At 33.8% G+C, this 60,948-nt stretch overlaps 6 protein-coding genes across 6 annotated transcripts in view; all 6 read right to left on the bottom strand.

Moving 5' to 3' along the window:
- Positions 1-4,175: 4,175 nt before the first annotated feature.
- LOC108903454 lies at positions 4,176-32,117 on the bottom strand. Its single transcript, XM_023454857.1, has 17 exons — positions 32,016-32,117; positions 30,379-30,512; positions 29,956-30,274; positions 29,681-29,901; positions 29,482-29,631; positions 29,292-29,424; positions 28,980-29,236; positions 25,129-25,284; positions 19,713-19,833; positions 19,363-19,428; positions 13,588-13,727; positions 13,160-13,472; positions 12,698-12,918; positions 11,982-12,131; positions 11,083-11,215; positions 7,996-8,240; positions 4,176-4,426 (listed from the first exon to the last, which is right to left on the bottom strand). Exons 1-17 carry the CDS (start codon positions 32,056-32,058, stop codon positions 4,247-4,249), a joined length of 2,982 nt encoding a protein of 993 aa, XP_023310625.1. The 5' UTR covers positions 32,059-32,117; the 3' UTR covers positions 4,176-4,246.
- Positions 32,118-34,087: 1,970 nt separating this feature from the next.
- LOC108903436 (putative inorganic phosphate cotransporter) lies at positions 34,088-38,071 on the bottom strand. Its single transcript, XM_018705610.2, has 7 exons — positions 37,970-38,071; positions 37,759-37,895; positions 37,155-37,703; positions 36,956-37,105; positions 34,915-35,047; positions 34,336-34,592; positions 34,088-34,284 (listed from the first exon to the last, which is right to left on the bottom strand). The coding sequence occupies exons 1-7, from the start codon at positions 38,004-38,006 to the stop codon at positions 34,123-34,125; spliced, it is 1,425 nt and encodes a 474-aa protein (XP_018561126.1). The 5' UTR covers positions 38,007-38,071; the 3' UTR covers positions 34,088-34,122.
- A 1,242-nt stretch (positions 38,072-39,313) lies between these two features.
- Positions 39,314-41,844, bottom strand: LOC108903408 (putative inorganic phosphate cotransporter). The gene is made up of 8 exons (XM_023454856.1): positions 41,796-41,844; positions 41,192-41,328; positions 40,807-41,125; positions 40,487-40,704; positions 40,229-40,378; positions 40,039-40,171; positions 39,731-39,987; positions 39,314-39,496 (listed from the first exon to the last, which is right to left on the bottom strand). The coding sequence occupies exons 1-8, from the start codon at positions 41,842-41,844 to the stop codon at positions 39,314-39,316; spliced, it is 1,446 nt and encodes a 481-aa protein (XP_023310624.1).
- Positions 41,845-44,239: 2,395 nt separating this feature from the next.
- LOC108903407 (putative inorganic phosphate cotransporter) lies at positions 44,240-46,884 on the bottom strand. Its single transcript, XM_018705573.1, has 8 exons — positions 46,728-46,884; positions 46,124-46,260; positions 45,739-46,057; positions 45,420-45,637; positions 45,153-45,302; positions 44,963-45,095; positions 44,657-44,913; positions 44,240-44,422 (listed from the first exon to the last, which is right to left on the bottom strand). The coding sequence occupies exons 1-8, from the start codon at positions 46,777-46,779 to the stop codon at positions 44,240-44,242; spliced, it is 1,449 nt and encodes a 482-aa protein (XP_018561089.1). The 5' UTR covers positions 46,780-46,884.
- A 5,703-nt stretch (positions 46,885-52,587) lies between these two features.
- On the bottom strand, positions 52,588-55,639 carry LOC108903419 (putative inorganic phosphate cotransporter). Its single transcript, XM_018705589.1, has 8 exons — positions 55,464-55,639; positions 54,878-55,014; positions 54,493-54,811; positions 54,176-54,393; positions 53,921-54,070; positions 53,731-53,863; positions 53,408-53,664; positions 52,588-53,170 (listed from the first exon to the last, which is right to left on the bottom strand). The coding sequence occupies exons 1-8, from the start codon at positions 55,513-55,515 to the stop codon at positions 52,988-52,990; spliced, it is 1,449 nt and encodes a 482-aa protein (XP_018561105.1). The 5' UTR covers positions 55,516-55,639; the 3' UTR covers positions 52,588-52,987.
- Positions 55,640-58,955: 3,316 nt separating this feature from the next.
- The window catches only part of LOC108903433 (putative inorganic phosphate cotransporter), a 10,664-nt gene continuing 8,671 nt past the window's right edge, over positions 58,956-60,948 (bottom strand). The window contains exons 7-8 of the mRNA XM_018705607.2: positions 59,836-60,092; positions 58,956-59,212 (exon numbers count right to left, since the gene is read on the bottom strand). Coding sequence (XP_018561123.1) covers positions 59,045-59,212; positions 59,836-60,092 — 425 coding nt within the window. The 3' untranslated portion in view covers positions 58,956-59,044. The remainder of the gene's footprint in view (positions 59,213-59,835; positions 60,093-60,948) is intronic.

The raw sequence follows: 60,948 nt of genomic DNA, 5'->3' as shown, positions 1-60,948 counted from the left end.
GATTTGCGTTTGTTCTCCTATCGTTTAACTTGTCAGCAAGAACTTCATAATATCACCTTTTTTTCTGCTGAAGCCTGGTTTCATTTAAGTGGTTACGTAAACTCACAGAATATGAGAATGTGGTCTTCTGAAAAACCAGATAACTTTTTTGTAGAGGGCCCTCAACACGCTCAAAAATTTGGAGTTTGGTGTGCTCTCAATCGAAGGAGGATTTATGGACCTATTTTTTTTAATGGTACTCTTACTGCGCAAAGGTACAGAGAAGAAATTATCGCTCCTTTTGTTAACCAGCTGGAAGAAAACGAAATTACAAACTTTTACTTTCAACAAGATGGCGCAAGGGCACATACGGCAGGCGAGACAATGAATATGTTGAGGGAAGTTTTCAAAAATCGACTAATAAGTCTCAATGCTGAACAAGAATTTCCACCGAGGTCATGTGATATTACGCCGTGTGATTTCTTTTTGTGGCCTTACCTTAACAACACTATTTTTGAACTGCCTATTCCTGATTTAAACCATTTGCAGGCTCGACTTATAGACAAGATTCGTGAAATTAATAATACCCTGAGCATCTTAGAAAATGTCTTTAATTCTTTGAGGAACAGGTGTGAAAAGTGTTTGGAACAAGGAGGGGGACACTTTCAACAGCTGCTTTAATTTATTGTTATAACAAGGAGGGGGACACTTTCCGCAGCTCCTTTAATTGTTTGTTATTGTTATCACGATTATTCTTTAAAATAAAGTTATATAGTCATTAACGTTATTGAAACTGACAGCTGCTATACAGCTCGTTATGAGGTTAAGTTGGTCGCTATAAGCTACTCCCTACGTCCAATGTGTCAGAGCCAACTTCGACCACGTTTTTATTTGAACGCTCGTTATAATCCACATTAATAATGGCTCTTTCTATTTTCCTCGCCTTGCGCATTTTTGAAAATAAAAGGATAAGTTCCGAAGAAATCCAAACTATTGGAAAAGAAACAGATTTTGGCTTTATTATTAATAAAACTCCAGATCAGACTTATCTCGTACAAAAAGTAGTTGGTTGGTTGGTGATGGGTGTTTTTGGAAAATTAAGACAATGCTACAAGTTTATTTGTTACAGTACCAGTTACTAAAACTAGTGCTTCAAAAAAATTTCACTATTGTGGAGAAAGTTACAATTAACACTTTGAAACTGGTCAAGAAACATATTTAATTGAGGCCAAAAGGAATAAAGTTAACTAAACTGTCTCTATGACACTTAGAAAACAGAATTAAATGTCAACATTTTATGACGCTTTTCGAAAAAACTAAATTTTTAACTAAGAACAACTGAAGAAACAATAGTTATCTATGGTACAAGAGTTAAAAGTAACGTGGCAAATAAAATCACTTAAACTGGCTAAAAAAAATGAATTTTAAATTTAGCAATACGGCTTTCTATTATCTTGAGAAGAATGCGTATTACTATTAGTGGAGTCAAGATAGCTTAAAATTACGCATTATTTCGAAATAATTATGGGAAGTATGGATTTTCCTAAAACCTCATGAAATTACTTGGAGGTAAATATTAGGAAAAAGTTATAAACTTATTTTTGTACGCTAATTGTTTTTTAATAGTTTAAACAATAAAAAATAGTTTTTTTTAAGAACATTTAAAATAATTCAATGAATTTTAAATCGAATTCTTTCAAATTGACAATATAGGGTTTTCGATGTCGCTGAACAAGAATATGATGTCGGAAAATGAAAATTCAAAATGGCTGATCCAATATGGCCGACTATTTTAAACAATTTATTTAACAATTGTCGATTTTAAATCAAACTCGCTTATATTTGTAATATAGGGGTTTTTGACGTCGCTAAACAAGAATATGATGTCGGAAAATGAAAATTCAAAATGGCTGATCCAATATGGCCGACTATTTTAAACAATTTATTTAACAATTACTGATTTTAAATCAAACTCGCTTATATTTGTAATATAGGGGTTTTTGACGTTGCTAAACAAGAATATGATGTCAAAAAATGAAAATTCTAAATGGCTGATCCAACATGGCCGACTATTTTAAACAATTTATTTAAGAATTATCGATTTTAAATCAAACTCGCTTATATTTGTAAAATAGGGGTTTTTGAGGCCGCTGAACAAGAATATGATGTCGGAAAATGAAAATTCAAAATGGCTGATCCAATATGGCCGACTATTTTAAACAATTTATTCAACAATTATTAGGTTCGAAAAATGAAAATTGTAAATGGCTAAAGAGGTTTTATTGAAAATATGTTTTATTTTTTTAAAAACAAATTTATTACAAAATAATTAATTTTTAAATCTCATCGAGTTTTTGCTCTTCTTCGAAAATAATTGAGCAATTAAGGCTTTAAGTCAATAAAATTGAAAAAAAAAATAGATTTTAAATACAAAATTACAAAATCAACAACCCCTATTATTTATTTGTTCATTAATTATTTTAAAAATGGATCAATATTCATATATAAATAATAAACTCATACATTTACAGGTTTAGCATAAAACAAAACGAATATAAATATCTTAAATGCAAACTGAAGATTATTTGTAATATTAAGTAATAATATTACCTACATTAAAGAATTACAAGTGTACAAGAGTATAACCTCAAAATGGACAAAATATGTGAATAATACACTTTTTAACACACTGATCACTGCAACTTACTCGAAAACATAAAAATCAAATTCTTATACCATTTATAATAATAATTATTTAATTCTTATAAACGAAAAACGCTTTTAAAATAAATAAAACTGTATGTAACAAAAAAATATTTGGTGTGCTCACTGCTTGGCTTCGTCGCCCAAACTGACAAGAAAAACAACTTTCAAAACTCCCCTTCGCAAGCAAGGCTACAGAATATACGTTTTAAAAATGAATATTAAATCAATTTATCAAAAAAAGTAATTTTTTTGTTGTTATAACAATTTTCCACTTATTACTATAAAAAAAAAAAAATATTTTTCGCTGTATTTACTGTTTTTAAGGTCTTAACTTAATTCTTTGATGGTTTATTAAACAAAAAAATTGTTTAAACTTTATTTAACAACAAATTTCACGGAATTTTCATGAAATATTTTTATTTTTTGTTATTTTTTGTTTTTCAACTATTTCAATTTTTTAAGAAAAATAAAATACATCATCTTAAAGTAAAGATTTTAAGCTTTAAAAAGTGCTTTCATAAAGTTTCAATATCACATTTACAACTATCTATAAAGTATGGTCTAAAAAGTCAAATTTGTAATATTTTAAAATTATTGAATATGTTGGGCTCAATATTTTTCAAATTAAATTTTTTAAATTTTTTCCATATCGCTCAATAGTCATTTGAAGAGTAATATGTCAAAGTTACAGATATTTGTTTTAAAAATTAAAAGAATGACAGCTATTTTATTATTATTGTACAAAATTATATAGAATGACGTAACTTTGTATACGTACTATATATTTTTTTTTCTCAAGTTTAAAGACATAAAATTTTGATAGCCGTATGACTCGTCTTTCATTTAAATTTTTGTGAGGTCGATTTGATCAATTAGATCAAAAGTTATAACAAATTTAGTGTAGCGCGCTCAGGGCCGCGCGCTCTTCGAGAGCTATATTTGGGGGCCGACCGTTTCTTTTTTCGTACGTTAGAAAAAAAATTCCACAGCCTTCAATTCGCATTTTAGAAAAAAACTTTATTAACATTTTCTATGTAAAACTTCCTGTTCTTTCGAATGGTGCAGTTATTTTTTTTTTAATTATATATTTTTTATATATATTTTGCTAAACTGTAATTTTGCAACTAATCTGTTAAATAGATAATTTAGCGTACACTCTACAGTTGGTAACTTTTTATATGTTGTTTCCGACAACTTTACAAAGCGAAAAATAAAAAGTTCTCTCTTCCAGTAATTTTTGCGAAGTCAAAATCTATCTTGACTCCACTATATATAGCATTTTATTTTTAACACTAGTGTTAAAAGTGTTTTGATTATAAAAGTCAATATTTAGATCACCTATAAATGAATTAAAAAATTCATTTTTAATGACAGTTTTACAAAAAAAATATTTACTTAATCCCTAATAACTATGATTCTTCCCGATGAGCTTTCATTTGTACCTCGGAAAATAAACGAGTTGTGGACAAAACAACTAAAGCAACTACCAGTAAGTTTAATAAATAGATTGGTTTTATTTACAAAAAACGTAAACATCAATTCAACACATACAACTTAGGTACTATAACTTAGTCGATATATCTTCTGTTTCCTTGGACGTGGTACCGTTGGCTTGTGTTTCTTCTTCGATGGAATCCCACCACTGGATCTCTCCCTTGGCGAATACGACGAAAAATATGTCGGAGGCTATGTACACGCAAGACGCTATGATGAATATCGTTCTCCACAGGCTCTTGTCAGTCTGAAAATTATTGTTAATTGTTTGTTTTATAATAGTAGGTACTATCCACCTGGATCTAATTTAAAAAAAATGCCAGTCTTAGCTAGTTTCAAGTGGTCGGTAAATAATACCGGCATGATTATTTTTTATTGAAGTATTAATTTCGTTTTATTTAATTAAGTTTTTTCATTTCACTTTTCCTACAAATATATCGGAGCTATTAAAAATCAAGCACTACTAGTAATAAATTATCTTATCAATAGAAACATGGATTACGGACGTAATTAGAGTTGTTATTGTTGACACAAGTGAACTTTTAACATGTGAATAAGACATGGCTGCGTGCGGTATTGAGATTTTTTTTCTGGAGAGTTTTTTAAGGTCCAACAAACATAGGAAAGTTTTTAGAGAATCTTAAGTATCTGTTGTGAAATATTTTCTGTATACAGGCTAGTACGACTCGATTGTTGCTGTGTTTTATTATACGTGGGAAGAATTAGTAACAAAGAGTTAATTTCTTACTCTATTTTAAATAAACAAATACCAATTATCCAAATGAGTCTAATGTAATTAATACAGAAACACACCTGATATATTGAGATTGTTAAATAGTACAATCATCCAAAGAAATATCCTGTATTCTCGTTGTTCTATGATTACTCTTAATAAAGACTGATAGTTCAATCAAATTGGATTTTAATGTGCCAAAATTTCATTCAGTAAAAACAAATTTCGTGGAATTGAACGAACTACTTTATCCCAGTTGAATGGTAGGCTAAAATGGCGTCGAAAGTTCGCAAAATACAGTTTTTTTCATCTAAAAAAAAGCTGAATATTTTAGAAAAAAAATGATTCGTGCAAAAGTTGTAGAACTCTTTATAGCATCTTGGGCTTAAAATTCCCTCGAAGAGTTTTCCAATTCCGTGCAAATTGTGCCCGTATTGCAAAATAATTGAAAATATGCGAAAAATCTACCGAAACTTTGACTTCTTTTTTGGGTCGAAAAATATAGATCTTTTTCTTATTGTTGAAATTTAATGGGAATGCTATTACTTATTGCCATTTGAATGCTGTCAATTTTTCACGAATTAAAAAAAAATGTCCTACATCATTGCGAACTATTTTTTAGGTATATTGAAGTAAAAATATTCACCTACAACATGTGTAAATTTCAGACAATAATATTAATATAATTATGATGTAGCGATTTTTTGAACAAAAAACAAAAAAATTTTCGGCTCCTGTTGGTCGTAGGACATTTTTTTTTAAATTCATGAAAAATTGTCGGCTTTCAAATGGCAATAAAGCCATTCCGAATAAATTTCAACGATAAGAAAAAAACCCACATTTTTCGAAAACTCGAAAAACTAAATTTTTGCAAAAATTACCTAATATTTTGCAATTTTACAAAAATGCACTTGCATATTCTACTTGCCAAGGACTACATATTCTGAAAGTTTCGGAAAAAATCTATTTTCGTTTTAAAGATGTAGAAGTTTTGAAGAAATGCAATTTTTCGCCGTTTTTTGCAATAACTAATACATTTGTTTATCAGTTGATGTCGGGCTGGGCTCAATTTTTTTGTTATAAAAAGTTCTACAGCCTTTGTCTAAAACATTTTCTTCTAAAATGTGTAATTTTTTTTATGAAAAAACTGTTTTTTACGATCTTTGGACGCCGTTTTGAAAATTAAGCCCTAACATTCAGCTAGAGTAAGGTGGTTCATTCAATTCCACGGAAGTTTTCCTAATATTTACGTGTCTTTGTTTACTGAACTAAATTTTGGCAAAAAAGCGAGGTATTTTGGACAATTTGATTATGATCACGTAAAAAACAGCTACTACAAATAATAAATCAAAAGATTTATTTGTAGTAACTAGACCTAGTTTTCTGGTATCGGAAAACATTGTTTGATTTCAACCGATAAGATTTTTTAGAAAAAATTGTTTGAATTATCTTAATATCTACAAAATAAAGTAAAATATGAGTTAATTCTTTTACCTACGACCACTACTGTAAATACTTAAAAACACACCGTCTGCGATCAATGTAAGATTCCTATTACGTACGGTAGAAAAATCGCACAGTTTTCCTAGCAACCGCCTAGCAACGGTCAATACAATACTGTTTGTATTGACCGGTGCTAGGCGGTTGCTAGAAAAACTGTACAATTTTTTTACCAAGCTGTGCGATTTTTTTACCGTACGACGTAATAGGAATCTTGCATTGATCGCAGACGGTGTGTTTTTAAGTATTTAAAGTAGTGGTCGTAGGTAAAGTATAGTACGTAATACGTGGTGTAATGCAATTACGCACTCATAGAATTACGCACTCGCCGCTACGCGGCGTCGTGCGTAACTTTTCCATTCGTGCGTAAAATGCTTTTTACAACACTTATTACGTAATATACTATTAAAGCCATACAAAGAAAATCCAAAAGAAAACGGTTTCCTATCTATTTAACAGAAATGCCAGGTGAAAACAACGGTATTCAAACGTAAGAATTAAATACGATTGGTAAAGTTGCGAATATCATCACTCTTCAGAAAAAGTGCGCTATAGAGCCCAAAAAAATCCTAAACCCGTCACAAAATGTCGATTTTTTACATTTATATTATTCCATTTACGTATTATCTATCTAATACTGGATTTGAGAACTCTAATCAAGTATTTGAGTCAACTAGTTAGGCAACCAACTCGTCAAACATATATAAATCATCAACGAAGATTATTTATTATACAGTATACAGTGTGTTTACGAACTTGGAAATTTATTTTTAATGAGAGACGTATCGATAAAAAAAACTATTGCTGCAAATTTACCTGCAGTTTTCCTGCAAATTTAGTAAAAATTGCCTAGGTATAGTAGGAAAAAACGATTTAATAATAGATCTGTTCCAACAAGAATCAGGGATTGGTTTCGAACCGTTCGAAATATTTGGCCAGCCAAGTTCTAAATGTGTCTTCAGTGAATATATCGCAAGAATTAGTTGGATGCACATTTCTGACGGTTCGGAACCAATCCCTGACTCTTGTTGGAACAGACCTAATATAATACAAATAATTGTGTGAGTACCACTGAATTATTTTTTTACTCTTGCACTTTTTTCTGTAAAATGCATCCTTATAGGCATTTTAATAATGTTCAAAACTGGTTGTAACTCCACAAGAAGGCATTTTAGAGAAAAAAATGCGGGAATAATGTTTTTATTTGGACTCTATTATTAACTATTTTAACAAAAAAAAATAGAGATTTCCACTGATTTCGGGCTATTGTTTGGGGTTAGGAAAAAGTCCTGGCATGATGGAGCATTTCTAACGGCTCCATCGTCTTCAGCGGGTTAAAATAGAGGGGGTATCATTCTCTGTTAAAAAATACGTAATTAATTAAATGAAAAACACAAACGCGTATCATGTTTTCGTTTCCAATGAACCATAAAACTTTAATAGTATTGTAGTGGCGCCATCTAACCATTGCTAGAGGTAATTCTTTGTAAATCAGTGGTAATATTGATGTACAGAAGAATTTTCGAATAGCACAACTAAAATGTATTCATTTCAAGTTTCACATGACAAATGTATGTACCCACCTCATCTGTTACGATTAGTTGTACAACGAGGGGTGCTATTATGGAAAATGAGTTCGAAGACCCGTTCCCTATGCCCATGAGAACCCCCGAGAACTTGGGCGTCAAGTCGATATGATTAACTTGGAAGCCGCAGAACACGGCGGCGTTGATGCCCACTGCTATCACCAACATGACGACAGAGAGCGAGGTGGCGTCTTCCGGAAGGAAACCCAGGATGAACAGTGCCGCCGCAGGCACGAAGGTTCCTAGAACCAAAAGGGTCGGTATTGATACCATTCATTTCATCAAAAATACAGGGTAATTCGCAACTTATCCAAAAAAATCTGGGAATAGATGTGTCATGAGAAATGGAGTTAACATTGTAATAAAAATGTCTGTAAAATCCCTATAGTTTCCGAGAAAAAAATTATTGAAGTTGTAGTATTTTCAACCCGTATATCTCTGGACTACTGTAGTCTTTAGCGTCATTCGAATACTGAAATCCAATTTTAGTATTAAAGTTTCGCGATAGTGTTTACATTAGTTTTTCAAGTGTCAAAAATGGTTTACGTGTATAGCAACTCGAGTTGATGGATTTCGTTTTAATTTATGATGAAGCAAATCAGCATATGTGTTATGGGCAAAAATGTGTTTACACGTCGGTGGACAAAATGTTGAACTAAAGGCTACTATAATACAAGTTGAATAATAAATTTGTGACCGAGAGAAAATATTTATGTTATTATTAACAAAGTATTTGCAAGAACTCGTTTGTTATCATAACAATAAAATGTATTGTAGTGCAGCCACTGAAGCTGAAAATCAGCTGTAACCTCCGAATTCTTTGAAACTGCATGGATTTGCATGAAAATTTAGAATAAGGCTCATCTTAGACTCAAGTTCAAAAGTGGCATAAGCCCGATTGACGCTTTTTGTTTTTTTTTTGGGGTAAAAACTACCCCTAAGTGAAAAAATTAAGTTTTAAGCATTTTATTGATAAAAATCTTGTTCAAGTACAAAAATTAAATAATGTTCCATGTTCTCGAACATGTTTTATGATATATTTGATCTTTTCAACCTTTTATTTAACCCTTAAAAACTACCCCTATGCAAAAAAATAATGATAAAAAATTACTTTTTAAAGATTTGGAATGATTAAATTGTGCAATTATTTAAAATAAAAGTTACCTTATAAATAATAAAATAATTTTTCCCTTTCAACCCATAAAAACCACCCCTGTATTGACAAAAATGATAAAAAATTACTTTTAAAAAGCTTGGAATGCTTTAACGGTGCAATTATTTAAAATAAAAATTCCTTCATTGCTTATGAACGAATTTGTAACTCATAATACTTTTCAACCCTTATTAATCACCCCTATGCTAAAAAAAAATGATAAAAAATTACGTTTTAAATCTTGGAATGCTATAATTGTGCAATAATTTAAAATAAAAATTCCCTTATATTGTTTATAAAATAATATTTTACTTTTGCCATTTTCAACTCTTATAAACTACCCTTTTACCAATATTAATGTAAAATATTTTTATTATAATCGATTTTTAAATATAATCAATCATAAAAAAAATTGCTAAGCTGCATATAAACTTTTATGACGCGCACTTGAATCCTAACATTTTGCTCCAAAAATGAGAAAGCCTATTTTGCTCCGAAAAAATGTCATTGTTTTTTTTACCATAATTCGGTTAATTTTGAAGCTATAGTATCCTACAAAAAAGCATTTTAAAGATAATTTCAAGAGCTGTAAGATCGTTTGCATATAAAACCTTTTAAGTCCTTCGTTTTTTTAAGGGAAAGGATCGAAGGGCTCGAGACAGGTCGTATTTTCACTAAAATGAATACTTCAAGCGGCGATATCTCCTTTATTTTTTATGCTATAGGAATAAAACAAAAAGCAAAATATTTGTTGAAAAAAAAGCTACATTTTTGTTGTCTATCATTTTTTACGTATCTTTCATAGTTTCAGAGTTATTATATAGGTAAGGCAATTTTTTTTGAATAATGAAAAATACGTTTTCAACTTTTACCGTACATTATTTAAAAAATACGCATTCTAAACCGGTCTAACTTCAGGATCGTATGAAAAACACTAAAACAAAACTAATTGTAAAAGGTCTGTGAATAATTTTAATTCTGATGGAAATGGTACAGCGTTTACTGCCATTTTTCCTTAAAAATATGAGCAACCCATCTGTTTTTGACGATAACACCTTCAATTTTGTTCTAATTAACTTTTATAAGGGCTCATTTTGAAGGTCTTTTTGAGTACTACAAAAAAACTCATGGAGCGTTATACACGTAAAATTAATCCCTCTTCCGTTATTTGACGTTGAATACATTGATTCGAGTATTCCCCCCAAAACAAGTCCCTGTCCACTAACCATATTTCGCTTTGTATAGGACGTACAACACTTTTTAAAAAATGATTTTCTTTATTTATTTATAAGCTACATTTTTGTTCACTACACTTTCTTTATAAAATGAGTAGTTATTCGCGAAAAATACTTTGAAAAGGTGTTTTTTTTTCTCAAAATTACAAGTTTTCAATCGTGAATAACTAAAAACTATTGATTTCTCGAAAAAATTCTTCGAATATTTTTTGCTCAAAATTTGATTCTCTATCGATTTCCGGCGAAATTTTTGAAAAAAATTTCCACCCCCAAGAAGGGGTGTCAACCCCCAACAGGGTTTCAAAGAAGGTGAAAAGCTTCAATGACTGTATTATTGCCCCTAGTTAACAGCTCATTTGAAATTATATTTTATTCAAGGATCTATCTGCCCTGAGTTGCTTTAATCGGATAAGCGAATTTACCTTCTTGGAACTTATTCAGTTGGTAGTGAGCTCTCATTTGTAGCAAATTAGGACACACTTTGTGTTAACTGAGACCTAACTTAAAATTTTCCCGAATAAACTGTCTCCGAATATTCTTCCCGAGATGGGCAGATCAAAAACGATAAGAGTTCACAGTATCATTGACAAAGACAATAGGGCTTGTAGGAGAGTACTTGAGTAGGTTTCTTCTATTCAAAAATTTTACTTATGTAGGTCTGGTAGTTTGGTCAAGTTAGTTGAAATAGGTACTTACCTATTGAATTAAACAACTTTCTGGCACCTCCTCTGGAGATACATTCATTATTTATTAGATAATCAGACAAGTGGCCAAATACGAAGCTGAAGATGAAGAGTGCCAAATAGGGACCAGCAGACAACAGACTGTTCTGTAAAAAAAAAAAAATTTCCTTTGGTGAACAGTGTTATGTAAAGGGCAATGTAATAAGGGCATTATAGACTATTTGCATCCAAAAATTTTATAGAAAATACCTTCAATGTACAGTCATTCAAAGTCATAATTTCATCAATCTAAATATATTGCTAAATCTGGAATAGCGAAAATGATAAAAGTTTCTATAACAATATTCGCCAGATCATCAAGTACGCTAGTTTATTATGCCAAACTTGTTGTTATTTTTAGCACGGGTCAATGATTTAGTTACATATCACATTATTATTATACCCATCACTTGACACATAAATTGGTGTATATGATTGATGCGCCACGCTAATCCCACCTATCTGATAACAGCTTTAATCTAATTGTCCTGATTTTCCCAAACGTAAGTCATCAGAATTACGAGATTACACAGCTTTTACCCACTCTAAACGAAAACAATATCTTTCCCAAATCTCCAGGTAATACCCAATAGCGTTCGTCTTTATCACCAAACGCCTGGCTAAGCCAAAATCCGGATTAGGTCTTGCTCGTCAAAAACTTTTTAAACCAATCAGTTTAACGACGAGTTTTTATGGCGACAGATTCCTTTGATTTGTTTTCATAATAGAAAAGGGAACATAGATGATATTTAAAGAAAATCTTTTACTTCAGCTTATTCAAGTCATTCTTTGCACCGATTAAGATTATGCTGTGACGTTTTCTTATTGCAATGTAATTTATTATTGACTGAATGCTATTTTACTGATACTTACTGATTCCATATCGAACTTCATGACTTTGTTCATGTAGTTGGGCATCTCTGTCAACAATGTGGAGTAGCCCCAGTTCTGACCGAAGTTACCAACGATTATGGCCCAGGCTGGTAAGGAGGTGAAGATGGCTTTCCAGGGAGTTGCCACTGTCTGAAAATAATGTAAACTTTATCACATACAAGCTATTTTCAATTTTGCAACAATTATGTCCCAACAAAACCATTTCGTGCTTTGTCTGTTGAAATTTAAAGACGATTTGGACAATCCCGTGAGGGTTACATATATTTTTTTAGTTTATTTGCAATTGCTTTTTGTTTTTCTTCATAAAAATAACAGAATTAAGATAGCCATCTAAATCTGTCAATTATTATTGTTCAATAAAGCTGAGCAACGATCAATCATGCTGTCAAAGATATAATTTTACTATTATAATTCCTTCCATTTGTAAGATATGTTAATAAACATTTCTAGTATGTGCAACTAACAATATCAATCCACTAAGTACGCAGTTCTGATCAAAATATTTGGTTTCACTGTAATTAATGTTTTTTATCCAGTAGATTACAAGCCTTTCTTGCGTTAGGCATGCTTATCACTGATAATGATTATCTGCCTTAAAGATTAAATTAAGTAATTTTAAGAGCGATGCTTTACAGAATCGTTCTCTACTGCTATTCCCTTTTGCAAGATTACTAGATTTATAGAACTAAACGTACTTGCGTGGTTTCTGTGGTACCCAAAGAAGTTTCTATGTAGATTTTTTCTTCCTCGGATATGGTCTTGTGTTCGCCAGGTCCATTTGCTCCAAAATAAGCCCATGATATGGCCCAACAATATCCAAGGCCTCCGAAGAGGTAGAACGAAGGCGGCCAACCAATCCACGACGCGGAAATAAACCCAGTTATCGGTATCGTGATGATGGTCCCGAAAGCCACACCTAAAAGCAGAACATCCAGTGTTTTTAAAGTATTTTTAACTGTACTGCATTTCTAAGATATCAAGCTATGAGTAGTAAATAAAACCACAATTCGAAAAGTGGTTTGGATCCGGCGCAGTGATCGTCATAGATAACGCGCCTTACCATAGTTGACAAAAGAATGGAATGGTTGAATCTAATGACGAATATATCAGTTTTACGAGTTATTCTATGATCAAAAAGGCTGATATTGGCGACTTACCGGAGAAAACGATGGTCCCAAGCCTGGACCTCTCCGAGGGAGGCGCCCAGCGTCCGAGGAGGTTGTGGATCGAAGGGAAGAAGAACCCTTGTGACAACCCCTGGACCACCCTGCAGGCCATAGCACCACCAGATCCCAGTGTATCTGACATCAGGGGGATGAATATACACGCTGTGGAGTTGATGATCATGGCTCCCACTAGCAGCCATTTTGTACCGTAGGTCCTGCCCAGCTGTCCCGCGAACACCTGCAGGATAATGTAGCCCCAGAAGAAGGACGATAAGACGACGCTTTTGTTGTTCCAGTCGTATACCTAAAAAAAGAAATAGTAACGGTGATATTATCGTTTGAAATGATATATTTGTGGCAGAGTTTTAGTTTTCTCTTTATTTGTTCAGACAAGGAAATATTATAAAACGGGTCCTTACCGGTATGTCAGGATTTTTGCTGGTAGTGTTATCTGTCATGGCGACTATAGCTACAGACAAGTTAACTCTCATGCCATATGCAATCGAAAGAAGTAAGAACAACAGCGTAGTTATGAGGTGTCTGACTCCATATAATGGCCCTGGAGAAATGAAACGATTTTACAGAGTGAAATAGTAGATAAACTTTTGACATTTGAAAAAAATGGCGTCATTTGACATTGTAATTTTTTGGAATTCCTATTATTTATGGTTACTGAAGGCAAACCTAATAGTCCAGACGATATCTGTTTCAAAGGATCCCTATTTGGGTGAATTTTTGGCTTTTTGGCTTTCAAATATCACTAGAAATGAAATTTTTTCTATGCGCATAAAAAAAACGTGGGCTTAACTTTTGGCGGCACAATATGTTAAAAAAATCGAAAAATGTCATATTTTTCTTCCTATTTAATTATGTATCTTTTCAAGAGTTGATTTTAGGCGAAAATGGAAGAGGAAAAAAATGTTTGTAATTAAATTTTTTACAAAACATGACTAGTTACAAATCGAATGAATCATGATTATTATGGTAAAAATCGAAAAAATCGCAAAAATGGGGTTAAAAAACAATACTTTTTAGGGAATTTTTTTGGGGTATTTAAATTGGGTATAGGACCTTTATACTTGGCTCAAGAAAACTTCATGTTATGTAGAATCATCACACCAAATTTCATCAAAATCGGTTCGATAGATTTTGCATAATAATTTTGCAATCCAGATTTTTAAAAAAAATTTGCAAATTTTCAAAATTTTGCACAACAAAAACCAAGGCCCTTAGATACTTGAAAATTTAATCACATATAGAAGGGCTCTCAAGCTTACAAACGCTTTCTGAAAAATTCGAATCCGTCAATTAGGAGAGCTCTGACGCTTGTTTAAACATTGGTCGAATTGTTGTACTATAATTTTGTATTTTGTAATATAATGAGTTAATTTCTTCTTTGCTTATATTTTAAACAGTAAATAATATTTGAATTATACTTTAATCACAAAAGAAATAATGATTAAATTAATAATTAATTAATTAATTACTAATTTTCGACTTATTTTGAAAATAATTGTTGTTAAATCAATTTTAGAATATTTAAATAAATTTGTTATTGATTTTTTATAAACAGTATATAAGTTTATGCACTTACCTTTGATACAATAAAAAAATAAAGTTGATAATTAAAGGAAGTTTAAGGATCAATAATTATCGGACTGTTGAAAGACCAATAAATTACTAAAGATAGGCATTTGAAAATACGCTAATTGTTTTATTTAAATCGCCAGACATCGATTTAAAAAAAATCATCAAAATCGGACCTCTAGAAGCTGAGATATTAAAAATTTTTAAGGGCGTCGCGATTTTGAAATCGCCGATTCAATTTCGAGCAGGCCGAAGCGGCCGCGCTCTCTGCTTCCCCCACCACCACCACCCGTACGATTTTCTTGAATTTCTCGCTTGCATAAATAACTTTAAACCTGGTAAGAACTGGGAATACCAAAGGTATTTTTCGAAAAACTAGCCCGGATGTTCCAGTACATTTACTGTAAATGACGGTTAACTTTGATCGGCTATAACTACGTAACTAATTGACCAACCGATCTGTTTTTTTTTAAAGAAGCGTCTTTCCAATAACTTTTAAAACCAGCTTTAAAAAATTTGATTTGATTGAATATTCACAAAGTTATTCTAATTGTTTATAAGTACAAAATTCGACCAATGTTTAAACAAGCGCCAGAGCTCTCCTAATTGACGGATTCGAATTTTTCAAATAGCATTTGAAAGCTTGAGAGCCCTTTCTATATGTGATTAAATTTTCAAGTATCTAAGGGCCTTGGTTTATGCTGTGCAAAATTTTGAAAATTTGCAAATTTTTATGGAACCGATTTTGATGAAATTTGGTGTGATGATTCTACATAAAATGAACTTCTCTTGAGCCAACTATGAAGGTCCTATATCCAACTTAAAGACCCCAAAAAAATTCCCTAAAAAGTAATGTTTTTATCTCCATTTCTGGCTATTTTTTCGATTTTTACAATAATAATCATGATTCATTCGATTTGTAACTAGTCATATTTTGTAAAATTTAATTACAAACATTTTTGTCTTCCATTTTCGCCTAAAATCAACTCTTGAAAAGATACATAATTAAATAGGAAGAAAAATATGACATGTATCGAATTTTTTTAACATATTGTACCGCCAAAAATTAAGCCCACGTTTTTTTTATGCGCATAGAAAAATTTTCATTCCTAGTGATATTTGAAAGCCAAAAATCTCCGCGAATATACGTTTTACCCAAACCAAAACAGATACCGCCCAGTCTATAGGTTTAATCATATAATTCTAATGAAATTTTATATTTTGTGCATACTTGTTAATTTTTCATCATCCTGAATAACTTACAGTAAAAATACAAATATATTTAAAAAAAACATTGATAATTTCTAGTAATACATTCAATACATTGATCTTTCTGTACTGTCGTGTATTATATGGTAGAACAACAGGCTGATATAGACATTTTTAAACATATAGGTATTTCTTGTCTATAAATCAGTTAACACTAATTCCATAAAAACTATCATTTTCAATAATTTTTTAAGTATTATATCGTCACCTTTTGGCAATACAGGGTGTAACTAAATAAGTGTAAAACATTTAAGGGGGTGATTCCTCATCGAAAAAAAGATAGGATCTTTCATATAAAGAAACTTCATTGGAGCATCCCTTGTTAAGATACAGCCCCTTAAAGGGGGTACATAAAATTTGTTTAACAATTTTTTTCACATGCACTAAACAAGTTACAATATTGAAATTAACCTGACATTTTCTACTACCAAAAAGACACTTAGCCAGTAATTTATTTGGTTTACCCCATGGTTGTAAGGGGTGGAAAACGCAACCCCTAAAATTTATTTCCAACGTAATTTTTTGTCTTATTATTTTTTTACCATTTAAAAATTTATTTCCGATAGCCTGTTTCATTCTAAAAAAAAATGTCTCTTGAATTTTTTGCCCAAATTAAACCAGTTCGCAGCAAAAAATTATTTTACGAACAAGATACATATCGCCATAAAACGAAAATACGAAACTAATTTATCTAGTAGGCCGCCATTAGCGATACTGACAATTAAATTGGAATCAAGCTGTCAGTTTGTAAATTTTTGAAATTGAAGTAATACTAATTGTGTATTGTTCTGTTCTTAATTTGTTACTTTAATAATTCACTTGTTATTAAAATGGCATACACAAATGAGGAAATGGCTGATATGCATTACGTTTACGGTCTGTCGCAGGGGAATGGGTTAGAAGCTTCTACAAGATATGCTGAAATGTATCCTCAACGGCAGCATCCTTCACATAGAATATTTGTCTGACTTCATCAACGATTACGTGAATATGGTTCATTCAACAAAAGAACGCAGGATTGTGGTCGCCATCGAGAAGTAAGAACACCACAGCTTGAGGCAGCAGTACTTAATTTGATAGAAGAACAACCTACTACCAGTACTAGAAAGATTGCTTTCCAGCTAAATGTTGATCATATGACGGTATTTCGAATTTTAAAGGAACATCTCTTATACCCTTACCATCTGCAACGAGTACAGGCACTGTTACCGCGAGACTTTCCGAACCGTCTTGAATTTTGCAATTGGATGCTGGAAATGATTAGAAGAAATCGTGACTTTCTGAAGACGATCGAATTCACAGACGAATGTAGTTTTTCTCGGGACAAGATTATTAATTTTCATAATTACCACATATGGGCTGATGAAAACCCTCACGCTATTGTCGAAACTAACCATCAAGAACAGTTTTCTCTTAACGTGTGGGTCGGAGTTATTGGGGATTATTTAATTGGGCCTCATTTTCTACCTCCTCGATTAAATGGTGAGGCATACGTTCAATTTTTAAGAGAAGTGCATCCCGTACTGCTGGAGGAAGTTCCTTTGGGCGTCAGAAGGGATATGGTTTTTATGCATGATGGGGCTCCCGCCCATTTTAGTCAAGTAGCACGTCAGCATTTAACTGAAACATATGCAAATCAGTGGATAGGTCGAGGAGGACCACAGAATTGGCCCGCTCGATCCCCGGATCTCAATCCTCTGGATTTGTCTACTTGGGGCCATTTGCAGCATTTGGTTTATCGTACTCCTGTTCGCGATGTAGAGGACTTAAGAAACCGCATTATCGATGCGTGCAGGGTAATTAGAGAGACTCCAGGAATATTTGAGCGAATACGTGGCTCAATGCGCCGACGTCTAGACGCATGCGTAATGTCTGAAGGTAGACATATTGAACATTTACTATGATTTCTACATGTTGTATGTTTTGTTATTATTAAATTAGTTTTGATTATTCCCCTTTAATCATTTAATGCAGGTAGTAACTACAAAATAACAGTAAATCCAGTCCGCATTTATGACGATGTATCTCTGTAGTTGTTCGTAAAATAATTTTTTACTGCGAACTGGTTTAATTTGGGCAAAAAATTCAAGAGACATTTTTTTTTAGAATGAAACAGGCTATCGGAAATAATTTTTTAAATGGTAAAAAAATAATAAGACAAAAAATTACGTTGGAAATAAATTTTAGGGGTTGCGTTTTCCACCCCTTACTACCATGGGGTAAACCAAATAAATTACTGGCTAAGTGTCTTTTTGGTAGTAGAAAATGTCAGGTTAATTTCAATATTGTAACTTGTTTAGTGCTTGTGAAAAAAATTGTTAAACAAATTTTATGTACCCCCTTTAAGGGGCTGTATCTTAACAAGGGATGCTCCAATGAAGTTTCTTTATATGAAAGATCCTATCTTTTTTGTCGATGAGGAATCACCCCCTTAAATGTTTTACACTTATTTAGTTACACCCTGTATAAATAATAAGGCAATGTTTAAAATTGCGATCAATATGAAATACGTCAGTTTTTCTACGAAAAATGATGCAATGCATGTTTAGAGTACATACATTTATAAAAACTCAAGTATTTTATGCATTTCTGCAAGGAATTTCAATTAATAATTAGATAATTTCAGGGCTTGTCGTAAACACAAAAAAAATCTGCAATTGTTACGGATTAAGTGGTTGACAGCGACAGCCCGAGCGTGTTTCGTAGATAACTTTAGATAAAAAAATGCGATACATCAGGTGAAACGAATTCTGCCGTCCCAAGTAGAAAACATGAGTGTTCAATTGCGAAATCATCGATATTTTTAATTGATTATATTTTATATTCTAAACACTTGAATGAATTGAAACTTCAATGGGCGATACGTAACTTAGATATTGCAAATATGTCCGTTCAAGTGACAAGAAAAGGTTGGATCGAAAAAATGTTTTCGTTCTTAAATTAAACCAAACTTTATATAATAGCAATAAAATTAAGCCGCGATTGATACGCACGAAATGAAAATGTGAAGTTTGGCAACCGCACGTACTTGACCATTGTTGGAATATGCAAGTTGACTTTATGAGTGATATGACATGTCAACAGGGTGGTAGACGGGCAAAAAACAAACGGTCAACGTTAATTCGCGATTATGCATGCTATAGCTCGCGCTTACGTGTAGCATACGCGGTTATTTAAGATTCCTCTAGCCAGTCAAGCAACAGAGTATGAAAATTTTCAAAAGGTAGAAGAAAAATCAGTTGTTACTAGGTAGGGAATTTGAGAAAACCGACAATTATGCATACAAATGTTATATTACTTAAATGATATGATTTTCTTGAATTACTTTCTGTACTCACCCTTCTCCAATTCTTCTGCGGCTTTCTCTGCCGTTTCCTTACTTGAAATTTCCACCATTTCAGACTCTTATATTCAAAATACCGAATTATTCAAAAATGTATCCAAAAAATATTCCACAACGCGTAATTGGAGTGTTTGGTGTGTGTGTGGTGTATCTCCTCAGTATAAATCTGTTACCATTTTGACTAGTCGTATTCCACTGAATGACCAAACAAAAAGTGAGGATCCTATTTGCCAATTTACGGTAAAAATGTTTCGATGTCGCTCTTAAGTACTTAGATTTTTATCTTTGTATTTACGTTTCAACGGCAAGCTTTCCGTTTGAGTACCTTTAATCCTTCAAACTCACGTGTTGGAGTGAAATTATGTCCCTGAGCCTGCCAAATTGACTTGGTCTTGAATATAGGTTCCCTTGAAGCTTGGTAATTGCTTGAATTGTCACTGTAGCTTCCTGGTGATGGCGTTGGCAGCTGCAATATATAAAAAAGTGACATGAATACAGGTGTTAGGTTATGATACCATTAGTTGTTGATCTTTTTTAGTAGCTTGTTGTTAAGTTTGGCAAGATTCATCGACATAAAGTATGAAAATAGTTCAATAGATCGATATCGAGATCAATTTGTAAAATAAAGAATATTATCTTAATTAATATCATCTGTTTGCGTTTGTAATAACGATTCAAAGAGATCAGATTACAGACACTTGAAATACTTTATTGATACGTGGCATATATTATTGAAGTGCAGTATCTAGAGATACGCTTTTTTAAAACTTTGCGCTTTTAATTCGCGACATTTGTATTGCACATGCAAAATATTAGATAGGTACATGTACTTTATCAGTGGTTATCTCCAACAAAAAAAAAAGCTTCAGTGCATGTCCTTAGCAGTAATTGCAATAAGCACCTCGTTATAGGTGCCAACATGATTTTACCGAATTCCTTTTTCTTAACAAGAGTATTGCTCTAATCGTCGGAAATTTTTGCCTTGCTTTTCTGTAAAAACTTTTGACGCCTCTTCAACCATCTGCAGTTAAAAATTAATAACAGCCCCACGGAAAAATAGTTCAATGTGTCCGGATTCGGAGACGTGGTTACGTTATTTTTTTATTTTCAAGATCATTTGAAAGTCAAATCTTCCTTTCCAACTTTTCAAGTTGTTATCTCGTGAGGCTAGCGATATACCAGGAAAATAACCTCTGTAAGAGTTCTTTGGATCATCGGGAATCATTACTTGGTGACCTTGGATTTGACTCTGAAGGTCATCACTAGATCTTCAAGATCAACCTTTATTTTTTTATGGTAATACAATTTTTGTGTCCGGATTCTGCACGAACGAGAAATTTTGCGTTGGAGACGTGGTTATTTTTTCACTTTCAAGATCATTTGAAAGTCAAATCCTCCGTTCGAACTCACCAGGTTCTTATCTCGTGAGGCTAGCGATATATCAGGAAAATAACCTTTGTAAGAGGTAATCGGGAACCATTACTTGATGACCTTGAATTTGACTTCGAAGGTCATTTGAGAAAAATCATTAGGATTGGATCTAAGACAGTGAGATGATGATTTTTATATCCATGAGATATGGTTTTCATGATTTTGAGGGCGTAAAAATGGCTTCTTATTTGAGACTTTGGAACTACATACTCTCAGTTTGTAGCTTTAGCATAACTGAATTTTTAAAATCCTGCTACGTCAGAATATGCTGAAGATAGTGGCACTGGCCCGAAAGGTGATGTGTAGCATGATCTATCTTACAGGATTCAAAGGTATTATCTCCAAAAAAAACCTCTCAAGGTCATTTCCAAGGTCACCAGAACCATCTGGACCACCAGGTCTCCAATGACTCAAACAAATTTTATAAAAGTCATTTTCCCAATTCGCTATCCTTACGAGATACCAACCTGAGATGTTCTAGAGGAAGATTTAACCTTCAAATGATCTTGAAAATAACAAAATAACTTAACCGCGTCTCCGAACGTTTCTCAGAATCCGGATACATAAATATTATTACCATCAAAAAATAAAAGAATTGCCCCTCAAATAACCTTGAATATGACCTTGTATTTGAACATACAATTTGTCGGTCTTTCAGAATCCGGGGTCAACAATTGTATTATCTTCAAAAAACAAGAGTTGACTTTCAAATAACTTTGAATATGAAGGTATGATGGTCTAGCCTATCACATTGATTTTTTTCCCTGTAGGGCCGTGTAATCAATGAAATATTCGCCCTGTATTTCTCTCAGCTATAGGAAATTTTAAGTGCTACTAATTTAACGATGCAATATCGCAAACAAGTTTCCTGCGTTTCAATAGTACATAATTCTTTCAACCACAGATATTATTGCAACATTACCAGTTGTACAAAAACAAAGAAATATCGCATATAGTACAATCGAGATCCAAACAAAATCCTTAAAAGGTACATGATTTATGATTGAATAACGGACTTATTGATTATATATTTGTGTTATCTTTTGGGGAAATAACTGATAGCGTGTTGTTTATAAATTTATGCACATGTTCTAATTCAACCTATACAACGTAGGTATGAATTAATTATTATGTTTATTGAGTACAAGCTATGCTGTCTTATAAACCTATGGTCCTCATCTAGGAAGCCGTGCTATTGCAAGAATTTTTCATAATCCAAGAGCAATATTGTTAATTATTAGTATCCGTGTAATAAATACAGTTCCTTGATCGTTACGTCAAAGAAATTTACCAGCAGTTCAACAGGTCCTGCAGTGGTATGACAACAGACCCTTTAGATTGTTATTCTAAACATTATCATGTAAACGCAGACAATTCTTGTAGTTGACAAAGTACTATGTAGTTTGTGCAGCTTATGAACAAGCTTTAAAATATTGGTTTAAGTCTCTGATTGCCACAGATGTCGAAATGATACCAAATCGTTCATACAACAAGTGGAATAAATTACTTTAACATAAAATTTCTTGGTGTCTTTTGATGCAATCTAAAAATTTTCTGTGCTGTACAATTTGACTGTTGTATTTGTGTGAATACGAATTTAATAACGGCGTTACCTTTTACACTAAATTGCTGTGAAAAAAAATAATACTGCGATGTAGAACAATTGTAACGATAAAGTCCTTCTTTCCTCCTAACGACACTTACATCACATCACCGGTACACTTGAAACTGGTTGTTAAGCCGGCAAATGAATAACTTTTATCAGTTCCAATAATCTGGAATGGGAAAAATCTCGGGAAAATAACAATAACCTCTGCCGTGTGTATATCAACGTAACATACAATTACAATGGTACTCCACACACGCGCTTAGTAATAATCCAACCGCGAAAAGTTGTTGGTGTGCTTGTCGAAATAGTCATATATCGTAGATAGCGGCGGACCAAAGAATGCACCTCGTATGGAATATTGTTTACATACACATTCCGAAATATAAATAAAGTCTCGCGTGAAGACTAGGAAATACGGCGTGGCCAAAAAAAGCTTCACGTGACTGGAATATAACTAAAGATTTTCTAATTGCGATTCGAAACTGTGTTAATTTTGTACGACGACTACGTGATTGCAAATTTTTATAGAACAATTGAAAAACAACTACTTCACCTGCATTATCAACCAGTTTCGAGCAGTACATTGACGTGAAATATGATGAGGGGATTGAGTCAAATCACGTCAAGTGGATCGATCCCTCATTTTCCACTTGATCGTGGAGTTTGAATTTATACAGGGTGTTGCAATTAAAACCTCACACCTGGAAAATATCGGAATTTAAAAAAACCTGAGACACGTCGATTTTTTTTTCATGAGGACACAAGTCAGTTCGGTCGTGTTGCATAAATTCGACTTTAAGTGTCCCCACAAAAAAAAGTCTAAGGGTTTTAGATCTGTGGATCTGCGAGGCCACTCAATTGAACCTCTACGTCCTATCCAGTGATTTGGAGAGTTCTGATCAAGAAAATCACGCACAGCTACGGCATAATGTGGTCGAGCACCATCCTGCAGAAACCACACATCCTCTTCTGGCAAAACCTTGTCATTTTCCAATATTTCCACAATCATCTGGTAGATATTCGTTTCCAGTAGATACATGTTTCCATCCAGGTTTCCGGGTAGGAAGAAAGATCGTCCTATGAGGTGGTCTTCCAGTATGCCCGCCCAAACATTCAATTTTCTCGGAGTATTAGTTTCATGAAATGTGCATGGATTTTCATCACTCCGGTAGCATAAATTATGGCAGTTGACTCGACCATCCAGGTGGAACGTACATTCATCGGAAAAACAGATCGAATACAAAAAATTTGGATTCCTTCGAGCACGATTACTCGTTTTATTACACTGCACGTGGCGATCAGGATCGTCTTCATTAATTTCTTGTACCAAATTAATTTTGTATGGGTGAACTAGGTAGGTACAGAAGTTCCTGAAGTACTTTTGTCAGGATGACGGTCATTAAAAATCTGTGCTACCTACCAGTCATTATTCTCGTAGAACAAACTAATTATCTCCAGTTTTTGGTATAAACCATTTTTAGGAATAGGAATTCAATTGACTTTGTGATGATTTTACGGGATATTGTCTCGACAAGACGAGACGAGACAATATTGTTTCGTTTAAAAGCAAAACGGGTAAAAAAGTTGAACTGATCTCTATCAGAGTATGAAGTTTTTGAATTGACAAATAAAAAATTAACTGTGTAAAAATCATTAGAGATATTTTAAAGAAATTTTCAGGACTTATTGGGTAATACATATTTAAATTTTAATAAAAAATAAAAAAATTAAGTTAACTTATTTTTTATCATATTTTTAATTAACTTTAAAATAAACAAATGAACATTTTAATGACTTCTCATTGAGATAATAAAGTTTTTTTTATGAAAATGGCTCAACTCTCAACGATGTCTCAGACGTTCATACATAATATGTTTAACCTTGGTTTTTTTAAATCATTATTCATTCATTCAGTGTTTTATTTTACAGGCAACTGCTAGTAATTATTTATTACCTAATGTATGGAATAAAGTGAAATACTTAAGCTAATGCTAATGACGTCACTCAGAATTTTACCAGTTGTTAGCTAGGTATTTGTCAGCAAAGAGCATACAAAGTGTCCCAATATTTCGTATAATCGCTAATGGGCAACAAAGTTGACAAACAAAAACTTTTTTTTTAAAATAACTCTGAGGCGCCTTGTAAGACTATTGAAATTTGATACACTAGTACTTCGACATAGATGTCACCTTAACATATTGAACGAAATAATTACATTAACGGAACTGTGAAAATTATCCCCATCACTTGAATTAATCTGCTCATGATTTTACCAGGTTTCAAGCTATATTTTTTTTCTCTTAAAGATGAAGAGTTTGTTAAAAATGTTTCCCTGTTGTAAAATTTTTGTATTTTCAATAGTTTTGGATTCATTAATTTTTTTATTAGATCATTCATTTTCGATTCAAACTTGAAATAATTACGTCATTTCAAAAGTAATTAAATTCCTGACAAAAACAAAATAACTGGTAGGTAGTTCCATGTTTTATACGCGAAATATTTAGACGCCATATGTAAATCACTTCATTTGATGAGAATTTTAGGAAATATCAATATGAATTAGAAATATTTTGCGAATAGGAGCTGTAAGATCAAATTAAAAAGATATACGGACTAAGTCGTGTTATAAATATATTTATTAGTACAATCCAACATGGACAGATACTTGATCACAATAGAAATAGCGTCTTATGTAGCTTATCCATAGAAAGGGCCTACTTAGTTGTCTTTTGAATCCAGGATGGAATCCTTGTCTTTTTCTTCGTGTCCGTTCCATGGTTGAACGTCGGCTGACGCCCCATACACGTAAAAAAGGCCTGTCGCTAAATATACGCCAGCTGCTATATAAAACACGATCGACCACAGCTCTTTGTCAGTCTAAAAATAATAAAAATAAAAATTGATGGACAGTTCCAAAAAAATATGTTAATTATTTAGTGCTTAAAATTGTATTCAAATTGTTTCTTTCGTACGTGTTATTTGAAACCAATTTCCAGTTATGTAACATAAAAGGAAAAAAGCGATTACGGGCAACATTGACACGTGCTTAATAGGTTATTCACCAAAACAAGTCGTTAGACATGTTTTATAACATAACATACTATACAGGGTATCCCAACGAAAATTTGACCCCCTCTATAATTGGAAAACCGAATAATATTTCAAAATTCGCCGAGACCCGTCGATTTTTGTTCTTGGGGGGAGCTTTTTTGACAGTCAAGCCAACTCGATATGTTCATCCCCCTAATGCCTAGCAACCCCAACTTAAAAATTTCAAATGCAACTACCCCACTTGTGGCACATCATTTTAAAGCCCTTTTCATTGCGAATACAGTGACGTACCGTTTTTAGAAATCGGTTGAGATTTGACAGAATTATTGGTTACAAACGAAAAGATGACAAACCAACTTACGCGTAGTAATTTCTACACAAATGCCCACCACTAATAAGTTTTTCATCTACTACACATGACCGCATTACCTAATTGTTATTGATGTGTCTATCAGTTTACAAAAAAGTCAGAAATGAAATAAAAAAGCTGAAGCAAATAAAACTAGATACTAAAATAGTTATTAGTAGAAGATACTTAAGTTTATAGGAATTCAGACCTTTTCAAAATAACAAAAAATCAGTACTACAAAAAAAGTCGGTGTTTTTTGCTTGTGACCAAGAAATCGTTAGTTTCAGCCGTTATTGAAAGTATTAACGTGTGTTCGAAATGGTTTATTCTATCGCGGAAAGAGTAGAAATTGTTGCAATTTATTATCGAAATCACGATTGCGCTAAAGCTACAGCACGAATTTTTAATGCCAATCATCCTGAAAAAAATGTAAACCACCAGTACGTTAAACACCTGATTGACAAATTTGTTGCAACAGGTTCGCTTTTAAACAAGAAACGTGAAGTAATTGGGCCAGTTCGAAATGAAGCAGTTGAAGTGGCAGTTTTGGGTCATGTACAGATGGATAATAAGCAATCGATTACAACTGTGTCTCAAGCTTCTGGCGTATCCCGTTCCAGTGTTCATCGAATTTTGAAAAAACACAAGTTTCATCCATTTAAGATGACGCTGGTTCAAGAGTTACATGAAGATGACTTTGATCGCCGTAACCAATTTTGCGAATACTTTAGTGAACAACTTCTACTGAATCCAAATCTTCTCTACAATACATGTTTCTCCGACGAATGCACATTTATGTTGAATGGCGAAGTGAATAGACACAATTGTCGTTATTGGAGTGATACTAATCCGCATTTAATCAGGGAATTTCATACTCAGACACCTCAAAAATTGAATGTTTGGGCAGGCATTTTGGGCGACCATCTTGTTGGACCATTTTTCATCCAAGGTAATCTCGATGGAAACACCTATCTAGAATTATTGGAAAGTACAATTGATCCTAGGATAACAGAGATTTTAGAAAGTGACGACAATTTACTAGAAAATGAAATAACCTTCCAACAAGATGGTGCGCCCCCGCACTATGCTGCTGCTGTGCGACAATTTTTGGATGACCATTTCCCGGGGCATTGGATTGGCAGAAGAGGTCCCGTCGAATGGCCACCAAGATCTCCGGATCTGTCCCCTTTGGACTTTTTTCTGTGGGGTCATTTAAAATCACGAGTGTACGCCACTCAGCCGGAAACATTGCAAGTGCTACGTCAGAGAATTGTAGAAGAATGCCGATTAATAACTGCGGATGTCTTTAATAATGTTCGAACAGAATTTGAAAACAGACTGTATTATTGTTTGGAAGTTAACGGGGGTCATTTTGAGCAATTCATCAAATAAATCTGATTTATTATTTGCTTCAGCTTTTTTATTTCATTTCTGACTTTTTTGTAAACTGATAGACACATCAATAACAATTAGGTAATGCGGTCATGTGTAGTAGATGAAAAACTTATTAGTGGTGGGCATTTGTGTAGAAATTACTACGCGTAAGTTGGTTTGTCATCTTTTCGTTTGTAACCAATAATTCTGTCAAATCTCAACCGATTTCTAAAAACGGTACGTCACTGTATTCGCAATGAAAAGGGCTTTAAAATGATGTGCCACAAGTGGGGTAGTTGCATTTGAAATTTTTAAGTTGGGGTTGCTAGGCATTAGGGGGATGAACATATCGAGTTGGCTTGACTGTCAAAAAAGCTCCCCCCAAGAACAAAAATCGACGGGTCTCGGCGAATTTTGAAATATTATTCGGTTTTCCAATTATAGGGGGGGTCAAATTTTCGTTGGGATACCCTATATTAATGTTATGTACCTACAAGTGATCACGAAAAGAATTTTAATTAAAATTAGGTCATATTGAATTAATACAATAACGGGTATAACTTTGAACGGGAGTCATATTTATAGGGAGATTATCTTTGACCTTTAGAAATACATATCGACCATATCGTAAGTTTGTTTTTTCAAATCCCGTCATAAATTTTTTTTATAATATCAGTCATATACAAATTGTATATACAAATGTATAAACAACGCGCAACCTAAATCTGTAAATATTAGATAATAATTATTAGACCACAATTCGATGACACTTTCCACAACATATCTGAGCAATAATCGACGTTCTACCAATCCGGGTGGACGTAAAGCAACATATTTTCGATAGAAACTTAAATAATTGTCTCCCAGCACAGTAAAAGAACGTGGTCTCTTGGTTTTGGTATCGGGAATTTTTATAATTAAGGCGAATTTCACATCTTCAACATTATCAATTGTTAAATTAACTAATTCATCAAAACCGCATGCGCTTGTATGGGTAATATTTATTTTTCATTAAAAACCTTGCTAATTGTTGTATTTGGAATGTTTATTTATCTATTACATACTCTTGTTGGCGATGTTGAATTGTTGTTGAATTATTTTACTGTCTATTGCACATTTTATTGTCTATTGCGTAGTTATTAGCATGTGGCTTTTCAAAACTATATCACATTTTTCGTCATTGAAATAAAATAAAACCATTTTGACGATCTATTTGTTCAGCTTAAAATTTAATATGGTGTCCATAAGAAAAAAGAAAGTTGACGATGGTTTCTCGCAACCGAAACGTCTCAATGAAAATCCAGATATACAGTGAATTCCTCGCAAAAACTTACTGTAAAAAAGTGTTTTTAGATTTTAAAAATACCTCTAAATAAAAGAGTTACAGACGATTTTTGAAACCGCCACATTTACTTTATTCAAAATAACTCAAAACCTGAAGATCTAGGGCTGGTCTGCAAGCGCCATTAAGTTAGCAACAAAACTGCCTAAAACTTTCCCCATCTAACTGGTTTCCTATTTCTTATAATTTCCAAGATACCAATACATACATCACCAAAATGGTCCACACTCTACAATAACAATAAGCAACCTGTTTATTGTTTCCCGTTGCTGTTTCCTGAGCTGCCCAGTATGGCAGCATAGACAGAAAAGTGTAGATTAAAAGACGAATTATGTATTTGTTTAAAAAAATAATTAATTCATGTTAGTATTCTAGGAAATACGTACCTGCCTACCTATCTGTAAAAAGACTGACCCCACACCCCCACTTCAAGTTACATTCGTTATAAATTCTTACCTCTTGGTATCCTGTCACGTTGATGATAAGATCGACTGACAAAGGTGCCAGCAACGAGCAAATATTGGATATCATGGTAGTAATGCCCATCAGAGCTCCTACGTGGTTAGGAGCCAGGTCTATGTGGTTTATGTAATAGCCACAAAATATACCAGCCGTCGAACCAACCGACAGCGTCAGCAAGAATATAGTTAGAGCCCTCTCTGAGTTTCCCACGAAGTTCACTGCAATCAGAGTTATAACGGGCACAAACATCGCTGAAAAAAAAAATAACTGTAATAATAGTACATGACATACTAAAATATATCTTACCTATCGAAGTGAAGATCTTCCTGCTTGTAGTTCGATTAATGTAATCCTTTTCCGTCAAATAGTCAGCTATTGGGCCCATAGCAAAGCTGAGTATCCAAAAGGCGAAATATGGAAGGGCAGAAAGTGCGCTGTTCTACAAAGAATAGTTTTTGGGGTGAGACTTTTATTAAAACAACTAAAAACCACTTACAGCTGCAATATTAAAATTGAAAATCTTCTCCAAATACGACGGGATTTCAGTCAGTAGCGTCCAGTAACCCCAGTTTTCGCCGCAATGACAAATCAGGATAGCCCAAAACGGTAACGAGGTTGCAATCGATTTCCAAGGAGTTGGTACTTTCTAAAAGTGATAGTATGAGCGACGACTAGTGGAGAAGTGTTGAGCATACCTTTTCTTTCTCTGCGTGGGACCCATATTCGATGTACTCTCGTTCCGCGATGGTTATTTTGCTGTATGTGGAAGGAGATTCTGAACCCAGAAACGCCCATAGGATAGACCATGCTACGCCAACGGCACCGAACAAGTAGAAAGACGCAGGCCAGCCGACGTATTCGTATTTGGACATTAGGCCAGTTATAGGCATCGATATCAAAGTTCCAAGAGGAACACCTGCAAAATTAGATAGTTTCGGACTGAAGAGAGAAATAGTTGTTCTGCGAGTACCTGCATATGTGAACCCTCCAACTTTGGACCTGTCAGCTGTAGCCGTCCATTTACTCAATAAAGTATGAACGCAGGGGAAGAGGAAGCTTTGGGCCAACCCCTGGACAACCCTACAAACAATAACGCCTTCATAGCCGAAGACAGAAGCGAAGTAAGGAATTAGAAGGCCCGCCAATGATCCTAAAAATGTGGTAAAGCATAAGAACCATTTGGCCCCGAAGTGTTTGGCAAGTTGGCCCGCCACCACCTGGGGAGCGATGTACCCCCAGAAGAAAGACGAAAGCATTATGTTCTTCTTGCTGGACCATTCTGGATACGTCTGAAAATGTGCCACATTTAAATTCCAGCAAAATGTCAAAATGGGCGACCTAAAATAAACGAATAACGACAGCTGTCACAATTGACGTCTTGACAGTAACCTACTGGGACGCCCTCTAGATAATCGCTGCTGGTTATGGCAATAACTCCGACGTTAAAAGCAACCCGTACTGCGTACGCCACTGCTGTGGCTGTGAACAGTAAGAGGTACTGGATGTGGCGAACTCCGAAGAAGTTTTCTGAAAATAAAATAATATTACTCGGATTAAATAACATGCGGAAACACATTGTTTTCTCAAACTCCATCGTAAAAGCTGTTTTTTTTTAATCTTTTAAGGAGATATATCGGGGTCCGAGGGAAGTGAGGATCGCAGGGGGTCCTATGTTTTTCTTATGGGACTAAAACCCGCTACCAACTTGAAAAAATTCAATTCTAGTGAAATTATTTGCGATAAACATTATCTATAAAGCAAATAAATCTACTCATAGCACATAGCATACATATTGACTAATTAACAACATAAAAATATCATATTTAAGTAGTTTTAAATTATATTTAATGAACGCATAAACACTATGTTAATGTGGCAACAGCGCTAATAATCGAGTGCAGTTGGACACACTGCGAACCTACAAACTTCGGACATCGGAGATATTGCGCGTCAAATTCGGGTAAAGATGCGTACGCGTTCAAAAATATATCGTATTATCCTCGCGAAGATTTGTATTCTTTATTTAAAATCCATAAATCATATGAACTGGCAAAACAACGAGAATTATGTTCATTTAGTTCTAAAGAAACGAAATGACACTCGCGCCCATCTCTCGTCCAAGTCAAAGAAAATGTTGGATGCAATTTTGAAGGTTCTGTGATAGAAATTACATTATTACTCATTATTCGTGTTTTTAATCTCTATTTTAGTAATGTTACAAAAGTTTTGCAACTTTCACTAATTTTTCAGATATAATGTTTGCTAAGAAATATTTATGTTCCTTTGTTATTCCGTACAAATGCTTTTATCTCAAGTATTACTAATTATACAGGGTGATTCAGAACTTATCCAAAAAAAAAATCTTGATGTACAGGGGATCCTTACAAATACAATATTGTAAAGAAAAAATCAAAAAGGGCAGTTCGAAAATGATTTAAAAATACACTTCTGTACGGCACTGGAAACTGGTCCACTGTAAAATATCGGCAAATTCAACTGTTTTTGCCTTTATTAATTAATAAAATTAATTTGTTTTTAAATAATAAAATCACAAACTACCCATTTTTGACACTAACTACTAAAAACCTGTTGTAAACACTACAGATAGCAAGTAAATATCGCAACGACGATTGCAAAATCCGAATTCAGTATTCGGAGTCGCTGAGGCCACGTGGCGAATGACGCTAGAGACTACAGTTGTCCAGCTATGTAGTGGTTGAATGTACTATAACTTCAATATTTTTTTTTCTCGGAAACTATAAGGATTTTACAAACAAATTTTTTACGATATTGATTCCATTTCTCATGCTGCATCTATTCCCAATTTTGTTTGGATAAGTTGTGAATCACCCTGTATAGATATTTTTCTTATCGTTGAAATTTAATCGAAATGGCATTAGTGCCATTTGAAAGCTGACATTTTTTCACGAATTAAAAAAAATGTCCTACGATCGACAGGAACCAAGATTTTTTTTTCTCCTACAAATCTAATTTGATTTGACTATAAAGTCACACAGTGTACATACTTACTGGGTTTCTTCGCACCGGAATCGCTGATATTATCCGCTTCCATGTCTCCCACTGAACAACCACGTTAAAATATTATCGTTCTCTAACTGAAAAAGTATGTTAGTAATTCCCTAGCTATTATATCCAGATAAATCCGAATTATTAAAAAAAATCTATTAATCCCCGCTAAAGAAACGTATAGCACCATCGAGGATAATAATAAACCTTTACCGTGCAGTAAACCACACGTAAAACCTGATAATTTAATCTGATCGTAAAAAATCGTAATTTATTTAAATCCCCAGGCAGATAATGCGATGTAAAATAGTAGCGAGATAAAATGCAGAACGGCAGTTTTCAATTTTGCTGCGACAAAAAGCTATACACGCTGTAAAAACGTTTATGGGATTTCGAGGTAATATTAAAGTAGTAAAATATTAATGTCTGTAAACAGCTTTACTCTTTATCTTTTTAACTGTATGTACGACGCATTACAGATAACTACAATAGGCAGCCTTGCACAACAACTGAACAAAACAATCTCCGTTGCCACAGAAGCAGCTACTATGTTTACAATAGTTTTTTGCGCCGTGTTCCATGTGGTGTGTTCTTAAGGCGGTTTTCCACTAAACGGACAAAACATAAACAAAACACAAACTTGTGTCGAATAAAATAGAACTGTAACTTTTCGCAAACTTTTTGAAGACTGGCGTGTTTTGCGGCAGTTGGAGTTTTGTTTTTCGGGTCCCGCTCGAAAGCGGTCACATCAAAAGGTTTCGACGTGTTTTGAAACTCAGGTCTGTTTACTGGAAACGGTCGTGTTGTGTTTTCTATTTAAGTGATCCAACCCAATATCTATGTTGGCGTTTTCTTCTTCCCAAAAACAATATTTTAATCATTAATGAATTATGTATAGCTATTAAAAAATATATATGTGTATGGTTAAAGTGTTTACTTGGCTAGGATACAAACTAAGTAAACACTTTTTTAAATTGTGATGGCGTGATACGGACTGTGGAGCCTACCAAGATAAAATATTTTCAAGGTCATCGTATTTCCGGTTATACCAGAAGTTGATACTAACTTTCTTATTTTGATTGGACCCCCCTGTATATTATTGCAAAAAATTAGGGGTTTCCATTTAAAAATTTCGAGTTTTCCACATATTCTGAACTTCATATTCGATAATTTTTTTTTTGACCACCCTGTATAAAAACTGGAAAATTTTCATGTCAAATTCGATAAAGTAGGTCTTCCTCTACAAAATGTCCAATTTGCACAAAAAAGTAAACCAGGAAAACTAAATTTTGCTGACAGTCTGCATCTGTCAATTTTTGTTTAAAAATCGAAATATCTCGGAAACGGTCAATCCTCAGTATGGAGTGTGCTATATGTTTTCAACTTAAAAATGGATGATGTTTCCAAAAATGCAATAATATACGGGGGGTTCCATTTAAAATTAAAAAGTTAGTATCGACTTTCGGTGTAACCGGAAGTACGATGACCTTGAAAATATTTTAACTTGGTGGGCCCCACGGTCCGTATCACACCATCACAATTTCAAAAAAATCCTTAGAGCGGTTTTCCAGATATCCATCGATGGAATTCGAGGTGGGACACTCTGTAGACACACTTTTTTTCCAAGGAGTTCAGTATAAACCAGCCATAACTAAAATAAAAAAATCTTCTCTAAACATGTTGGCTGGTTATTGGAAAATGTGTTCTGACTTCCTCGCGACAACCAGTGGAAAAGGACTCAAAACAAAAACAAAACTCGAACAAAATGTAGCCCGCTTGATGGAAACAAGAGTTTTGGGTTGTTTCAGTTTTGTTTAGCTAGGAATCTTCGGCCTGCCATTGTTGTTCTCGGGCTAGGTTTGTGGACATACGATTAAAAGGTAGATTAGAATTATTTATATTATCCCCGTCTCTCAAAGCCTTTAAACAAATACCGATGTACCAAGGACAAGAATATTAATAAAAAGTAAATGTTAGTATATCTTTATAACACAAAAATTTATTGCACTTGATAAGGTTAAAATATATTACTTTAGACCTGTCGTAAAACAAAAATAAAACATGTATTACTTTTATAGTTTTTATTATATAATATATAAACGATTTTAATCTAAATCAAACAATTTTTCTTACACTTTCTATTCTCGTTGACATAATCCGGGTTATTCCAACGCTGAATCTTTCCAGAACCGGCAAAAATGAAGACTATTCCCACAAAAACATATATCCCAGCAGACGTACAGAACACGATGGTCCACAACTCGTCGTTTGTCTACAAATAGCAACATATACATTCAGAATCCATGGAATTGTAACTAATTACCTCTTTATATCCAGTGGCGTTCGTAACGGCGTCCACGAACAGCGGTGCCAGTAAAGAGAAAACGTTTGAAGCCGTATTTGCCATTCCCATAAGAGTTCCCGCGTAGTTAGGAGATAGATCTATATGGTTGACGGTGTACCCGCAGAATATCCCGCCTGTACACCCAACGGCGATCACAAGGAGGGTGATGGAAAGCGCCCTTTCGGTATTGCTTACGAACGACAGCGAAACCAAGGCTACTGCTGGGACGAACATTGCTGAAAATATAGAAGGTTTCATTCATAACCGTAATAGGCAGACAAAAGCCTATTAGAATTCGTTTACTTTGCGATAAAAGTTACAGTTATTGTTTGACAAGGACTAGTAGTTATTTGGAGCAACTTTATGATCCGTAATAAAAGAAATTATGATGCCTAGACACGCTTGTTTCTGATGATGACACTGTCAGTGGGAGAGAACTGTTCCTTTTCAAATATCTACAGTGTTTTTTAATACGGCTGCACAAAATAAACAAAAAAAACTTTTTCCAGTTATGGCGATTTATATTAACAGTAAAAATGCAATAAAAATGGTCCTTACCAATCGAATTACAAATTTTTCTGCTCGTTGTGACCGAGGTGATCCCCTTCATTATGAAGAAGTCAGCTGAAAGACCCATCAGGATGCTGAGCAACCAAAAAGCTAGGTAGGGCAACGCAGATAGCAGACTGTTCTGTGTGAAAAAAAAAATAATAATATAATTAATTTAGGAATAATATGGAAAATGAAACGTTAAAAGCGCACATGTAAACCACCAGTTTTACTTCTTTGTCAGCACTTTGATCTAGTTCAGTCGTTTTTAAGTGTCCTTGGATGCAGTAGCGCTAGTCAGGGTCGTTGCTTGTACACAAGAACGTATTAAAATACATAATAGTGATAAACATACAGGGTGTAAGAAGTATAACTGCCATAACTTCAGCCTGAAATAGAGTAATCATAAATGAACAAAAAAGTTGTGTATTGCAGGTTCGTAAGATTAACAGTTTTCAAAATACAGCAAATATTAATATTGGGGAGTTTCATCACAACGTGACAACAGCACGTGTGCACGCAGCAGACCTGTCCTACGGAAAAAATGTAAACAACTATTATTGCGAAACATTTAGTATTTGTTTTCCAATTTTTAAATAACTAAAATAAAATATATCGATTTTGTAGTACGAAGATAGTGTTGTGCTTAAATTTGGCCAAAATGTCGACATTTTTAAGCAAGCATTTCCTGCAAATGTTGGGCTTCCATAAGTACACTGGCGCTGAATGTTGCATTTATTTGCCCATTGTAGACTTACTTCTTCATTCACTTTTTTCATATGTCCGAATAACGTGTATTCAATTTTTTCCATGTTAAAGATTTGGAAAAAACAGAGGATTAGCTTATTACAGCGAACAGGCTACAGAATCCGCACATTCAGATTTTTCAAAAATATGGGATCGATACAAAGCATCACCCTGAATATTCTATGAAATTATTATACGTGTTTTATACGATTACAATGCCTCTCATGTATAACCGTGTCATCTATTAGTTGCGTGTAAATATACACTGAATCATTTATTCAACTGATTGATTGAAAATTGATTGTAATTCTATACGATTGAATTATTAATTTTGCTATAAATTATGTTTGTACCATTATAACAAATCTACTTTTTATTTTGTATATATAAAAGAATAAAACATTTAATATATGTATATACTGGCCTAATAGTTTTCACTTTGTTAAAATAACTTACAACTCTCTTTTTGATTTTAGAAGTAAAATTTTTATAGTCATCTACCTACATGAAAAATATCAAATTTCTTATTTTGCCATCGGAAAAAAAATGCGCCACACCAAATATTTTGGTTCACGGCTTAAAATGATGTTCAAGTATTGTAGAAACAGGATATCTTATTATTTTGGAGTGACTCGAAAATTTCATTTAAATTCGCTCAGGAGCACCGTGAGTGGTACGCAAAAAACACTCCAACATGGTCCAATTCCAGATACCAACATCAATTGAATTGCATATTGCTGGACGGTTTAGTACCTCGTGTTATCGGGCGCGCCGTTGTCACATTGCTCGATATGAATTTTAACGAATTTTATATTTATTACAACGCTAATTATTTTTTAGAATTAAGCATAAAGAAGTTCAAGAAAGTGATAAACATTGTATTTTATGGTATTCTATGCACGCAATTATGTCAAAATTCCTTAATTAATCGAACTTTTGTACATCAAATTGGAGATTTTGATATTTTTTTCTCGGAAATGGGGTAAAATTTTCCGAGAAATCGAATGATGTTATTAGTTTTAAAAGAAAAATTTATTAATAAAAAATGCGATTGAAAGAAAAACATTTTTCGAAAAATAACTTTTTTAAAATTCGTATTTTATAAATAATGGCTAGAGAAAAAGTAACAAAAGGATTTTGAAGTTCGAAGTTCATATTTTTAAGAAAAACATACCCCGTATTGATAAAATGATATTATCGGTTTTTCCTCATGTTCAAAGTTATTTGAAGGTCAACTCTTATTTTTTTGATGATGATGAATGATTATACTTGCTAGTTTACGTACGCTATGCTAAAAGCTTACCGAGGCAATGTCAAAGTTTAAAATATTCTGCATAAACGACGGAATCTTCGTCAGCAACGTCCAATACCCCCAGCTCTCACCGCAGTCATTTATAACGATAGCCCAGAATGGCACCGAAGTAAGTATTGCCAACCAAGGAGTTGGTGCCGTCTAAAAAAATGTTAATCACCCCGTACCTAATAAAACCGGAAGTACTTACCTGTCCTGCTTCCTCGACCTCGGATTTCAGCCCAGAATTGATGTATTTCTTTTCAGAAGCCGATATAAATCTATTCTTCGACGGGCAGTCCGATCCCACAACCATCCAAACTAAAGTCCACGCTATACCGAAGGCTCCAAAAATATAGTACGCCACTGGCCAGCCCAAGTTCTCCGCGTCGGAAATCAAACCGGTTATAGGCATGGCTATAACAGTTCCTAGGGGTGCTCCTGCGTAAGCAAAGCCACAAGCTTTTGCTCTGTCCTCTAGTGGACACCATTTTCCTAACATGTTGTGCAGGCAAGGAAAGAGGAAACCTTGCGACAGACCTTGAATTACCCTGCACGCGATGACGCCCTGGTATCCGAAGGTCGCACCAAAAATTGGTATCAGGATGGAAAACAAGGAACCCAGGAAATATGTACCCGCCAAGAACCATTTCGGTCCGAACCTCTCTGCCAGCTGACCGGCTAAGATCTGGGTGGCGAGGTAACCCCAAAAGAACGAGGAGAGCATTATGTTTTGTTTGGACTCCCATTCTGGGTAAGTCTAAAAAAATGGGGTATATTTCCTGTGTACAGCTGGGTGAAAAGAGAGTACTTACTGGGATATCTTCACTGGGAGGATCGCTGCTTATCATGGCTATAACCGCCACATTTAAGGACGTCCTAATCGCGTAAGCGCACAAAGCGGCGGTGAAAAATAGAACGTACTGTATGTGGCGTATACCAAACCAACGCACTAAAAATTCACGAATTAAACTGCTGAACCCTTTAGTTTTATCGGGTTTTGTAAATTAAAAAAAATTAACTTACCCGGTTCTTGAACTTCTACTTCATTTTCACCTTTCATATTTCTGATAACAAACAAAGAACTGCCAGCCTAGACGATGCAGAAGAACACTTTACTACTAACTAATATTTCTCCTAATCTTTATTGCATTAAATCCACAAATCTGGATTTATTATTCTTGATAATGACATTCCACATTGTTGTAGTTTTATGTCGGATCAAGCAGTCATTTGAGAATGGAAATTGAAACCTCGTTTCGTCCAACAAAGTGTCACAATGTTCCTGTAGATGTCGCTATACAATATGTGTCCGTAGTAAAAATTGTGCTAATATTTCGTTCATAATATTCGTGCATTTTTACGATCACAAAGTCATCGCTCCATGCACATGTTTTAAAAGCATATGGCTGCGTAAAGCACAAAACCTTAAGAATGCGATAAAACATATGTATTGTAAGAGGACCTAATGCGAAGAAGTGGCAAGAGGATACAGACCCATGTCGTTTTATATTAGTGTAATAAGTGTAACGGAAATAAGACTATTTGTACATAAATGCGTAGGCACAAGTTAGAAAGGTATAGTAGCACATTATTGTGTTAATTTCTCTAACTATCCTCATCATCATCATCATTAACGTTGTCGTCATAATCATCGCCATCGTCATAGTTATTGTCACAAGTCGTCGTCATCGTCACATATCATAGTCACACGTCATCGTCATCATCACACTTCATCGTGATACATCGTGACACTTCGCACGACACCATTTTGAATAGATCGAAATGTAAACTTGTTAACAAAAAGGCACGTTATGTAAAATCTTAGGGTTTATTTCTACTGTTGCTAAAAAGGTATATTCCACTAACAACCGATCTATTTTCTGTTTTTTCTAACGTTAAATTTGGGCAATTCCAATACTCACTCTCTAGCCCAGATGTAAAATTAAAGAAAACGAACTTAACTTTTCACTAAAATAATTTTTTATTCACTTATAAAAACTTATACAATATCAGATTTATCACAAAATTGTTGAGTTGGAGAAAACAAACATTTATTAGAAAATATCTCATTCTCTCCATTTTCTCATTTGTGCCCCACTTAAAACAGTGATTTTCAAACACTCCTTTCACTATATTAAATTATTTGGCAATAACTGACTTCTTTCTATCGAAAATATATACGAATTTCATTAAAAGTTTAAAATATGTGAGAAATATTTACATTACAATTCCAAGAAATAATTGTTTTCTTACATTCAAATTTGTACATGAAGGTTGCGTGTTAAAAGAGTTTGTATCATTAAATACGTCTAATAATAAAAATATAAATTAAGTCATTCTTCAGTGTCTCCAGTATTTGTATTTGTTTTAGACGCTATCATATTTCTTCTCCAGTTGTTCTTTGCTGAGCCCAACAGGGCTTTTTTTACTAAGTTCCAAGTTGTCCCAAGGCTGTACTTCACCCGACGCAAAGAACGCGTAGAATGTACCAGTAAGGATGTAGATTATGGCCGCTATGGAGAAAACTATGTTCCACATAGATTTGTCCGTCTGAAAAAAGGAAGAATATAGAAATTCGCTCACATTCAAGTAACCTAATTGATTATGAAAATGTAAAAGCAAGATAACCATAAATGAGGTGATCCAAATCCTAAATATTCCAACAAATAAAATCTAAACTACCACTTCAACCTCGTCTCATTTGTGTCCTTGTCTAGATTCGATTTCGATTACAGTTCAACAAAAACGACGGCCTATAAAATCAAGCTGATATTCGTAACTTACCTCTTCATAGCCCGTAATGGATTTGACAGCGTCCACGGCCAATGGGGCTATGATGGAGAAAACGTTGGACAAACTGTTGGTGATCCCCATGAGGGTCCCAGAATGGATCGGGGATATGTCTATGTGGTTCACATTGAAACCAGAAAGCACACCGGCGTTGAAGCCAACAGCAATCACCAGGATAACGATCGTGACTTCCTTCTGGGAGCTACCCACAAAATTGAGAGCGAAAAGAGCAACGGCGGGCACCATCAAACCTAAATAATCCTTTTACAAGACGTCCACCGAATACATATCGTCAGACTTACCTATGGAGTTGAAAATTTTCGTGCTGGTGCCTCTGCTCACTACTTGCTTTAATATTAATGTATCGGCTATGGGACTCATGACGAAACTAAGCAGCCAGAGAACAAAGTAAGGAAGGGCAGAGAGGTAACTATTCTACGAAAAAATAAATCACTATTGTCTTTGATCGACCGCGAAAAAATGGTGACTTACGGAAGCTATTTTGAATTTCAGAATGTTCTCCATATAACTTGGTATTTCCGTGAGCAAAGTCCAGAAGCCCCAGTTTTGCCCACAATGGGCTATCAGTATAGCGTAGAACGGCAAAGAGGTAGCAATGGACGACCAAGGTGTTGGTACGACCTGAAAATAATTACAGATTAACCAGAACTCTTGATGATAAGTCTGAAATATCAGTTGGTGTCTAGTGGGCAATCGAACTGGGTATTTATTAAACAAAAAATGTTTTACCTCTTTTTCTTCAGTACTGGCTCCATCTTCCAAATATCTTCTTTCTTCTTGAGATATTCTTTTATGCTTTGAGGGACTATCTGATCCAAAAATTATCCAGAAGATGATCCAGGTCATACCAAGACCACCATATAAGTAAAACGTTATGGGCCATCCGACAGTAGAGGCAGATATTGCTCCAGTTATGGGCATAGCCAATACATTACCCAAAGGACCAGCTACAACAAATGTTAGATTAAAGATATCTACAGATTGGGATTTTAAGCAGAGGTATAGTTACATATTATGAGAGGTTAACTTTTTTATTTTTCTTGATTTACCTGCATACACGAAACTCCCAATGACTGCTCTGTCAACAATGGGCACCCAGGCGCTTAGCAAATTGTGCACAGAAGGGAACAGGAACCCCTGGGTCATACCTTGAACAACCCTGCAGGCTATAACCCCTCCGTACCCAAACTTCTCGCCCATTATCGGCAAAAGGATGATGGCCAAGGAGCATATGAAGATGGCGGAGCCAAGGAAGAGCTTGGGTCCGTAATTTTTGGCCAGTTGTCCGGCGCCGATCTGGAAACAGACGTAACCCCAGAAGAAAGAGGACAGCATGATGTTCTTCTTGTCCGTCCATTCCGGATACGTCTGAAAATTGGAAACGTTTATCACTTGAAAATTAGTTTGAAGCTTCTGTGGCAGAAATTTACTCACTGGTATATCAGCAGTGGGCGGTTCATTGCTGATCATGGCGATGATAGCTACGTTGAAGAGAGTTCGACTTCCGAAAACTATCACGGTAGCCGCAAAAAGCAGAATGTATTGTTCATGACGTACACCAAACCACCCAGCTGAAAAAAATGTAAAAAAGTCAGTGCGTGTTGACTCTAATTGATCCATCTGGTCTAGAGAGTTTCATAGTAAATATTTAACTCTAAGAACTGGGTGAAAAATTGTTTTAAAATCCTCACATGAATTGTTGCTTATTAACTTTTGATGCATTTCTAATTCTTGCATTAATAATTTTAACGAACAACAACGTATTTTAAGATTATCGGGTGGATCATGTGATTGAAATGTTAGTCATTAGAATAATTAGCAGTTACCGCATCAAGTGTCGAAGTTATCAAATATTTTTATAATTTTTTAATTGGTGTATCAGATCCTATAAATGGTAAACAATTATGACTTGGAACAAAGAATTTTTTTATTGTATTTATTCAGTTGTAGCTGTGATATGCTTTTGCGTCTTTAAGAATAGCAACATTTTAATTTTATTTTTTAATTTGTATGCCATAAAATATTAATCCTTACTTACCTGGTTTGGGTGGAGCGTTAGATTTTTCCGATACCTCTTTTCCGTCCATGATTTTTACTCGAATTCTTCAGTATCAAGAATATATAATATCAAAAGGGGTACTTAGGGTAGTCAAGAAAATACCACAGGTATTTTTTGCGAGGCGTTAGCTACGAAGAAAAGCTAACAAATGAGGAAATTTTCGGTAGGATACCAGTTTTATTCGAAGAAATCTTGACTGAAAATGACTAGGGTAATTATCTAATCTGCACATATTCTTTGATTTTTTAGAGTATGACGATTTATGCAGTAGGTACCTACCGATAAAAGAAAAGATTACATCGACTCAACAAGTTGACACTTTACATATACCAGAACATGAATATTGCATTCAGAAAACTACAAATAAACATAACTTTCCAAACCACACTGATTACTGTCTTAAATTTTTACTGTAAATTGAAATTTGAAAAAAAAATTTCCTATAGGAAATGAAAATTTCGCTTAGAAATCATACTTCTTTTGACATTAACTTAACTGATAAAAGTAAGTTTGTCAACTCTTCTGTACCCCTGTTGTACGCCACTGCCTCTAACAGTGTTACTTTATCTGTTACAAAAACAAGAGCGTCTATTTTTTTTTAAGGATTTAATTTCTGGAATTCTGGGGGTAAACAAAAATTATATATTAATGACTAATTTTTGGAAAACAATGCCATCTATTTGCGTTATTATATATTATTGCAATTACTGTTTAAGAAAATGTTGTGAAATAGTGATCACAAAATTAATGTACGCCATTATATGCACAAGGAAAAAATGCAAAAATCATAAGATAACGTGTTCTTAAGAATTTAAAGGAAAAATTTGATCGGATAGAGTATCTTGATTATATCATCGACGAGTACTTAGAAACTACCAAACGCTTATCGATATACAGGGTGTCCAAGAAATTATTTCACTGTAGCATAAGTCAAAACACTTAGTTACATTAATAATAAACAAAAAAGAGGATGCACACATGCAAATTATGAAATGTCCGCAGTGTATCAAGACAATTAAATGTATGTAAAACTAATGTTCACAAAACAAATTTGCATGTGATAGGTGATGAGAATCCTAAAGAAACACGACCATAACGACATTACCTGATAGCCACAGCAATCAACAATCTTGTTTTCACCGCCTACTGAACTCAAAGTTTTAAATCCGCGACACTGCTACGCAAACCCAAACATACAGACCTGCGTGCAGATAATGCCATTTTTCTCAAGAATGGCTTTCTCTAGGCGATTTTCTCAAGAGACATTTTTTTTAATAAAACAGCCTTTCCAATGTTGCTGCCCGTTTAAAAAAAAATACGACCATTGTAAAAGTTTTGACCGCTAAAAGGGAGAGGTAACCGGAGAAAACTATCACCCAGTATATCGATTTGACTAAAGCTTTAAGAAATAACACGCCATAATAGTCCAAATAAATGTACCAAATTATGAAGTTATTAATTAAATTAGTTTTATTTTTGACAACTTTGAAGGCTTGTAACTCAAAAGCCAACAATTTTTTATTTAACTTTTTTTAGTAGACCATATTTATTTATCTTCGTAAATATTCAGTCGGTGAAATTTGCGGACACTCTGTATATTTATCACAAAACAAATTAGTAGAAATATTTTTAAAGGAAAATGAACCTTTCTCAACGTTCCTTATTTGACGATCATCTTATTTAAGTATCCAGTAATTTTTATTTGCATTGAATAGTAAAATTAATAACATTTTGGTGTTCTCATTCTCTTTTCTCTATCGGGTATGGAAGGTGTTGTTCTTTTATCGACTTGGGACCACCCTGTATAAAGTATTTTTTGTCTAAATTCCTATAGGCTAGACTTCGAATGTTGACATTCATCCGCGACTTCAGATATTTTATTAATGACCCTTTCTAATAAAGACATTTTAATGAAATATGCAGGTTCTCAAAATCATTGAAAGAATGATTTACCTTGCAATGTGATTTTATTGGTAGCTAAAATAACAATAATTGCGTGTACCTATTGAAAAGGTCATAAATTGTTGGAGGATAACGTCTTTTTGATGACACTATTTTTATTAGATCGAAAAGTAAATAAAATAACATGTTATGCTTTGTTCTTAAACAGGTTTATTGCAATAAAAACCACTATTTTCTGTTCTTTATAAAATGGAATAAAACGAACTTAACTTTTTACAACAAAAGTTTTTTTCAATTTATTTACAACTTCTCTCGGTCAAAAATGTATACGAATTTTCTTAAAAATTTAAAATGTGTGAGAAATATTTACATTACAATTCCAAGGAATTTTCTTTATACATTCCTATTTGTACTCGAAGTTTCCGCGTTAAAAGAGTTTATATCATTAAATATCCCTAATAATAATAAAAATATAAATTAAGTTATTCTTCAGTGTCTCCAGTATTTTTATTCGTTCTCTTCTAGACACTTTCATATTTTTTCTCTAGTTGTTTTTTGCTGAGCCCAGCAGAGCTTTTTTCACTAAGTTCCAAGTTGTCCCAAGGCTGTACTTCACCCGACGCAAAGAAAGCGTAGAATGTACCAGTAAGGACGTAAATTATGGCCGCTATGGAGAAAACTATGTTCCACATAGATTTGTCCGTCTGAAAAAATAAAGAATATAGAAATTCGCTCACATTCAAGTAACCTAATTGATTATGAAAATGTAAAAGCAAGATAACCATAAATGAGGTGATACAAATCCTAAATATTCCAACAAATAAAATCTAAACAACCACTTCAACTTCATCTCATTTGTGTCCTTGTCTAGATTCGATTTCGATTACAGTTCAACAAAAACGGTGGCCTATAAAATCAAGCTGATATTCGTAACTTACCTCTTCATAGCCCGTAATGGATTTGACAGCGTCCACAGTCAAGGGGGCTATGACGGAGAAGATGTTGGATAAACTGTTCGCGATCCCCATAAGGGTCCCCGAATGGATCGGGGATATGTCCATGTGGTTCACATTGTAACCAGAAAGCACACCGGCGTTGAAGCCAACAGCAATCACCAGGATAACGATCGTGACTTCCTTCTGAGAGCTACCCACAAAATTAAGGGCCAAAAGGGCCACTGCCGGCACCATGAATCCTAAATGGATCTTTTTATAGAACCACCCAGTTAATATCGTCAGGCTTACCTATGGAGTTGAAAATTTTCCTGCTGGTGCCTCTGCTCACCACTTGCTTGAGTATTAATCTATCGGCTATGGGACTCATGACGAAACTAATCAGCCAGAGAACTAGGTAGGGAAGGGCAGAGAGGTAACTATTCTGTGAAAAAATAAATCACTATTGTCTTTGATCGACCGCGAAAAATTGGTGACTTACGGAAGCTATTTTGAATTTCAGAATATTCTCCATATAACTGGGTATTTCCATGAGCAAAGTCCAGAAGCCCCAGTTTTGCCCACAATGGGCTATCAGTATAGCGAAGAACGGCAAAGAGGTGGCAATGGACAACCAAGGTGTTGGTACGACCTGAAAATAATTACCGGTGAATCAGAACTTAGAAAGTGGTTGGTGCTAAATCTGAAATACCAGTTGGTGTCTGGTGTGTAATCCAACTGCATATTTACTAAATACAAAATGGTTTACCTCTTTTTCTTCAGTACTGGCTCCATCTTCTATGTATCTCCTTTCTTCTAAGGATATTCTTTTATGCTTTGAAGGATTATCTGACCCAAAAATTATCCAGAAAATACTCCAGGTCATACCAAGACCACCATATAAGTAAAAAGTCATGGGCCATCCTATAGTGGAGGCAGAAATTGATCCAGTTAAGGGCATAGCCAATACATTACCCAAAGGAGCAGCTGTAGTAAAAAATACATTAAATATTTTAAACAAAAATATAGTACACCAAAACAATTATTAACTTTATAACCTTTTAATTTTTTTAAATTTCTTGACTTACCTGCGTACACGAAACTCCCAATGACTGCTCTGTTTGCAATGGGTACCCAGGCGCTTAACAAATTGTGCACAGAAGGGTACAGGAAGCCCTGGGTCATACCCTGGACTACCCTGCAGGCTATAACTCCTCCGTACCCAAACTTCTCCCCCATTAAAGGTAAGAGAATGGTAGCCAAGGAGCAGATGAAGATGGCGGTGCCTAGGAAGAGTTTGGGTCCGTAATTTTTGGCCAATTCTCCGGCGCCGATCTGGAAACAGACGTAACCCCAAAAGAAAGAGGACAGCATTATGTTCTTCTTGTCCGTCCATTCCGGATACGTCTGAAAATTGGAAACGTTTATCACTTGGAAATTAGTTTAAAGCTTTTATGGCAGAAGTCCACTCACTGGTATATCATCAGTGGGCGGTTCATTGCTGATCATGGCGATGATAGCTAAGTTGAAGGTAGTTCGAATTCCGTAAGATATCAGGATCGCCGTAAAAAGCAGAATGTATTGTTCATGACGTACACCAAACCACCCAGCTGAAAAAAAATGTGAAAAAGTCAATGCGTGTTGACTCTAACTGATCCAGCTGGTCTAGAGAGTTTTATAATAAATAATTAACTTCAAGAACTCGGTGAAAAATTGTTTTAAAATCCTCTTATGAATTGCCGTTTATTAACTTTTAATGCGTTTCTAATTCTTGCATTAATAATTTTACAAACAACAACGTATTTTAAGATTATCGGGTGGATCATGTGATTGCAATGTTAATCATTAGAATAATTAACAGTTACCGCATCAAGTGTCGAGGTTATCAATCATTTTCATATTTTTTTATTGGTGTATCAGATCTTATAAATGATAAAAAATTATGACTTAGAACAAAGCATTTCTTATTATATTTTTCCAGTTGTAACTGAGATATGTGTTTCCGTCTTTGAGGATAGCAACATTTTTTGTTCTTTTTTTTAAATTTGTATGCCATAAAATATTTATCCTTACTTACCTTGTTTCGGTGGAGCATTAGATGATTTTTCCGATACCTCTTTTTGGACCATAATTTTTACTCGAATTCTTCGGTATCAAGAAAATATAATATCAAAATGTACTTAGGATAGTCAAGAAAATATGACAGGTACTTTTTTGCTAGTCGTTATAGTTACGAAGAGAAGCTAACGACTGAGGAAATTCTTTGTAGGATGCCAATTTTATTCTAAGGAATCTCTACTCAAAGTGTCTAGGGTAATTATCTAATCTGCTCATTTTCTTCGATCGTCTGGAGTACGACGATTTGTGCTGTACCGATAAAAGAAAAGATTACGTCTACTCGACAAATTGACACTACCTATACCAGAATATGAATATTATATTCAGAATATTGAATTTCAATTTTTGTTTTTTATTTTGAAATTATAATTAATTTCACTAGAAAAGTAGAAATAAGCATAATTCTCTCAAACATACTGATTACTGTTTTAAATAAATTGTTACTGTAAATTCAGAGTTTGACAAAAAAAATACTTGTTATAGAAAGATGTTGATAAAAGTTTCTTGACTCTTCTGTACCCCTTTTTATACGCCACTGCCTCTAACAGTGTTACATTATCTGTTACAAATACAGAAGCATCTATTTTTTAAAAGATTTCATTTCTGGAATTTCGGGATAAACAAGCACAATATTTTAATGACTAACTTTTGATAAATAATTCTATTTATTTGCATTATTATATGTTATTGTTGTTACTATTTAAGAAAATGTTATAGTGATTACGCGCACGAGGAAAAAAACCATCATAAAAAAGATCACAGATAACACGTTTTCAATAATTTAAGGGAAAAATTTTATCAGGCGGAGTATCTCGATTATATCGTCGACGAGTAGTTAAAAACTACCAAACGCTTATCGATAGACAGGGTATTTCAGACATTATTTCATTGAAGCATGCGTCAAAATACTTAGTTAAGTTAAAAATAAACAAAAAGGAATACAAAAAATTGTCAACGAATTAGTATTTAGTCTTACAGAAAATCTGAAGGTAATAATTATTCCATGAATCGTCCGCATACAATACTTTTTACCTTATTTTAATAGATACAAAATTTTTCAAAAAATATGGACAAAAATTTATTACTTTTGATGAAGTTGAAACTTATTTCGAATACACCCTGTTGAAACTAGTTTTTGTTTTATATATTAAACATGTCGGACTTACTAAACAACAACATTTATTTTGAAATTTTATATAATGGACATTAAGGTGGCCCAAAAAAACGATTATTTTTTTTTCGTGTCTCTTGTGAAAATATGTTAGTTTATCATGTTTTAAGAGCCCCCTCAAAAAATCAGCTCAAAAAAATTTTTTTAGAAGTCGCTCAAGATTTTTAAAAATTTCCAAAATCGTCAAAAATTTAATTTTTTTTTTAAATTTTTTTCTCGTTATTTTATCATTTTCTGGGTTGAAAAAAATCTCGATTCTGAAAATTTCAAATCGATATTTTAATTTCTAAAGGTAACTAATAATTATTTTAACTTTAAAAGTAAGTAAGTACCTAAAATGTTTTGGAGCGACCTCTAAAAATAAATATCAACGAACTAATACCTTTTTTGATTGAATTTGATGAACAAAAGAATAGAAATAAATCACGAGACACTTAAAAAATTTCTCGAGGCAAAATTTACTACCGCACTGTGAATATCAAATATTTATAATTTTTTAATTTTTTAAAATCTAAGTGCCTCGTGATTTATTTCTATTCTTTTGTTCATCAAATTCAATAAACAAGAATTAATAGTTCGTTGATATTTATTTTTAGAGGTCGCTCGAAAACATAGGTACAGTACTTTGAAAGTTAAAATAATTGTGAGTGACCTTTAGAAATTAAAATATCGATTTGAAATTTTCAGAATGAAGATTTTTTTTAACCTAGAAAATAATAAAATAACAAGAAAAAATTTTTTTTTAAATTTCAATTTTTGATGATTTTGGAATTTTTTTAAAATCTTGAGCGACCTCTAAAAATTTTTTGAGCTGATTTTTTGAGGGTGCTCTTAAAACATGATTAACATATTTTCACAAGAAACACGAAAAAAAATATTCATTTTTTTTAGCCAACCTAATGGACATACAATTTATGCACAATATACTTATAAACATTAATACATTTTTCACAAAAAAAATTGGTAGTAGAAATGTTTTTTAAGAAAAATTAACTTTTCTAAGGAAACAAAACGTTCCTTTTATGACGTTCATCTTCTTTGGGTATCTAGTAATTTTTTATTCGCAATAAATATTAAAGTTGACACTATGAAATAACATAGTGTTCTATTTCTCTTTGCTCCATCGGGTATTGACGGCGTCGTTCTTTTTATCAACCCCCAAGTTGTCCCAAGGTTGTATATACCTCTCCAGATGCCCCAAATACATAAAATGACTCGATAACTATGTTTATGATAACTGCTAGCATCACTATTAAAGCATGTACATCACTAATAGATAACATCTTAAGATACGTTTAATTGATAAATAACCACCCGGAACTTGACTTACTTATTGCATTATAAACAGTTGATCATTTGATTAAGTGGGGTGGCACAGGGTCAACCTAACTTTCGCGCAATAATTTCTGATTCCTTTCCTGGAACACATGACGCTTTAGACCACAAGTTGCTTAATGAAAATTGTTTATTTTCGCACTAATTTCAGAAACACCCTGTACAACATGTTAAAAAATTAAAGTAACAGACATTCGTCATAAACTGGATATGTCTGGTGAAACCATGTTTGATAACAGATAAAGATAATGGCGCACATCACCATATTAAAAACAAAGAAAGCATCTTCAGAAAATACCTACTTCAACGAGCAGTGTCAATAGACCCTTTTAGTATGACGTCACATATTTAGGCAACCTGCAACAAATTGTACAGATCGAATCCGACTCTTGTGTATTATTTACATAGATACTATAAAAATTAACAACTTCAAATTAATTTATTTTTACAAGGATTTAGAAGTATTTAAGAACAATCAACACGTGTTTCGTAAAATAGTTACACACTAATGTGCTTAAAACTTACAAAAAACGATATAAAAGATTCCTAAATTTAAATAAAGTAAAAATGTGTTGTGTTGTTTCTAATGCGCATGCTCGGAAGGGATAGCCTCATACGTCGATGTCGTCTTTTAGCGTATTTTCTCTTGTTTTGTTTAATCTTGGCATTTTCTAGTTCTACCAAGTATTTTTTTTTTCTTGGTGCTGTGATTGAAATATATAAATTCTGTAATTCTTTTAGTTTGTCACTTGGGGTTTGAAACTTCTTAAATATTTGTAATATTGCCAGAATATTGCGATATTTAAGGTGATGACAAAGAAGTCATTTTGGCCACTTATGTGCAAAGTACATAAGGTCGAAAACCGATCTGGTAAAAATATTGAGAAATTCTTCATAATTGTACTATGGCCTATTATTTGGCATATGTGACGTCACTACTAAAAAGGTTTATTGCTAGATTTTTTAAGTGTCGCGTAATTCTACATACTCCTGCTGCAGGTTGTATGAATTAACACATCACCTATCCTTCACACGAGACTAGAAATTGTTCAAAATTTATGACATTTCAAAACACAAACACTCTCATATGAACCTGAACCTCTCGAAAACTGTATTTTATCACACTAAGATGGGGTAAAAAATAACAAAGTTTGGGAATAGTCAGTCACCTCCTAAAACCACCCCTTTAGTCCAAGCATTCTGTCACGGATTAATGTTAAATTTGCAGAAATTATTACCTGGACAAAAAAAATATGACCGTATAGAAAATTAAATTTTAAATTGAGTTTCTTGTTCTTTAAACTCGATCCAATATGGCGAACATGGTTAAAAAAAATCGCAAAGTTGAAAAAAACTGTTTTTCTAAAATAACTAAAAAAATATAGCACGGATTGAAAAATTTTAAATGAGAAAGTTGTAGGTTTTAAAAAGATCTATCGACTGATTTTTTGAAAGTATCGATTGCTTTGTTACTTTTCGAGATATATCGAAAAAACCGTTAAAAATCTTCTCTTTTCTCTTCTTCTATAACTCGTTTACATTTACGTGCCCATATTTGCTATTTACTGCAAGCATAGCCCGCGGCAAGCCAAAAAAGTACATTTTTGAAAAATTTAAAAATATTAATTATTTTTCGAGATATATCGATTTTTTGAAAAAAAGGCGCTCTCGAAAATTGGCTAGATCTTCTCAGCGGATAGCCCTACAGTAACGATTTTCGGTTTATTTTCTTCGTAAAGAGTTATATTATCATGCTGTTAAAAAATGTTGACGATTTTATTAATTTTAAGGATCAAAAAATGACTTTGAAAAAGTTGCACTTTTTTGGGTATGTTTTTTTCAAATTACTATTTCAATTTTTATTTTATGAAAATGACTTTTAAAGAAAGAAAACTAAACATTTACGGGTCTATTTTGCTTCTAAGGCGAAAATGCTATAATATTCGTGTTTAGCTACCCCAGATTAAGTACAAAAAAATAATAAAAATTGAAATAGTTATTTGAAAAAAACATACCCAAAAAAAGTGCAACTTTTTAAGTCATTTTTTGATCCTTAAAATTAATAAAATCGTCAACATTTTTTAACAGCATGATAATATAACTCTTTACGAAGAAAATAAACCGAAAATCGTTACTGTAGGGCTATCCGCTGAGAAGATCTAGCCAATTTTCGAGAGCGCCTTTTTTTCAAAAAATCGATATATCTCGAAAAATAATTAATATTTTAAAATTTTTCAAAAATGTACTTTTTTGGCTTGCCGCGGGCTATGCTTGCAGTAAATAGCAAATATGGGCACGTAAATGTAAACGAGTTATAGAAGAAGAGAAAAGAGAAGATTTTTAATGGTTTTTTCGATATATCTCGAAAAGTAACAAAGCAATCGATACTTTCAAAAAATCTGTCGATAGATCTTTTTAAAACCTACAACTTGCTCATTTAAAATTTTTCAATCCGTGCTATATTTTTTTAGTTATTTTAGAAAAACCGTTTTTTTCAACTTTGCGATTTTTTTAACCATGTTCGCCATATTGCATCGAGTTTAAAGAACAAGAAACTCAATTTAAAATTTAATTTTCTATACGGTCATATTTTTTTGTTCAGGTAATAATTTCTGTAAGCATATCTCTATAATGCTTGGACTACTTACGCAAAGCATAGAATTTGAATAATATTCAATAAAGTCGTGTTCAGTTGCCCCAAATCTAAGTTTAAACTATAAATAAGATATCTAACAGGACTTCCAATATATCGCTAAAAGATATAAGATATATTACTCACCCTTTAAAGGGGCTTTCTCTGTTATCCATTATCGGAAAAATTTGGTGTAAATCCCTTATTTTTTAAAGTCCGTAAGTCAATTGAGGACCACCCTCTATAAAGTATTTTCTGTTTAAATTTGTATAGGCTGGACGAATGTTGACATTCATCCGCGACTTGAGATATTTTATTAATAATACTTTCTAATATAGTAAAGATATTTTAGTGAAATATGCAGATACTAATATGACTTTTAATGATTTACTTTATAATATGGTTTTATTGGTACCTGAAATAATAACAATTGCCTGTGCTCTATTAAAAACGCCCTAAATTTTTACTGGATAACGCCTTTTTCATGTCACAATTTTTAATAGACCGAAAAATAAACTTGTTAACAAAAAGGCACGTTATGTAAAATCTTACGGTTTATTTCTACTGTTGCTAAAAAGGTATATTCGACTAACAACCCGTTTATTTTTTGTTCTTTCTAATGTGAAATTTAGACAACTCCAATACTCTAGTCTAGACGTAAAATTGAAGAAAACGAACTTAATTTTTACTACAAGATTTTTTTATTTATTTATAAAAAATTATACAATATCAGATATATCACAAAATTGTTGAGTTGGGGAAAACAAACAAACAAAAATATTATATTCTTCATTTTCTCATTTGTGCCCCACTTAAAACAGTGGTTTTGAAACACTCCTTTCGCTATGTTCAAATATTTGGCAATAACTGACTTCTCTCGATCGAAAATGTATACGAATTTCATTAAAAGTTTAAAATGTGTGAGAAATATTTACATTACAATTCCAAGAAATAATTGTTTTCATACATTCAAATTTGTACTTGAAGGTTCAGTGTTAAAAGTGTTATCATTAAATACGTCTAATAATAAAAATATAAATAATTAAGTCATTCTTCAGTGTCTCCAGTATTTGTGTTTGTTCTAGACGCTATCATATTTCTTCTCCAGTTGTTCTTTGCTGAGCCCAACAGGGCTTTTTTTACTAAGTTCCAAGTTGTCCCAAGGCTGTACTTCACCCGACGCAAAGAACGCGTAGAATGTACCGGTAAGGACGTAGATTATGGCCGCTATGGAGAAAACTATGTTCCACATAGATTTGTCGGTCTGAAAAGGAAAGAATATAGATATTCATCCACACTCAAGTAACCTAAGTAATTATGAAAATGTAAAAGCAAGATAACCATAAATGAGGTGACGTAAATCCTAAATATTTATTCCAACAAATAAAACTTAAACAACCACTTCAACTTCATCTCATTTGTGTACTTATCTAGATTCGATTTCGATTACAGTCAACAAAAACGGTAGTTTAATAAAATCAAACTGATATTCGTAACTTACCTCTTCATAGCCCGTAATGGATTTAACAGCGTCCACAGCCAAGGGGGCTATGATGGAGAAAACGTTGGACAAACTGTTCGTGATCCCCATGAGGGTCCCGGAATGGATCGGGGATATGTCTATGTGGTTCACATTGAAACCAGAAAACACACCGGCGTTGAAGCCAACAGCAATCACCAGGATAACGATCGTGACTTCCTTCTGGGAGCTACCCACAAAATTGAGGGCGAAAAGAGCCACCGCTGGCACCATCAAACCTACAAAGATCATTTTATAGAAGCACAAGACTCCTAACCTAACCTAATAAATATCGTCAGACTTACCTATAGAATTGAAAATTTTCCTGCTGGTACCTCTGCTCACCACTTGCTTTATTATCAGTCTATCGGCTATAGGACTCATGACGAAACTAAGCAGCCAGAGAACAAAGTAAGGAAGGGCAGACAGGTAACTATTCTGCGAAAATATAAATCACGATTATCTTTGATCGACCGTGAAAAAATGGTGACTTACCGAAGCTATTTTGAATTTCAGAATGTTCTCCATATAACTTGGTATTTCCGTGAGCAAAGTCCAGAAGCCCCAGTTTTGTCCACAATGGGCTATCAGTATAGCGAAGAACGGTAAAGAGGTGGCAATGGACAACCAAGGTGTTGGTACGACCTGAAAATAATTACAGATTAACCAGAACTCTTGATGCTAAGTCTGAAATATCAGTTGATGTCTAGTGGACAATCGAACTGCGTATTTATTAAACAAATGTTTTACCTCTTTTTCTTCAGTACTGGCTCCATCTTCCACATATCTCCTTTCTTCTCGGGATATTCTTTTATGCTTTGATGGGCCATCTGATCCAAAAATTATCCAGAAAATGATCCAGGTCATACCAAGACCACCATATAAGTAAAACGTTATGGGCCATCCGACAGTAGAGGCAGATATTGCTCCAGTTATGGGCATAGCCACTACATTACCCAAAGGACCAGCTACAACAAATGTTAGATTAAAGATCTCTACAGATTGGCATTTTAAGCAGAGGTATAGTTACATATGAGAGGTTAACTTTTTTATTTTTCTTGACTTACCTGCATACACGAAACTCCCAATGACTGCTCTGTCAACAATGGGTACCCAGGCGCTTAGCAAATTGTGCACAGAAGGGAAGAGGAACCCCTGGGTCATACCTTGAACAACCCTGCAGGCTATGACCCCTCCGTACCCCAACTTCTCCCCCATTATCGGCAAGAGGATGGTGGCCAAGGAGCATATGAAGATGGCGGAGCCAAGGAAGAGCTTGGGTCCGTAATTTTTTGCCAGTTGTCCGGCACCGATCTGGAAACAGACGTAACCCCAAAAGAAAGAGGACAGCATGATGTTCTTCTTGTCCGTCCATTCCGGATATGTCTGAAAATTGGAAACGTATATCACTTGAAAATTAGTTGCAAGCTTTTATGGTAGAAGTTTACTCACTGGTATATCATCAGTGGGCGGTTCTTTGCTGATCATGGCCATGACAGCTACGTTGAAGGTAGTCCGAATTCCGTAAGCTATAACGGTCGCCACAAAAAGCAGAATGTATTGTTCATGACGTACACCAAACCACCCGGCTGAAAAAAATTGTGAAAAAATCAGTGTGTGTTCGTTCCAACTGATCCGTCTGGTCTAGGGAGTTTCGTCATAAATAATCAACTTTAAAAAATTGTTTTACAATACTCAATATGAATTGCTACTTATTAACTTTTGATGCATTTCTAATTCTTGCATTAATAACTTTAACAACAACAACGTATTTTAAGATCATCGGGTGGATCATGTGACTGAAATGTTTATCATTAGAATAATTAATAATTGGTGCTAAAGTGTCGAAGTTATCAATCATTTTCATATGTTTTTATTGGTGTATCAGATCTTATAAATGATAACCAATTCCGATTTAGAACAAAGCATTTTTTATTATATTTTTTCAATTGTAGCTGATATGTTTGCGACTTTAAGTATAGCAACATTTTTTATTTTCTTAAAATTTGTATGTCATAAAATATTAATCCTTACTTACCTGGTTTTGGTGGAGTGTTAGATGGTTTTTCCGATAACTCTTTTCGGTCCATAATTTTTACTCGAATTCTTCAGTATCAAGAATATATAATATCAAAAGGTAATTAGGGTAGTCAAGAAGATATGACAGGTACTTTTTGCGAGGCGTTAGCTACAACGAAAAGCTAACAACTGAGGTAATCCTCGATTGAATACCAGTTTTATTCGAAGAAATCTCGACTGAAAATGACTAGGGTTATTATCTAATCTGCACATATTCCTTGATCTTTTGGAGTACGACGATTTGTGCAGTACCGATAAAAGAAAAGATTACGTCAACTCAACAAGTTGACACAAATTTACCTACACTAAAATATGAATATATTGAATTCAGAATATTGACTTTAAACTTTTGTTTACTAGAAAAGTGCAAATAAACATAATTCTCCACAGCATACTTACCACTATCTTTGAGCCACGTATGCTTTTATTGTAAACTTGAATTTTGAAAAAAAAAACATTTGGTTCAAGAATACGGAAATTTTGCTTAGAAAACATTCATACTGCCTTTTGACATTCACTTATCTGAAAAAAGTGGGGTTGTGGACTCTTCTGCACCCCTTTGGATACGCCAATTCCTGTAACAGTATTAGTTCATCTGTTACAAATACAAAAACATATATTTTTTAAAGATTTTGTTCCTGGAATTCTGGGTTAAACAAATTTAGTATTTTAATCACCAATTTTTGAAAAATAATGCTTGGGTTTTATCAGGACATGAAGACGCGGTATCGATTCGCATCCATTTCGCATTTTTACTTAAATTACATCAGATAATTACCTACAAATTAAAAAAAAATCGTCTTGATACGTTGAAAATTGCTATGCACATTAAAAGAAATGGCAAAATTTTGTTGCGATAATTTTGTTGCATAATGTACCTGTGTATTATTGTTATCACTATATAAAAAATGCTATTAAATAATGATTACAAAATGAATGTACGTCATTGTCATTACATGCAGGAAAAATCATAGATAACACGTTTTGTAAGAATTTAATTGTCTAATTTGAGGTATAAGTCAAAACACTTAGTTAAATTAATAATAAACAAAAAGTAGTACAAAAAATTACTGATTAGTATTTTTGTTTTACAAATAATTATTCAATGAAACGTCCGCATACATTACTTATTACCTTATTTTAATAGATACAAAATACTAGACAAAAATGTGTTTTTCAAAAAAATATGAACACAAAGTTATTACTTTTGAGAAGGTTAAAATTTTATTACTGACTGTACCATAAAACAACATTTATTTTGGAATTTTATGAAGGACAAACAATTTATGCACTATATTATACATATATTTATCACAAAAAAATAGTAGAAATGTGTTTCAAGAAGAATCAACCTTTCTAACTGAGATTTATGACTTTTAAGACTGTTTTAATTCTGATTATGAGGCTTAAATATATGAAAATCTTTACTAAGCACTCTAGATTCTATTATATTACTAGTAATACACTAAGTAATGATATACAGGGTGTATCTTAAGTGATGACTTTAATTTCAAGGGGTGATTCCTTGTCATATTTTAAGCAAAAAAGTGCATATGAACATCGGTCCGCAAGTGCTTCGTTACCGAGATACAGGGTGTCAAAGTTGGGAAAATAAATCGCATTTTCTTAAATATCTTTCGACTGATTCGAAATAATTTAATGAAATTTCATACACGGGGGTTTTTTGGAATGACAAATTCAAAGCTGTGGTCAATTTAGGTGTATTTTTTTGAGGGCGCCACCGGCAACGATTTCGGCCTCTTTAATCCATCGCAACTTTTTTCTGCTACCCTGTATGCCATTTTGGACTAGAATAATCGATTCTCCTACCTTATCTGCTTAAAAAAGATTTTAAAGAAATGTTTTTTTGTTGAATACAAAAATTCCTGTGATAACAAAATTCCGATGATATTTGGCATTAAAAGTGACAAGATACTGTCAGTTGACTATCTTTTAGTGTGCAGTTAACTATGAATAACGTTGAACAAGCTCAAATACATTTCATTTATGGGCTAGCAGATGGAAATGCTGCACAAGCCCGTCGAATTTACCAGGAACGATTTCCCAATAGACCACTTCCATCAGAAAGAACTTTCATAAGGCTCCATGCTAGACTGTGCGAAACTGGATCTTTAAATGCTCACGCTGAACGTATTGGTAGACCGAGAACAATAATGACACCACAACTAGAAGAAGCAATCCTACAAGAAGTGGAAGCTAATCCGTCAAGTAGTACGCGAAGATTATCTGAACAGTTTAACATAAGTCATCAAAGTGTTTGGAGGGTTTTGCACACAAATTTACTTTATCCGTACCACATTCAACGCGTGCAACCACTGTTGCCAAGAGATTTTCCTGCACGGTTAGATTATTGTCGATGGTTTCTCCAAAAAACTGCGCAGAATCCCAACTTTACGTCTAAAATTCTGTTCACAGATGAGGCAACTTTTTCACGGGATGCCATCATAAACTTCCACAATAATCATTTTTGGAACTATGAAAATCCCCATGTTATTGGAGAACGTGGATTTCAGCAGCAGTTTTCGGTGAATGTGTGGGCCGGAGTTATTGGTGATCATGTCATCGGACCGCATTTTCTTCCTCCTCGACTGAATGGTGAGACTTACAGACAGTTTCTAGCTGAAACATTGCCTGGTCTGTTAGAAGATGTACTACTAGCAACCAGAAATGACATGTGGTTTATGCACGACGGGGCACCTGCTCATTTCAGTCTTGCTGCTCGCCAACATCTTAATGACACTTTTGCTCAGCGATGGATAGGTCGGGGAGGACCTCAGCCGTGGCCAGCACGATCTCCAGACCTAAATCCTCTGGACTATTTCTTTTGGGGACATCTGAAGTCGCTTGTTTATGCAACGCCAGTTGTAGATGAAAATGATTTAAGAAACAGAATTGTAAATTCTTGTAATGTCATACGCAACACTCCAGGAATTTTGGAACGTGTGCGACAGTCGATGAGCAGAAGATTACATGCTTGTATTGACAGTGGCGGTTCTCATTTTGAGCATTTGATTTAATTCAATTTTTATGATATTTCCAGCTCAAGTAAGTTTAAATGCGTTTTTCATGGAAACGGTTGCTCCTAGCTACTTCATTATTGGCGCCCTCAAAAAAATACACCTAAATTGACCACAGCTTTGAATTTGTCATTCCAAAAAACCCCCGTGTATGAAATTTCATTAAATTATTTCGAATCAGTCGAAAGATATTTAAGAAAATGCGATTTATTTTCCCAACTTTGACACCCTGTATCTCGGTAACGAAGCACTTGCGGACCGATATTCATATGCACTTTTTTGCTTAAAATATGACAAGGAATCACCCCTTGAAATCAAAGTCATCACTTAAGATACACCCTGTATATGTAATAATTCTATTTATGATAAGATGAACCTATGGATATAAGTATCTGAGAAAAACAAAACGATCCTTCTTTGACGTTCTTGTTCTTTGAGTATCCAGTAATTTTTATTCGCAACGAATAGTAAAATTGACACTATGAAATAACATTTCGGTGTTCTATTTCTCTTTGCTCGATCGGGTATTGACGGTGTCGTCCTTTTTGTCAACCCCTAAGTTGTCCCAAGGTTGTACCTCTCCAGATGCCCCAAATACATAAAATGACCCGGTAACTATGTTTATTATGGCTGCCAGGGAGAATACCACATTCCACAGGGATTTGTTGGTCTAAAAAATGATTACGAACATCACTATTGAAGCATGTACATCACTAATAGATAATATTTTAAGATTATGTTTAATGGATAAATAACCACCCTGAACTTGACCTAGTTAGTGTATTTCAGTTGATTAAGTGGGGTGATACAGAGTCGGCCTAACTTTCGCGCAATAATTCTTGATTAATTTGCTATTTGCTTAATGAAAATTGTTTATTTTCGCAATTATTTCAGTCATCCTGTATAGGATGTTATCAAAGTAAAATAAAAGAAAGTAACAGACATTCGTCATAAACTGGATGTGCGTCGCGAAATCACGTTATGGAAATTAATGATAAAACAAAAGATGTTGCTAGTCAAGTTTGATAACAGATTGAGATAATGACGCACATCATATTAAAAACAAAAAAAAAAAACAAGTACCTACTTGAATAAAGAGTGTCAACTGCTATCACAAATAAAAATATTAAGATTTTTGAATGCCGCGTCATTCTACATACTTACGCTTCAGATTGTATGAAAAATTCTAATATGTAACCTTAAACTTTCACCATCAAATTCTGGAGTGTCCAATCCGGCGTACCTACTGGACTCTCAGCTTGACCGACCTATATCCTATCGTTCCTAACTTACCTCTTCGTATCCAGTGATGGACTTGATGGCGTCAACTGCTAAGGGGGCAATGATAGAGCAGATGTTCGACGCTGTGTTTGTTATTCCCATAAGAGTTCCAGAATGGACAGGGGATATGTCTATGTGGTTCACGTTGTATCCGGAATACACCCCCGCGTTGAATCCTACAGCGATCACCAAAAATAAGATCGTGACTTCTTTCTGGCCGCTGCCAATGAAGTTTAGCACGAACAGAGCAAGAGCGGGTACCATCAGACCTGAAGACACAAATATAGGCTGTTCAATATTTAACTAAACTTATCTCTATAGTAAGTGGCTTCGTTTAACCGCTAAAGGGCATCGAATTGATAAAAAAAATTGTCGCTGTAGCTGCTAGACGAAACAAATTGAGATAGAGGAAACTGCAGTAGCTCTAGTACGCTAGAACTAGTAGTATATTACATCTGATGACTCCAAGAGAGTTAAGGCCATAATTTTCGGTACGAGGATCAACACTACCAGTATCAAAAAGACACTGAAATACTTCAACGAATGTCTTTCTATTAAACAGTTTCTGTTGTGAAAAACGATGGTGATAAATAGGTCCCGTCATAGTATAATTATTGCAGCAATCTTCACCGTAAATTAATAACATGTTGTGATACTCGCGTCTACTGAATATTAAAAAAAAAACAAAGAGAAAAACAACGAACTAGTGGCATGCAAAGACACTGCCGATATGTGACAAGTATGTCAATCTGTCAAACAGCAACTGATTGTTCTGCCAACAGCATGCCATTGTCATTCTGTGGGGCTGTTGTCTTATTGGGCGATATCAGCTTTATAACCTTTTACTGCTTAACAAAACTTGTTGTTTTATTAAAAGTGAACAAAAAAACATTCGAAAGAGTGGTATGTATTATGTCAAATTCCTTAATCAATTATTTTGATGTATGCTAACGCCCATTAAAATTATGTCGGTGAACATGCTGTATAAGTATTGCAAAGGAAATATTTATTTTATTCAGTCAGTTATGGGGCAATATGAATGTAGAACAATAGCAATCTTTGATTCATTGTGAAAAAAATGTATTAAGTATTAGTACAGTCATTGAAGCTTTTCACCTCCGAATT

The sequence above is a fragment of the Anoplophora glabripennis genome, unplaced genomic scaffold (assembly GCF_000390285.2).
Source record: "Anoplophora glabripennis isolate ALB-LARVAE unplaced genomic scaffold, Agla_2.0 scaffold82, whole genome shotgun sequence".
Lineage (NCBI taxonomy): Eukaryota > Metazoa > Arthropoda > Insecta > Coleoptera > Cerambycidae > Anoplophora > Anoplophora glabripennis.
The sequence above is the reverse complement of the archived record's forward strand: the minus strand, read 5'-3'. Positions and strand labels throughout refer to the sequence as shown.

What these genes read in the sequence shown, in the direction of transcription:
- LOC108903407 (XM_018705573.1), bottom strand. Translation starts at nt 46,779, where the DNA reads ATGGTCCAAAAAGAGGTATCGGAAAAATCATCTAATGCTCCACCGAAA. An exon ending in TGGGAGTTTCGTGTACGCAG is followed by an intron (nt 45,638 to 45,738) that starts GTAAGTCAAGAA and finishes TTTTTACTACAG; the next exon opens with CTGCTCCTTTGGGTAATGTA. An exon ending in GAAAATTTTCAACTCCATAG is followed by an intron (nt 44,914 to 44,962) that starts GTAAGCCTGACG and finishes AGATCCATTTAG; the next exon opens with GATTCATGGTGCCGGCAGTG.
- LOC108903454 (XM_023454857.1), bottom strand. Translation starts at nt 32,058, where the DNA reads ATGGAAGCGGATAATATCAGCGATTCCGGTGCGAAGAAACCCA. An exon ending in ACGTGACAGGATACCAAGAG is followed by an intron (nt 25,285 to 28,979) that starts GTAAGAATTTAT and finishes TATTATTTTTAG; the next exon opens with ACTGACAAAGAGCTGTGGTC. An exon ending in TCCTGGATTCAAAAGACAAC is followed by an intron (nt 19,834 to 25,128) that starts TAAGTAGGCCCT and finishes TATATATTGCAG; the next exon opens with CTGCCAACGCCATCACCAGG.
- LOC108903408 (XM_023454856.1), bottom strand. Translation starts at nt 41,844, where the DNA reads ATGGACGGAAAAGAGGTATCGGAAAAATCTAACGCTCCACCCAAACCA. An exon ending in TAACGCTCCACCCAAACCAG is followed by an intron (nt 41,329 to 41,795) that starts GTAAGTAAGGAT and finishes CATTTTTTTCAG; the next exon opens with CTGGGTGGTTTGGTGTACGT. An exon ending in TGGGAGTTTCGTGTATGCAG is followed by an intron (nt 40,705 to 40,806) that starts GTAAATCAAGAA and finishes CATTTGTTGTAG; the next exon opens with CTGGTCCTTTGGGTAATGTA.
- LOC108903419 (XM_018705589.1), bottom strand. Translation starts at nt 55,515, where the DNA reads ATGGACCGAAAAGAGTTATCGGAAAAACCATCTAACACTCCACCAAAA. An exon ending in TGGGAGTTTCGTGTATGCAG is followed by an intron (nt 54,394 to 54,492) that starts GTAAGTCAAGAA and finishes CATTTGTTGTAG; the next exon opens with CTGGTCCTTTGGGTAATGTA. An exon ending in TGAAATTCAAAATAGCTTCG is followed by an intron (nt 53,864 to 53,920) that starts GTAAGTCACCAT and finishes ATATTTTCGCAG; the next exon opens with AATAGTTACCTGTCTGCCCT.
- LOC108903436 (XM_018705610.2), bottom strand. Translation starts at nt 38,006, where the DNA reads ATGAAAGGTGAAAATGAAGTAGAAGTTCAAGAACCGG. An exon ending in CTCCCAGTGAAGATATCCCA is followed by an intron (nt 37,704 to 37,758) that starts GTAAGTACTCTC and finishes CCATTTTTTTAG; the next exon opens with ACTTACCCAGAATGGGAGTC. An exon ending in ACGCCACTGGATATAAAGAG is followed by an intron (nt 34,285 to 34,335) that starts GTAATTAGTTAC and finishes TGCTATTTGTAG; the next exon opens with ACAAACGACGAGTTGTGGAC.